At 61.1% G+C, this 61,209-nt stretch overlaps 5 protein-coding genes across 8 annotated transcripts; 3 read left to right on the plus strand and 2 right to left on the minus strand.

Moving 5' to 3' along the window:
* Positions 1–362: 362 nt before the first annotated feature.
* Positions 363–11,346, plus strand: HELZ2 (helicase with zinc finger 2). The gene is given in 37 exon segments (XM_032604530.1): positions 363–637; positions 815–907; positions 909–1,000; positions 1,042–1,163; positions 1,528–1,781; positions 1,783–1,937; positions 1,940–2,029; positions 2,116–2,472; positions 2,475–2,639; positions 2,642–2,687; positions 2,928–3,000; positions 3,166–3,196; positions 3,838–4,322; positions 4,621–5,032; positions 5,074–5,235; positions 5,238–5,397; positions 5,399–5,511; positions 5,514–5,667; positions 5,669–5,835; positions 5,838–5,938; positions 5,941–6,097; positions 6,100–6,303; positions 6,306–6,350; positions 6,353–6,524; positions 6,527–6,962; positions 6,994–7,101; positions 7,233–7,349; positions 7,389–7,584; positions 7,587–7,606; positions 7,740–7,894; positions 7,945–8,007; positions 8,009–8,067; positions 8,161–8,217; positions 8,442–8,551; positions 9,646–9,858; positions 10,674–10,867; positions 11,220–11,346. Coding segments are annotated over 37 exon segments (5,940 nt in total).
* A 316-nt stretch (positions 11,347–11,662) lies between these two features.
* FNDC11 (fibronectin type III domain containing 11) lies at positions 11,663–14,186 on the minus strand. The gene is made up of 2 exons (XM_032604532.1): positions 14,099–14,186; positions 11,663–12,885 (listed from the first exon to the last, which is right to left on the minus strand). The coding sequence occupies exons 1-2, from the start codon at positions 14,184–14,186 to the stop codon at positions 11,663–11,665; spliced, it is 1,311 nt and encodes a 436-aa protein (XP_032460423.1).
* On the plus strand, positions 14,185–21,087 carry PTK6 (protein tyrosine kinase 6). The gene is given in 10 exon segments (XM_032604537.1): positions 14,185–14,490; positions 14,942–15,118; positions 15,654–15,731; positions 15,733–15,808; positions 16,458–16,516; positions 16,518–16,602; positions 17,816–18,002; positions 19,105–19,239; positions 19,466–19,559; positions 19,562–21,087. Coding segments are annotated over 10 exon segments (1,308 nt in total). The 3' UTR covers positions 19,673–21,087.
* A 137-nt stretch (positions 21,088–21,224) lies between these two features.
* On the minus strand, positions 21,225–22,814 carry PPDPF (pancreatic progenitor cell differentiation and proliferation factor). Its single transcript, XM_032607098.1, has 5 exons — positions 22,675–22,814; positions 22,171–22,251; positions 21,856–21,933; positions 21,672–21,768; positions 21,225–21,594 (listed from the first exon to the last, which is right to left on the minus strand). Exons 2-5 carry the CDS (start codon positions 22,223–22,225, stop codon positions 21,477–21,479), a joined length of 348 nt encoding a protein of 115 aa, XP_032462989.1. The 5' UTR covers positions 22,226–22,251; positions 22,675–22,814; the 3' UTR covers positions 21,225–21,476.
* A 19,435-nt stretch (positions 22,815–42,249) lies between these two features.
* EEF1A2 (eukaryotic translation elongation factor 1 alpha 2) lies at positions 42,250–50,761 on the plus strand. Of its 4 annotated transcripts, none has more exons than XM_032607048.1 (8): positions 42,250–42,396; positions 43,743–43,964; positions 45,533–45,712; positions 46,198–46,494; positions 47,334–47,484; positions 48,566–48,822; positions 49,467–49,701; positions 50,351–50,761. In XM_032607048.1, exons 2-8 carry the CDS (start codon positions 43,821–43,823, stop codon positions 50,476–50,478), a joined length of 1,392 nt encoding a protein of 463 aa, XP_032462939.1. In that variant the 5' UTR covers positions 42,250–42,396; positions 43,743–43,820; the 3' UTR covers positions 50,479–50,761. The 4 variants fall into 4 exon arrangements, with proteins under 4 accessions (XP_032462939.1, XP_032462940.1, XP_032462938.1 ...); XM_032607049.1 differs by having other exon boundaries at positions 42,359–42,569; XM_032607047.1 differs by lacking the exon at positions 42,250–42,396 and having other exon boundaries at positions 42,623–43,964.
* The last annotated feature ends 10,448 nt before the right edge of the window (positions 50,762–61,209 follow it).

Raw genomic sequence — 61,209 nt, forward strand, 5'->3', positions numbered from 1 at the left:
GCAGCAGCTGTCTGAGGCTGAAGACCCGGGTGCGGGGCAGCGAGGCCCGGGGTGAGCTGCGCGCCTGGCTGAGGCCATCCACGCGGAGATGGGGGTCGCTTCCTCCAGCTCTGCTCTACACGCTTCCAGCGCCGTCCGCCACGCCTCAGCCCCGTGGGCTCCCGGGGCGGCTGCCCCAGGCACGGAGCCTGCCCCTCTCTCCTTTCCCTCGTGAGCACCAGGGCCGCCGGAAGCCGCAAGGTGTGGAGGTGTGGCCACGTCTCCCGCACGGCCAGCCGCTGGCCTTCCGCAAGTCTGTGGGGCGAGGGTGGCCGTGCGGGCAGGGGGCGTCCTGATGCGGGGGCAACCACCGCGCCGTGGAGATGGCCGTGTGGGAGGCTGAAGAGCTGAGTCTCCATCACAAGGAGCTGCTCACGCCGCGTGCCCTCACTGGGGACGAGCACACAGACCCCCACGGCCAGCCCCCCGGAGTCCAGCTGTGCTGCCCCACCTGCCGGGCCACCTGCGGCTCCAGGGAGGCCTTCGAGAACCGCTGCTCCTCCCTAGAGCATACACAGATGCTGGCCTTAGACATGACAGTGCCCTGGAAGCGCTGCAGCCTGCCTACTGGGCTTTCCACGCTGGAGCTCTGTCCAAGGTAAGGATGGGGCGGTGGGATGCACCCACCTTCAGCTTGAACCAGGGTTCCCTGTCCCCTCTGTGTGGCCAGCACCTCCTCAGCCTCTGAGGGGTGGGGAAGGGAGGTCTAGGGAAGCTGCCTGTGCCAGGCGCTGTCTTGCAGAATTCATTCTTGCCCCCCTCCCCCTCCCCCCAGGCCCAACCTCCGTGAGTTCGGGGACGTGTGCACCAAGGCACATTCAGAACGGGAGCTGCAGGAGTGGACCCAGCGCACCGGGACGGTGGCGTTGAGGGAGCACAGCCTGGCGGGAGGGGCTGGTGCCTTACCAGGCCCGGCCGCTGGCCGAATACCAGCGGAGCCGCAGTGAGGTCCTGGTGGTAAGTGGAGGCTGAGAGAGTGGCTGGGGGCAGGGCTGGGGCCAGGCTCCCCCGCGCGGCTGGCTGAGACCGCTGAAGGCGTATCTATGCACTGCAACCAGCTCCTGGCGCATCAGGCCCAGGAGAAGCAAACTCGGCACGCCTGGACCTTCACTATCCACTCTGAGGTGAGGGGTCAGCACGGCCAGGGGTGGGTCAGCTGAGGTCTGGGCTCTGCAGTAGCCTCTCCTGAGGCTGTGATTAGGCTGCCCTGCAGGGTGATTCTGGGGGGTGTCTGGTGCAGAGAAGGAGGGGCCAGGCTGGTCACCCTGAGGGCCCCACACAGCACCATCACCTCGCTCAGCGTCCACAGGGGCTCAGTGACCCCATTTTGCAGAGGGAGCCCCGAGGTTCAGAGGTTCAAAGAGGTCAAGGACCCTGCTGGTGTCACAGCCCGGAAGCAGGAGGGGAGGGAGTGTTCTGTGCACCAACCTGGGCCCTGACGGCTGGGACAGGGTCCAGGGGTCACCTCACCATCGTCTTCTCCCCCAGGCACCCCTGCTACACGTGGCCCTGCTCAAGCAGGCGCCGGGAGCAGACTTCTCACGGGTGGCCCCCAGCCCCTCTCCGGGCCAGGTCTTCATGCTGGGGAAGTGCTTCTGCACGCCCAGCCCCCCAGCCCAGTTCCGGGTTGCGGGGCGTGTGCAGAGCTCTTGCTTCGGCGCCGTCCAGCAGTGGGTGGTCTTCCACTTCAGCCACTGGGCAGTGCTGCTGAGGAAGCTGGAGCTGCAGCTGGGCGAGGTGCACTCCTGGGGGCTCTGGGGGACGCCTGGCCTTCCCGAGGGGCTGGCACACTGGCAACGGCCACGTGGGGCCTGGTGTGGAGAGGACGGCCAAGCAGGCAGCCCTGATGGCCACGTACAAGGTGCCTGCTCTGGGCCTGGAGCTCTGTCCTGGTGGCCTTGACCTGGGCCCATCTCCGCCGCCAGCTATCGGCAGAGGCTGCACCAGTGTCTCTACGAGGAGGAGGCGGCTCTGAGCAGCTGGTGGCCAAGTGGTAGGGGCAGGCGAGCAGGTGGGGGCGTGGAGGGGCCGGCCGGGCCGCGGCTCTGGTCAGCTGACCCGTGACCTCCCCACCAGGCCGAACCTTCAGGCCGGTATCCCTGAAGACGGCGCTGGAGACGCCAGCCCTGGGCATCCTCTTCCCGCCACCGGGAGCGCTGTACGCACAGGCGCCCATCCCCTCCCTGGTGCCAGACACGGACAAGGGCTTTCTGCTGAGCTGAGTGGTCAGCACAGCCCTCGTGGCCCCCGTGCCTGCACCTGACCTCGGGGTGCTTGAGGCGCCCGTGGAGACCCGGGCCAGCTCAGAGCGGACGCTGTGGCTGCTGCCGCCCGCCCACTACTGCGCATCCCTGGGGCTGCAGCCCGAGACCAGGCGGATCTTAGAAGTACAGTTCCAGATGGACCCGCTGGCCCTCCCTCACTGGCACCAGGCCGTTGCCCTGTGCCCTGCCCTCCGCCCGGCAGCAGCAGGCAGAAGCTGCCCGTGGCGGTCGTCACGGGGACCAGCGCAGGGGGCACGCAGCCCACCGCCCCGCCGCTGATCTGCGGCCCCTGTGACACAGGCGGGACCTACACACTGGCCATGGCCTCCCTGGAGGTCCCTGCCAGCCCCACACCAAGGTGCTCATCTGTACGCACACTAACAGGTGAGCCAGAGCCACTTAGGCACGCCCACCACCTGCTCGCCGGGCCGGGCACACGCGGCTGTGATGGCCTCACCCCAGGACAAGAGGGGCACCTGGGGTCTGGGGCTCTTGCTTGTTCCTGGGGTCACTGGAGGCCTGGGCGGCTGGTTCCAGCACATCAGAGGATGGGGGCTGGGCCGGGGGGGCAGCACAGCCCCTGGGGCCGGTCCCAGTCACTCATCCTCGGGACGCCCCCGACAGTTGTCAGTGCTGGCCTGAGGACAGGGGACATCTGTGCTTCAGCCCCATTGCCCGGTCTCCGTTTGGGCCGTGGGTGCCTCCACAGAGGCCCTGGGCCAGGCAGGGTGGTGGGCAGGGGTGTGGCTTGGCCCGCCCAGCATTTCCTGGGGCGAGACTTGGGTGTTTTTTTTTTTTTTTGCGGTACGCGGGCCTCTCCCGTTGCGGAGCAACAGGCTCCGGACGCGCAGGCTCAGTGGCCATGGCTCACGGGCCCAGCCGCTCCGCGGCATGTGGGATCCTCCCACACCGGGGCACGAACCCGTGTCCCCTGCATCGGCAGGCGGACTCTCAACCACTGCGCCACCAGGGAAGCCCGGGTGTTTTTTGAAGAAACAGATTCTTCACTTTACTGTGAGGTTCCATTTGGCCAAAAGCATCTCAGTTCTCCGACACTGGCAGCTGCTCAGGCTTAGGGTCTCCCCGTCTCTGCCCGGGGCTGAGTCCCAGCAGGCCTGGGGGCCCAGGGGTCCGAGTGGGGCAGGGCTCCGGCATGTCCTCCGGGTGTGCGGGTCCTGGGCGCCTGAGGGGCTGGGGGGCGAGGCCCTGGCTGCTGCCCCCCCATGGCTCAGGGTTATCCCCAGCTGCCTGGCCCCCACTGTGCCCTTCTCTTCCTCCCTCACGTCCTCCCCTACCACCCCGATGCCCTGCTATTGCCCATTTCTCCTCAGGCTCCGACCGTCCTGTTTCTCTGGGTCTGTCCCCACTGCTGACATTTGAGCCCCGTGGGGGCCAGTGCAGGGAGGGGTCTGACCGCCTCGCTTGAATTCTGGTGTCCATTTGAATTCAGGGCTGGACGCACAGTAGGTGCTTCAGCAGACAGCTGCTGAGGCCCTCATGGCCTTTCTTCTCCCTGCCCCCCGCGTGGCAGCAGACATCTATATCGCCTAGCATTTCCACAGCCATGTCGGCAGCGGTCACCCCAAGGCCACTCCACTCTGGGTGATGGACACGGGCTGCCCACTGAGCCAGACAGACGCGGCCACGCTGCGCTACTGTTGCCTGACCAAGGACTGCCGAGAGGAGACGCACATGGCTGCCGAGAGGGGCCACGCCACTTTGCACGGGAACTACCGCTGCACCGAGGTCATCGTCAGCTTTGTCTCCCGCCACTTCTACGTGGCCAGGGGCAGCCCCATCCACGCCAGTGGCAAGATCCTGCTCCACCCCCAGCACTAACCTCTCACCTTCTGCCACGTGGCGGGCAGCCCGGAGCACGACATGTCTACGACAGCTTGGCTGAGCACGGCCGAGGTCCTGCAGGTCATGGAGAAGGTGCAAGAGGCCTGTGACACCTGGCTCCACTGCTGGGGCGCCCGGGAGCAGAGGGCCATCTGCGCTGTGTCCCACGGTGCTCAGGTAGGCAGTGCCCAGGTAGCCCCGGATGCCCGGGAGAGCCTCCCTCCCCCACTCCCAGTGGGGAAGCTTGGCAGAGGACAGGGCACCGCCTCCCCGCCCCATGGCCTGGTGGACCTGTGTGCCCCCAGGCTGGGCCTCCTCGGTCTCAGTTTCCTCTTCTGTACAAGGGGCTGAGGGATTCACCTCCCAGGGCGTGGGGGCCAGGATCCCATTTTCGTCGGGGCCGCTGTCCTTTTGGGGCCCCTCACTGCACATTGAGAGCTCACCCGGGCCTGCTGACCTGGCCGTGTGTGCCCAGGTGGGCACGCTGAGGCAGGAGCTGAGGAAGAGGAACCCGGGCCGGGTCTCTGTGTGCAGCTTGGAGATCCTGCCAGGTGGGTGCTTGGTGCTGGGGAAGTGGGCACCCACCCTTCTGGGTGGTGGTGCTGACCATGGTACACGCCCACCGGAGCCTCTGCTGAGCCCGGGGGCACCTGCCCTGGAGCTCTTCACAGACGCTCCCATGCTCAACAGCGTCACCCGTGCCCAGTCCCAGGTGGTGGCCGTGGGTGACGCCGTGGCCCTCCGCTCCCTCGGGGCCTGCAGCCAGCTCTGGACGAGCTTCCTCGGTGCGTGCGTAGAGCATCGCAGCATCCGCCCCGGGGCCCTGTCTCTGGGGCGGGTGGAGCAGAGCCTGGTCCAGAGGCAGCACTGGGCCCAACGAGCAGAGAGCTCTGTGGCAGCGGGGGCCGGGGACCCCATCCCAGAGGAGGGGCGGGGGAGCCCTGCGCCGACAGCTCCACCCTGCGGGAGCTCCTGGATGGGACCCGGAGTGTGACCGTGGCCGTCTGGGAGGACGGGCTGCTGGACACCTTCGCCAGGCCCTTGTCCCCCTGGCCGATGCAGCAGTATGTGAACCTGCCACGGGCCACACTGCAGAACTGCTTCGCGGGCATCGCACGCGGTACCACCGCTGCACTTTGCAGCAGGAGACCTTCGAGCGGGGGACCGCCATCCCACCGGGCGATGAGCACCACGGCCCCATCCAGGTCAAGGGCCGCCTGCACCACGGGATGGCCTTCGCGGGGGACGAGGTGCGGGGGGAAGGTCCACAGTGAGGGTTTCACAGAGCCGCTGGGCCACGTGGTGAGCGTGTTCTGGAGGGGCTGCCGCCAGCTGGCCTTTGTGTGCTGCGTGGACGAGTGGGACCCCGCGTCGTGACCCCCGGCGATGGCTCTGTGACCAAGACCTTTGTGCCTGGGCTGAAGGACCCGCTGCGGGTGCCCGTCTACCGCCTCCTGCAGGGCCATGGGCAGCACGTGGGGTAGGAGCAGGTCTCGGCGGAGGCCCGGCGCCGCTGGCTCTTCTGAGCGCGTAGGCCTGTGGCGGCAGTGCTTCTACTACCTGCTGGGCGGCGTCCTGAAGGTGCTGCCCAAGACCACCACCTGGGAGCAGAGTCTCCGAATTCCAGAGCTGGAACATGGGCTGAAGTGGGGAGCCTCATCCGACCCAGCCTTGGTCTCCGAGGCGCTGCAGATTGCCATGCGGAGCTAAGCCGGGTGCCCAGCTGCTGGGAGGAGTGCCGGCGTTTCCTGATCTTCACCGTGGACGCCCAGGGCACCTGCAACCTGGACGACGCGCCCTTAGCGTCCGGGGCCTGGGCCCCACGTACGAGGTGGCCGTGCACATCGTCGACGGAGCCAGCTGTGTGCCCAGGGATGGGGCACTAGACGTGGAGGCCAGTAGGCGGGGCGGCACACTCTACGCCCCTGACCGGGAGCCGGTGCACGTGCTGCCACCAGCCTCTGCCGGGAAGCGCTGAGCCTCCTGCTGGGCCGGGACCGCTTGACCACCTCCCTGTTCCTGACGGTGGAGAAGGACAGCGACCGGCTCAAGAGTCTGCCCTTTGTGCCCTGCGTGATCCGCTCTGACCACCAGCCGTCCTAAGAGGAGGCCTGCCTGGACTCCGTGGACGCCTGCATGGCAGCCGCGTGCCACTTCGCCCAGTGCTGTGTCAGCGCCGTCTGCAGGACAGCTGCCGTTACAAGCAGCGGACGAGGACAGCCCGCTCGGCTTCCGCGCGGCCCACGTCATGGGCAGGGAGTACAGGGTCTAGTTCACCAGCCTGGTGGCCGCATTCCTGGTGGATGACGAGTCCACAGCAAAGGTCACGCCTGTGAGGTGGCAGCTTGCACCCAACCGCTACAGGCTCAGGGCCCTGTGGGACCGGACCCCTGCCCCGTCCACTACCACTGCCCGCAGCTGGCCGAGCACGCCCACGGCCTGGGGAGCTGCCCGGGGCTGCGGCTTATGTGGCGGCGGTGCCGCATTTACTCGGCGCAGGTGGCTGGGCCGTGCCCCCTGCTGCCTGGCACCCTGCTTGATGCCCACACACGTCCCGTGGATGCTGCCTTGTAAGCTAGCGAAGGAGCAGCGCCTGCCCGAGGAAGCTGCCCGGTTCAGGAGCAGGGCGCCACGGAGCCCAGGCCTCGGGAGCCGGGTCAGGCGCGCCAGAAGGAGCTGGGCAACGGGGATAGGCTGCAGCTGCGGCTCAGTGCCACCCTGCAGTGTGGGCTCCTGGCGCCGGCCCTGCAGCTGTGGACCGTGGCGCCTGGCCTCGGCCTTTGACTGGAGCACGTAGATCAGCCAGGGGCCTGCTTCTCGGGCCACGTGCCCCATGTCGCGTGCAGCCTCCGCCGGCCTCAAGGACCTGGACGTCCGGCAGATCCTCGTGGACGAGGTGGGCACGGCCACTGAGCCCAAGACCCTCATCCTGCTGGTGAGCTTCTCACAGGCTAAAGTGAGTGAGGCGAGCAGTGAGCTCGGTGCTTGGGCAGATGTCACCGGGTGTGGCCTCCCGCCCGGGGTGCAGCTTCATGGTGGGGCGGTGACGGCCGTGGGGGTCAGGACCGTGCCTGCCTGTCTCTCCAGGTGGTTCAGCTGCGGCCTGTGGTCAAGAATGAGCAGCTGCAAAACCTGGGCCTGGACGGGTCTCTGTTCGAGAGGGAGCACAGGGGCGCCCTCCCACCGGACACGCAGTACTGCATGGTGAGCAGCTGGACCCTGGCTCACGTACTTGCCTTACAGCACGAGGGCGTCTGTGCTTTCCCTTCTGTGGAGTTCTACAAAAAGAAATTAAAGACGTGGCAGGGCCTGAGGCAGCCGCCCAGCATCCCGGGCCACTTGAACAAGGAGGGCTGCTCTGTCATCTTTGGCGATGTGTGGAGCCCTGAGGACAGCCTGCTGGTGTTGACGGACCAAGGGGGCAAGGATTCCAAGGCCAACAAGAGCAGGCGGCAGTTGTGGTGTCACGGCCGGACCTTCCCTGTTCCTCTTCGCACAGGGAGGGCTCCCTGGCGGGGGAGGCAGAGGCGTCGAAGGAGCCCAGGGCGTGACAGGCACCAGGGCTGGCTTCACCCGCACCCCCTGGTCCCTCAGGTCTGCATCACCAAACAGCTGACCCTGAGAGGGACAGTGGACCCCGAGGACATCGCCATCCTCGAGCCCTACCATGCCCAGGTGTCGGAGATCAGAAAGAGACTCGAGGAAGCTGGTGTCACCGGCGTGACCGTGTGCTCCGCCACCCAGAGACAGGGTGAGGCTGGCGGCAGCAGGGGCCTCACCACGCCCCCCAGCCCCCACCGGGGAGCGAGCGGCGCGACGCCCTGGTGAGCACCGTCTGCGCCTGCCTGGAGAGCGGCCTGGACCCGTGGCACGAGGAGCTGGCTGAAAAGTTCCTGGGCCCAGGAGGCGCTCTGCGTCATCGGTAAGCGCTGCTAGGTGGGGGAGGGCTGGGGCCGCTCCCCGGGGCGAAGGGGCACTCGGTGGGGGCCTCCACGGACCCTCCCCCCAATGGCAGGAGACCAGCTCCTCCCGCACTGCTGCTGCCCGCTCTGGAGTGGACCCCTGGACACCCGTGAGACCCAGCGCGGTCTGGTGCTGCCTGCCTCCTGCAGGTCCCGGGGGGCCGTCGTGTCTTCCTGGAGACCCCATCCGCCCACCACCCTCAGGCTGCCAGGACAACGAGGGAGAGCCCTCTGCTGCTGCTGCCTGGGGGGGCCCCTCTCAGCAGGATCCCACGTGCTTTCAGTGCTCATTGCTGGCCACCTCCCAGCCGCCCGCACCCGCCTGACTGAGCAGGGATCACGGAGCTGGCGCGGCCAGACACAGTCACCACCTCCTTGTCTTGGCTTCTCCAGGGCTGGGAGCAGGCCAGGCCGCACCTGGTGCACAAACTTGGGAGAAAGGAGGTAGGGTCTGTGATCCCACCCTCCCTGCTGATCTGCGGTGCTGGGACATTGGTGACAGGGAGCATCTTGGGGGTGGGGGGGTCCTGGCCCAGCACGAGACCTGGTGTCCCTGGGAAGGTTTGGGGTCAGAAAGGGAGTCGTGTCAGGGCTGCTCCTGGGTCTCTGGCCGTCCCTACCCACACGGGGTGCCGTCTGTGGGGCTCACTTCATTTTTTTTTTTTTAGTTTATTTATTTGCTTATTTTTGGCTGCGTTCGGTCTTCATTGCCGTGCGCAGGCTTTCTCTAGTTGCGGCGAGCGGGGGCTGCTCTTCATTGCGGTGTGCGGGCTTCTCATTGTGGTGGCTTCTCTTGTTGCGGAGCACGGGCTCTAGGCACGTGGGCTTCAGTAGTTGTGGCACGCAGGCTCAATAGCTGTGGCTCGCGGGCTCTAGAGCGCAGGCTCAGTAGTTGTGGCACACGGGCTTAGCTGCTCCGCGGCATGTGGGATCTTCCCGGACCAGGGATCGAACCCGTGTCACCTGCACTGGCAGGTGGATTCTTAACCACTGCGCCACCAGGGAAGTCCCATTTAAAAAAAAATACACCAAAAGCCAGTGTCTTTTACTGGAACAGGGTCCTCAGCCCACACTCAAGGAGGCCTCCCTGGAAAAGGTGGCCTTTTCTCTGCCACCACTGCCCCGTCTGACTCAGACCCACAGCCCTGTGTCCTTCAGGGGCTGGTGCCCTGAGAGGGGAACCAGATGACAAGACCCCTGCGGGGGTGCAGGGCTGTGATGGAGGTGCCCCAGGTGGCTGTCATGTGCTCCACCCAGATTTCTGCAGCCCCCCTCACACCCTCAGGCCTGCTCCCAGGTCAGGGCCTTTGGGACAACCTGACCGGGTGTGCATTTCTTTGCAGGATTGAGGACCTTCACCTGCCCCTCAGGGTGCATTTTTGTCCTGCCTTCTGTGGAAACCTCTGCCCCCGACCCCAGCCCTTCCAGAGGCAGCTCTGACCTTGGAAACCGCTCTCAGTGCAATTCCACTTCCCCATGGCCTCTGTGCAGTGGCGACAGCCTGGGGGGCCCTGCTCCAAAGGGCACTTCTCTTTTAGGGCAGCCACAAAGGCATGGGGAATTCTAGGGTCTCCCGGAAAAGCGCCAGAACAGAGAAGGAGCAGATGCCCCGAGGCAGGGAGCCAGGCTGTCATCAACCTGGAGTCAGGGAGGGCTTCCGGGAGGAAGAGGTGTTGAAGCCCCGGCTGGACCGCGGTCAGACAGCTGCGAGGTGGGGCCGAGGGCAGGGCGGAGGGCGGGGCCTCGTCGCGGTGAGGGCCAAGCTTTTAAGTCTCAGGCGCGATTTGAAGCCTGCGGCCGTGTGTGCCAGGCAGCGAACGAGTCCAGATGAGAGAGAGGCCAGCGAGGCATAAAGCCGCGGGCACGATGGGGTGGGGCGGACGCGGACCTGTGCCCCGGCCTCCACGGCCACACCGGGAGGGCGCTTCGGAGCCGTCCGCAGCCGGGTACCTGCGGTGGCACCGCCTTACCCGGGGAGGTCGCGAGGCGGGGCCAGGGGAGGGAAGCGCCGACCCCGAAGTTCCTCGGACGGCGTGCCAGGCCCCAGCACCCACGGGCAGCTCCCTTGGCGAGCCCTCACCCCAGCGTGCGGGTCTCTGGATCAGTGTGACCCAGCACAGACCCACATCTCTGGTCCCCTCGCCTCTCCTGCCCTTCTCCCCTCCCCAGACTTGTCTCTGCCATGCCCCAGTCTCTGCTGCTCCGGACATTTCCTTGGAGCAAAAGCACAATGACTCCGCCCGGGACCCCCGGGAGCCGTGGGACAACTCCATCTGCAGGACATCCAGGAGGGAGCCCCTCATAGCCACGCGATGCCACAGATAGCATGACAGTGTGTCTGGACCCCCTGGGTGGCATACAACCGCACGCAGGTGGCTGGAGAGGCCTGGGAGGGGAGCTGCAGGCTGAGACCATACCAACCCTGCAGAGGACACTGGCCATAGCTGGGGTGCGTGGTGCTGGGCCTTTCTGACCCAGTTAAGGTCCCCGCCTCACCAAACCGCTTCTCAGTGGGGGAGGGGCCCTGTTCCTGACCCCTGGCCCCGGCCACACCTTATCTTCTCAGGGGCCTGCTGTCCTAGTGACCATCACTGTGTGCGTACGGAAAGCTGGTTGGCAGTGTACTGAGGGCGGCTCTGGCCTTTTCCCGTGGACAGTCCTCCTCGGCCGTAGCCAAGGTACACGGTGCTGTCCCCCCTGGACCCGAAGGGCCAAGCTGCTGGAGCAGGTAGATGCCGATGACTGCGTCGCCTTCAGGAAGTGAGCGGGCTGCTGGCCGAGCTGGGGGCACACTGGCGGGCAAGGACAGACTCTCTAGGTCGCCCGTCTGGGGCTGGACACCAGGAGCGGGTGGGGAGGGGCGATGGGCTGCAGGGAGGCCCCCCCGCCAACAGGAGGTATGCATTTGTGTGGGTCTGGGGGGGGGTTACCCTACCAGGCTCCCTTGCTAGGACCCTAACCCACCTCGCAATGGGGGTTCTTCAGCTCCTTTTGGGGAGAAGAGAGTACTTTTATTTTCATTAAAAAATAACAACAAAATGTCCTTTTGGCCTTGGGCCCCTGGCCTCGATGAAGCTGGGGCTGACAGTACTGGGCCTATCTGTGCCTACAGGTGGCGACTGCCCCCGCTGGGGTCCGCGCAGGACCTGGGGGTATTGCCCTCCCTGGAGGAGTCCCAGCGTAAGAGGCAGGAAAGGTGGCCAGAGCCTGTGCCCAGGTGTCACAGCTGGTGGTTGTGATGGGGATGGGGGAGGGGCTGGGGCTGCCACCTGGCAGAGCCTTGGAGCAGCTCTCCTCATTGGCAGTGGCAGCTACGTGCCAGGGCCGAGGCTTCTTGCTCCAGGGGTCAGTGTCCTGGAAAGGCCAGCCTGGGGCACCCCCTAGAAAAGGAAGCAGGAGCTGGGGGGGCAGGGACTTGTGGGTGGGCTGGGCTGAGTCAGGAAAAACGCTCACGTGGCCGCCACCTCCTTTAATAAGCAAGCAGGTTTGTTTCTTCAATCGCCTATGCGTGTTTATACTCCTCTTTATTAGTGCATAAGTATTAAAAAACCATTTCTAGGAAGGTGTGGTCAGGGCCGGGCCTAGCTTGCCCAGCCCCCGGGGGGCGGGCCCTTCAAGGGCCCTCGGCCCGGTCTGCAGGGTGAGGCTGTCCAGCCAGGGCTCGTACACCAGCGTGTAGCCCTCCACCCTCTTGATGGTGAACTCGTAGGAGCGGTTGGGCAGCAGGTTTGGGACGTCGAAGGCGTAGGCGGCCACGGGGGTGATGCTATACCGCACGTGCTCCTGCTGTGTCTGTGGGTCCAGCAGCTTGTAGCGCAGCTCAAACTGCTCTGGCGCGGCCGGCTGGAGCGTGACAGACCAGCGCAGGCTGGCCCAGTCCTGGTGGGCCACTGACTCCTCGCGGTCGAACGTGACGGGCGTCTTGGCGCTCAGCGTGACCTGGAGGTTGGGGATCTTGGTGGCGTTGATGTCAGACACCAGGCGGTGTTTGATGTGCAGACGCCCTGGCACCATCGTGGCCAGGAAGCTGTCCATGACGTCCGATAGGTCTGCCAGCCGCTGCTCCACGAGCCCCCAGCCCGCCAGGAAGGGCTGAGGGTCCGGTGACTCGAGCAGGGCGTCCAGCTCAGAGCGGCCGCGGCCCAGCTGCTCCAGCAGCTCCCCTAGCAGCAGGAGCTGGATCTTGGCCTGGGTCGCGCCCACCTTCTTCATGCGCTGGAACTTCTGGGGCTCGATGAACTGGAACGTGGTGGGCAGCACCCGCGGGTTCTGGTCGCCCAGCGCCAGGTGCTTGGGGAGGATCTCGATGTAGAAGGAGCACTTCCTGAGGAGCTCCACGCGGGCGTGGTGGCGCTCGAGCAGCTGGGGGCTCAGGTCCACGGTCAGGAACTTGCGCAGAGTGTTACGGCGCTCCGCGTAGGTCCGCCACGTCTCGGGCTCTAGCAGCTGCCGATCTCCGGCCTCCCCCACCTCCTCCTGGTCCAGGAGGCACGGAGGGCTGTCCAGCTTCATTCTGTCTGGGTCCAGGCCTGTCACCTGCAAGTTCACGGTCTGGGAGCGGCGGGTGGAGGGGCCGGTGTGAGCGGGACGGTCAGACCGGCCTCTGCTGCCCACCCAGGGGCTCACTCGGGGCAGTGTTTGTGTGGGGGTTACTCCAGGCCCACTGGCCCCCACGCTGGGCCCTCTAGCCTGCTGGGGGGCGCGGGGAGGACTTTGTGGGGAGGGCTCGTCTCTCTGGAAAGAGGCTGCTTGGAGGGCCAGGTGAGCAGGCTGCAGGTCTAGATAAAAGCGGACACCGCGGGGCCAACACGACACACTCTACTGATGGTTGTTTGTGATGACACAGGGCAGGGCTGAGATGGGCGGGGACTCTGGGCCAGGGCGGCCCGTGCGGAAAGCCCAGCCACTGCCCAGCTTTGCGGCCGTGTCTGAAAGGGGGTCACGCTGCTCCCCGGAGCTGTAGACAGGATTCGGTGTGATCCTGTCTGAACAGCACCAGACCCCAGCTGGGGACACCACTGTCCCGCACACCTTCCACACTCCACTACAGGTGCAGAGCAGATGACCGGGGCCAGGCCCAGGAGGCAGGGTGGCTGCCGGCCTCAGCTCTGAGAAGTAAACGTGCCAGTTCCTGGTTACCGAGCCCTGCTGTGTCCTGGGGCCTCAGGACCTCCATGAGCTCACTGAGTCCATGAGAAAAGCCCCTGAATGGTTACCCTGCCTCACAGGTGGGGTGCCTGAAGCTAGAACAGTTCGTAGCTTGCTCTCAGTCCAGGCTTCTAGCCCACCGTAGACCCCGGAGCCTGAGTGTCCTTCTGCACCCGTCCCCAACCTGGGTTCCCAGCTCTGGGTGTCTGTGGGAGGGGCCAGTGCACCCCACAGCTGGGCATAGCTGTGCTCCCAGGCTGGCAGGCCCTGACCACAGGGCTGGGGCTCCTTGCAGAAGGGACCAGCATCCCCGGCTGCTGTCCCAGGTCCCAGCCACCCCCAAGGGCAGTGAGACAGACTCAGTGGCTTCAAGGGCTGGACGAAATCCAAATGGGAGTTGAGAGGCTGAGTGACCCAAGGCTGCTCTGCTAAGGGGCAGAGTGAGGCTGGGACCCAAGGTGGTCTCCCCCACCGAACGCCAGGCCTTGACCTTCCTGGGGCAGAGGTGGCAGACCCCGGTCCTGAACACTGCAGACAGGGTATCTGGGCTGAGGTGCAACTGAGACCAGGACCCAGGACTCCTGCCCTAAGTCCTGCGGTGGCCGGAGCCTGGGGCAGATTCAAGCTGCTTCTGGAGGGAACTCTAGCTCCAGACCTGGCTACAGGTCCGGGTCCGAGGTGTTTCCAGATGCCCACCGTCTCTCAGGTGGAAAAGGCAGAGGGGCTGCTGGTGAACTCCTCCAAAGAAGCCTGTCCTGGCCCCCCTACCCCGGACCTACACCCTCCTCGCCTCCGAGACCCCTTACGACCCCCACCCGCGCCCGCCTCCCCGCGCCCACTTGCCTTTCGTCCTGCAGGCGGAGCGGTGCTGCCGACTGTGCGCTGAGCCGCGGTGCCCAGCCTTGCGCCGCGGCGTTCCGCGGGTTGCCATGGGGACCGCGGGCCTTTGTGACGTCCCGCCCCCCGGGGGGTGGGGGCGGGGTGGGCGGAGAGCCCAGGGCGTGGGGGTCGGGCGCCCTCAACCTGAGGGGCTGCGGGCAGGTCGCGCGGGGCTCGCTCCCCGCCCCAGGACCCGACTGAAGGAACCAACGAGTCTCAGCCCCCGGGCCCGCCCCCAGGTTTCAGCTCAGACCGTCCAGAGGCTTCGCTCCCTTCCCTGGGAACGTCACGGCCTGAGCCCCGGCCGGGATGCCTCTTCAAGCCAAAGGACGCCACTTGCCTCCACCCCCTTGCAGGTCAGTGGTGGGGACCCTTCCAGGATAGGGTGTCTGTCCCTGAGCTCCCCTCCCCCCAGGGCACGCCCACCACTCCCCGTAACCTCACTCTTGGGAGGAGGCTTTGCCGGGCTAAGCGCCCTTCAGATGTCCTCTGGGTCCAGGCCTGGGAGGGGGTGCGTGGGCGCCCTGGGCGCTAACTCTGTAAGTTGTAGCTGTTGTGTCGTTATTTAGGGGTCTGAAACGCAAGAGTTGGATTATTTGGAAAGGGGGTGCTATCTGAAGGTTGAGAGGGAGGCTGGCACCTGGGAAGTGGTGAGAGGAAGCCGCCCGCAGCCCTGCGGCCCACCCACAGAGAGGGGCTGGGCGGCAGAGCAGTCCCCCCTCCTGCTCTGGGTCAGGCATGTCCTGGACCTCCGCCATCTCTGGCCCCATCCCTGCCAGTGGGCCTCTCTGAGCGCCTGTTCACAAGCATCCCCTCCGTCCGGTGCGGGACCAGCAGACCGTTTGCCACTACAAGATCTGGTGGCAGGACGGCCAGTTGCACCTCAACGAGGCTGTGTCCTTCCCCAGCCTACCCAAGCTCGTGGACCACCACGAGGCCCAGAGCCTGTCCCACGGCCTGTGGCTGACCTCGCCCCGCCGAAAGGTAGGCCCCTGCCCCCAACAGGGACTCAAACCCTCGGGTGGAGGTGGGTGTGGGTCCTGACTCCCTGACTGGCTGGGGGACCCCTGGGAACACTCAGCCCAGGGACTCTGGCTACGTGGGAACCGTGGTTGTACAGAGCCGGGCGCGGGGGGACGGTGGGCAGGGGACGTGTCCTCCTTTGCCCAGTCACTCTCACCCTTGGGCCAGCTAGAGGTCAGCTGTGCTCCTGCTGCGTCCTGAGTCTCTGGGCTGGTGGGAGCTCGGGCCACGTGCCCAGGCGAGCAGCCAGACGGCAGTTTTGTGTGGGTGGCAGTCAGGCCGGTGTCGCTGGCCCAGAGCAGGTGCGGGGGAGGGGTGGTGGTGGCGTTAGTTTGCAGGACACAGCAGGGGTCAGCCAGGCTTGGGGCAGTCCCTGGGAGAGCCTGGCCACGTGCCGGACACTGGGACCCTCCCAAGCAGGACGTGGCCCTACATTTGAGGATAGACCAGGGGCTGCCTTCCCGAGGATGGGGGCCCCCGCCCCGTGTCCCTGCAGCGTGCGCTGGAGCCCCTGCCCCACTGTGACGATTGGGAGAGGCCGCGGGAAGAGTTCACGCTCTGCAGGAAGCTGGGCTTCCGGCTACTTTGGGGAGGTCTTCAAAGGGCTCTGGAAGGACAAGGTCCGAGTGGCCATCAAGGTGATCATCTGAGGTGAGCGGGCTCCAGGCCAGGGACTTCTGGCTTTACTCACGGGGGTGGGGCAGCCCAGCAGCCCTGGGCCCTGACGCCTTCCCTGCCAACCACTCGCCGCCCTAACTTGCATCACCTGTGGCACCTACCGCAGTGTCCGGGTGGCGTTCTCCTTTCATGCTGTTATCTAAATGCATTTATCTTAAAAGGGAATTTTAAATTCTTCATATAAATGGAAGGAAATCCATTAAAATAAGTAGATCACTAGAAATCTGAAAAGGTTCATTAAAATCTTCTTGGGACCCACCAGAGGTTGGGATCGCCCACTTCAGGAACCAGGGGCCCAGGGGTGCGAGGGAACACACTTGGGAGGGGGTGTCCCAGCTCCACAGCTGGCTCGGGCAGGCGTAAACCACATGGGGGTGTCTGTGGTCCCTGGGGTGTGGGGAGAGCAGCTGGTGGGCACAGCGGACCCTTGTGTGAACAGCGGGGGCTAGGCTGTGTCTGCCCTGGCATCCTGGCTTGGGAGCTGGGGCGTCGGGGAGGGCGCCTGCATTTCCTGAGCCGCTGCTGCGTGCGGGCGGGGGAGGGGGGGGCGGGGGATGGGTGGGACAGGGGCTCAGCTCCTTCAAGGGCTGCACCCAGCAAGGCCGCCCGCCTGCCCCGACAGCTGAGCTTCTGCGTCGGCACACGTTCCAGTTGGAGATCCAGGCCATGAAGAAGCCGCGGACAAGCCCATCCTGGCACTGTGGGGGACCCTGGGTACAGCATCACAGAGCTCCTGCCCAAGGGGAGCCTGCTGGAGCTGCTGCGGAGTGGGGGGACCAGAATGACTCGTGCCGCTGGAGGGAACGGGAAACAGGCACAGAAAGAAAAAGAAACCCCGCCCCCCCCCCCCCACCGCCTGCATGCCATTCACCAGACAGCCTGGGATTGCTCATCAGCCTTTTCTGTTTTAAGAAAGGATTTAAAATATCTTGTGATAAATGTACCATCCGTTCATTGCAGGAATTTGACAAAATACAGATAAGAACAAAGACAAGAAAAGCCACTCATCATTCCTACACCTACGGTGAACTGAGGCCATTTTAATCGAACGCTTGGCGTGGCCTGCCCCCCCCCCCCCCACTTCTGGAACACACAGGCCTGGTTCTCACTGTTCTCTCTTCCTAGAAGGCGCTGTCCCTCCTTCTGGTGTTTGCTTACACACCCGCACTCGCACACACGCGCTCACACACCATGTATCTCGTTGCTGCGCAGACCTCATCATCCGTGACAAGCCCCGGTGTTTCATTAAACACCCAAACCAGACGGTCGCAGCCAATTCGTGGATGCAGCCCAATTTCAGAGACGCTGAAACAGGAAGAAACGTGCACCGTAGGATACATGACACCCAGTATGCACATGTGTGTATCTGGGGGTATACTTTATTTATTTTAACATCTTTATTGGAGTATAATTGCTTCACAATGCTGTGTTAGTTTCTGCTGTATAACAAAGTGAATCAGCCATATGCATACATATATCCCCATATCTCCTCCTTCCTGCGTCTCCCTCCCACCCTCCCTATCTCACCCTGGGGGGTATATTTTAATACGGCAACATTTGCAGTGCTTTTCACTTGATCATTGCAAGCAGTTTCCTGTATCACTAATTGTTCATCAGAAATGAAATCCTGACGGTCTGTGCACCACCACGTGGATGTGCCACGTCCACTCAGGTGCCTGTTGAAACCTTTTGAGGTTTTTAACCGTGTAAATAACGCTGTGATGAACATCTTTGTACATACGTCTTTGCGTTCCTATTGCTTCAGTGTGGATTCCCAAAGGAAATTCCAAAGGGTATGTATGGACTGTGGTAGCTCTGATACCTAATAGCCCTCCACAAGGGCTGCAGTGGGTCCACAGTTCCAATTTTAAACCAGGCCATCTGCCCTTTGTCCCAGCCCCACCCCTGAGCGCAGGAGTCTGCAGAGAGGACTTGGCCCTGGCTGGCCCCACTCACGCTGGCCTCCCCTGGCCTCTGCAGACTCCGATGAGAAAACCCTGCCCATCTCGGAGCTGGTGGGCATTGCAGCACAGGTGGCCGAGGGCATGTGCTACCTGGAATTGCATAATTACATCCACGGGGATCTGGCCGCCAGGAACATCCTCGTGGGGGAAAACAACAGCTGCAAAATCGGGGACTTGGGGCTGGGCAGGCTCATCAAGGTAGGGCCAGGGGAGGGTGGAGAGCAGAGGGTGCCGGGAGCTGGAGGTTCCTGTGGGCCTCCCGCCCTCAGGTGAGATGTGGGCTGTGGAGCCCGAGCTGGGTCTTCTTTTTTTAAAAATTATTTTATTTTTGGCTGCATTGGGTCTTCGTTGCTGCATGCAAGCTTCCTCTAGTTGGGGCGAGTGGGGGCTACTCTTCATTGCGGTGCGCGGGCTTCTCATTGCGGTGGCTTCTCTTGTTGCAGAGCACAGGCTCTAGGCGCGCAGGCTTCAGTAGTTGTGGCACGTGGGCTCAGTAGTTGTGGCTCGCGGGCTCTAGAGCGCAGGCTCAGTAGTTGCGGCACATGGGCTTAGTTGCTCCGCGGCATGTGGGATCTTCCCGGACCAGGGATCGAACCCGTGTCCCCTGCATTGGCAGACAGATTCTTAACCACTGCGCCACCAGGGAAGCCCCCGGAGCTGGGTCTTAACGGGATCAGGAGGCTCCTGGGAGGGCAGTGCAGGCACTTGGCTGAGTCCAGGACAGCTACACGGGGCCAGCTCGGGCGCCCAGCGGCTGGGGGCAGCACAGCAGGGCATGGTGCGCAGGTGGCAGGGCATGGGGGGAGCGGGCCCAACCCTCACTCGCCCTTGCCCAGTGTCCTGCTTCCATGCTCAGCCTGGCCCAGCAGGCAGGCGATACCAGCACCTCCGGGACTCTCAGTCACACGCTGAGAAATTGAGGGGTTCCTTTAATCGTGATGCCCCAGAGCTAAGTGTCAGCCATTCCAGTGTGCTCCTCGAGCGGGCCCCAGCGTCACGCCAGCTTGGCTGCTAACCCACCGCCCCTCCCGGTGTCTCCTTGCAGCTCACTTCTAGAGAAACTCTGCCCCTTGTCCTGGGAAGCTCTCTGCTGGGTTTTGCGACTCTGGTCCTCTGGGGCGGGGCCTGTTGGGGCGGGTTCTGCCTGCTCAGCTCCGGCAGCACGGGTCCCAGGGAGTCCTGACGCAGTGTGGGTCCCGACCGCACACTTGCCCACCAAGCACTGGGCTCCCGGAGCCTGTCCATGCTGTGGGGAGGGAGGGTGCAGGCGGCCCCCAGGCCCGCCCCCAGCGTGTCTGATCGCAGAACGTCTACCTCTTCCAACCACAGCATCCCTTACAAGTGGACTGCCCCCGAGGCACTCTCCCGAGGGCATTACTCCATCAAATCTGACACCTGGTCCTTCGGGGTTCTCCTCCATGAGATTTCCAGCAGGGGTCAGTCAGATGCCCTGTCCAGGTACTGGGCACCCAGAGTTGCCAACTGCGGGCAGGGCGGGAGGGGGCCGTCACCTGGACATGGCCCCTGCACCATTCACTGGGTGCCTGATGCCTTCCAGGCATCACCGTCCAGAGGGAGGGCGTTAGAAGTGAGTGCCAGGGATGCAAAGGGCGAGGGCACAGCCCAAGGCTTCCTGCGGGAGGGAGGGCGGCACTGGCCTCCCTAGTCCCTCTTGTCCGGCCCGCCACAGGCATGTCCATACCTTCCTGAGGGTAGAGGCGGGCTACCGCATGCCCTGCCCCCTGGAGTGCCCACCCACCACACACACAAGCTGATGCTCTCGTGCTGGCACAGGGACCCCGAGCAGAGGCCCCGCTACAAAGGGCTGCGGGAAAAGCTCTGCAGCCTCAGAAGGTACGAGAACCTGCTCTGAGTCGGCCGCCTGCTTGCCACTGCCTGAAGGCCAGGCCAGCCCTCGTGAGGGGCCTGAGCAACCTCGGATCATGGGAGTGGGCTGACCCAGATTTACTGAGGATTTACTGAAGGTACCAACAGCTCCCAGAATCAACCGGACACTCCCGAGAAGGGGCTCGGGCAGCCCTGGGCCCACCTGTTGCCCAGTGCAGCCAGGAGCTGGGACTGCCCCTTCGCCTGACACCAGCTCCTGGAAAGTGCTGGGACCTCCACAGCCAACACCTGCCCTGGGGCTCCAGGAGCCAGGTCGCCCCTCCTTCTAAGGGAGTGGACCTGTCCCTGGTCCTGACCCAAAGCCCACCAGCTGTCAGGACCAGGGCTGAGCTTCCCTGGCCGTGCGTGGTGGGGACCTAGGCTTTGGCTGCACTCCCTTTGCCCTCTGGCCTTGCCTGAGACCTGGATATAAGGGGGTGTGGACCCCCCAGTCCTCTGTGGAGACAGGGGCACTGACGCCTCTCCCCGGGGCCAGCCGCTGTTCCTATCCAGCTGCCTCGGCAAACGGCAGCTGCCCCCGGGAGGTCTGGGGGGCCACGTCTGGACACTGTGACCGAAAGGACTGGGTGGGTCAGGCTAACTGTGCCTGGACACACTGAGGGCGGGCAGGACAGAAGGTGCAGCCTTTGCGGGCCACGAGCCACCCAAATGCCTTGGGATGGACTCCCGACTCCCGTGACTTAAGAGCGGAGCTGGGGCGGGGTGGCCAGCTGAGCCCAGCCCGCTAACCAGTGGAGACCACCCCTCTAGGCCCCCGCCCTCACACCAAGCCTCTGTCCGCTCCCTCACTGAATTGCCCTCTCCTGACCCCCAGGCCCCGGTCAGTCTCTGCCGGCCAGAGGCATGTGGACGCCACCAGCCTACCCCCCACGCCTGCCCCCAGGAGGCCAGCATTGGATGAGAGCACTCCCCAGCCACACACAGAGCTCCCAAGTAGGACTCTGCACAAAGCTGGGCTGCCCCGGGTGGGGCGCCGTAGAGCCTCCCACACCCCCTTCCCCTCACCCTTAAAGTTTTGGCTGCCGGGGGCCCTGCCCAGAGTGTGCCTTACAAGAGGCTACAGGAGACGCCGCCCTTACTGGAAGGCACGTGGGAGAGAGCAGGGCGCGTGAGCTGCTCCACACCAGGTTGAGGATGGCCTCCTCGAGGGCACCGGGCCCGCGTCTGAGGGCGCCAGGCCCCGCGTCTGAGGGCTCCGGACCCAAGCCAGAGACCCTGTCTCCTGCCGCGGCAGCAGGGGCCGAGGCGGGCTTACTCAGAGGACCCCGACCTCAGTGGCTGCCCTGGGACTGCCTGCTCTCCCCGGCTCCCCAGGATAGCAAGGCACCCCACCTCTTCTCAGATACAAGGCTCCACACTCACCGGAGCTGTCTGCCCACATGAACCGGAGCCAGATCTCAGAGGTGGCCCGCTAGGGAGGGACCCCAGGAGGGCCCAGGAAGTGAGAAGTTTGAGGGGTTGGTGACTTCTCCCGCGGGGGTGGGGGTGGCATGGAGCTCACACACACACCACGTGGCTGCTGGCTGCTTGTTTATTTTCTACTCGGTGCAAGGCACAGGTTAGAGGGCGCCGGGAAGGCTCTCATGTGGCTTGGATAGTAAAGAGTGGAGTTCTCTCAACTTCCTTTTTGGTGTTTTGCTGTTTTGATATTAAAAACCCAACTGCTTGTGTTGGCTGCAGCCTGATCACTCTCAGGGAGGGGAAGGAGGGGGGCTCTGATGAGCCCAGCGCCTGGGGAGGAAGCCCGCCCGGCAGCTGGTGGTGGCCACTCAGGACGGGGGCCTGGAGTTGGTTTGGCCAGGCTGGCCGCCAGGCTGCTGCTTCCCCACGGCTTCCCGAGCCGGGTCACAGGTGATCATGCCGGTGGAGGCCTGGGCTGGTTCTGAGCTGGAGGAGAGCACGTGGTCAGAGGCTGCTACCACCTGCTCCCCCCCGCCCACCGGCCCCCAGGAAGGTGGACTCACTGCTCTGGGGACTCCAACACTGTGGCCATGAACGGGAGAGTGGACTTCCCGAAAAAGAAGCTGGCCCACCAGTGTCCCGGGTCAGCTCTGGGGAGACCTGAGAGAAGCAAAGTGAGGTCACGGTGCTGTTGCCCACCCCCTCCAGTCAGTCCCTGGGGACAGCCAGGGGTGGACCTGCGCTCACCGGGGTGGCGGGGGATGCCTTCCCCGGGGTACTCGGCACTTCCGCAGGAGCTGTTACCGGAAGTGGAGCCCAGGCGGCCTGGAGAGAAGAGGCCAGGTCAGCTCCACAGGGCACTGAGCCCCCAGCCCACCGGACCAAGGGCTGGCTTTGCCTGCAGCACAGGGCTTTGCCTGTCAGCACAGGCAGTGCCAGGGGTCCTTAGCCGCTCACTCCCCACTCGGATACGGATTCTCAAGGAACTGGAGCTGACACCACAAGCTGGGTGGGGAAGCCCGGGTCAGACTCGGTGGGGGGGCGGGCAAGGGGCTTACTTACGCCGGTAGTAGTCGTGGGTGGCCACGAGCGAGCCGCTGGAGGGGATGGCTGCCATGCTCTTGCTTGTGGGCTGGTGGAAACCTGCGCACGCGGGGGTCGGGGAGCCCCTGCGGTCATCGCTGCCTCTCGCGCAGGGCACTCCCCACCCGGACCCCAGGGTCAGCCGCGTGGGTTCTCGGGAGGGGCGGACGTCAGGTTTGTTTACCGAGCCGAGGCGGGGCTCCGGAACTCCGGGACCGCCCTCTCCGCGCGGGCGGCTCTAACCAGCCCGAACAGGCCGCGCGGGACAACAAAGGCGCTTTGTGCGCGGGCCGCCGGCCTGGGGCTCCGGGAAGCGGCCCTGCCTGCAGCCGGCGCGCCCCCAGCTCCGCGCCCCGGGCCCTGCCCGCCGCCTCCTCCCCACCCGCGCCCTTCGGTCCTCCCGGATGCGGGGCGGTCCGCCCCGCCAGCCGTCGCTCCTATTCGGGCCGCTAGACCCCACCCACGCGCCGCCCGGGCCCTCACCTCGGCGGCGACCCCTCGCGGGCCTCGGCGCTCGATCACGGACGGCGGGAACCGGGGCGCTAAGCCACTGAGCCCATTGGCACAAGAGACCGCAACCGACGACTCCACGACCCAGACGCGCCGGGCGCGCACGCGCGGACGCGCCCCCTTATATGGCGGCCCCGCCCCGCGCCCTGCGAGCCCCGCCCCGATCCCGGCCCCTCCCCAGCCCCGGCGAGGCCACGCCCCTGATAGGCTCCAGTCCCGCCCAGGACCCCTGCGAGGCCTACTAGGCCCCGCCCCAAGCTCACCCTGGCCCCGCCCCACCCTGCCCTGCCCCGCCCCCGTGGCCTGGCCCTAGCTGGCCGCCCTTGGAGGAAGTCGAGACCTGCAGCGTCCGTCTGACCTGGGCTTCCCCGGGCAGCGCATCCCGGCCTGGCCTGGGCTTGGGGTGGTTAAATAACCGCTGTCGCAGTCCCAGAGCAGGGCCTGTCTCCCTCCCACCTCTCGTCCCACCTTCCCGGGCCCTGGCCAACCTTTTGGACCCAGGCCTGCTGCTGGTCCAGCCTGTCTCCACCTTTCCAGCTCGGTGGAGGCCGGGGGCAGGGGGGGCGGGGGCGGGGGGGGGGGCCGGACGGTGGCCCCTGCACTTCCGGTCTGTTTCTGCCGCTGCCCCCAGTCCTGGGCTGAGCCCCACAGGCCCAGCCCTCGCAGTGCCCCTCTGCTCTGGCCTTCTCTGCGATGTACTGGGGGGACATCTGCTCAACCAGACGTGGGCCCCCGCCAGCGGGTGCCCTCCCCCAGCTGTCGGCCTGGGTGCCACCCAGAAGGAGCTGTGTGCCTCTAGCTTTCCAGCCCTTCAGGGACCTCATTGCAGGTGGGAAGCTGGGGAGCCCACCCATGTCTCTCTCACAGCTCTGGGGGCTCTGGAACCCACTCCCCGTTCTCAGCGCCAGCTTGCATCCAACTGCTTGCAAGGCATGGGTGGGGGAGGAGGGAGAGAGGAAAGGAGGGCAGGCAGAGGGGGAAGCTTATGTCAGTGGGTGGGGTAAAGACCTCTGTTTGGGGATGTCACCAGTAGCTGGAGGCGAGGCCCCCAGTTACGGGCAGCCCCAGAGTGTTCCGTGCAGGGCCTGGGCCCTGCCACACCCTGGCTCTTCAACTGGGAGGAGGACTTCCTTTCCAATGTGGAAATCGGCCTTCCCCCCACCCCACCCCACCCCGACCCCCAGCCTCCCTCTGTAGGGAGGGGAAGTCCCCCTGTCCTCTCCCTGGCTCTTTGGCACTAGGCCCTGGCTGGGCAGTCTCGCCCCTGCTGGCTGGGAGGGTCTCAGGAGATCTGTGGTGGCTTCGGTGGGGGGCCATCAGGAAGATCCCATAACCCCCTGGGCTGGGCCCTCTATATCCTCACACCCCCTCAAGGACCCCTCCAGGATTCCTGAGCCTCAGTCCAACTTCTCACTCAGGAGATGGAGAAACTGAGGCCCCAGGAGGGGAGCGGCCTTGCTGCCCCTGGAGGTAACCCTTTACTGGGCTGTGTGGGGGTCAAAGCTGCTGACCTCCTAACTGCGACCTGGCTTGGGTTGCAGTGTGGCCAGGGGACCCTGGAGGAGGTGCAGCTACCTGGCCCAGGTGACTCTCATTCCTTCTCGGCCTTCCCCGTCTCTTCCTCGTGTCCCCATGGACTGGGCCCCTGCTGGTCACTGGGAAAAGGACGGTTCCAGCGTCTCCCCCTGCCACCCATCCAGCCACATCTTTCATGGGCTTCCAAGATAACCGTGGTTCACAGCGAGGGTCAGCTGGATTGCTCATAGCCGTGAGACAAGACCCTGAAGGAGGGACGCGTGGCCCCCCAAGCCCTCACCCCAAACTCCCTTCACAGCCAGAGACCTTTGCTTCCCAGGGTCACCACAGGCACGGCCTGGCCGTCTTCCTGCCCTCCTCCAGGGCGTTAATTCTGGATGGTGACTTTACTGAAAATCAAATTTAATTCTTAAGGGTCATTTGCCGTCCCCCACTCCTCCCATGCTCACCAAACCCTGAGCCTGGTCGTGGATCAAATGTACCAGGGCCCTGTTGCTGGGTTATTGGCCACTTGGGTCCATGTGGGCTCTGGCCATCAGCTCTGCTCAGGGCCTCACGGAGCTGCCCACTGTGCGGGGCAGCCTCTCCCCTCTGGTCTCAGCTCTGCTGCCAGCCCCTGACCACGTGTTTGCCTGGGATGGGCAGCAGAGCGCCCTCACCCCAGCCCACCGACTTGCCCGGTTGCACGTGTCTACCCCTCCTGCCCTTGCCCGAGACACACCACCGGTTGGAAGCTGGCAGCATCGGGGCCGTCCCCAAGTGGGGGGCGGCCCCCGGTGAGCTCAAAGCATGATTGGATTGGGTGTTGTGTGGTTTGCGAAGGTGGCGGGTGCCAGCTCTGGCCGCGTGCTGGGGAAACTGAGGACAAGGGCACCGCCGTCGTGGGTTTGTGGTAGGGACACAGGAGCCAGGCAGGGGCGCTGACAGGGGTCTCTGAGTGAGACGGGGGCCCTGACTGGACCGTGTGCTGTTCTGTTCACCCAGTGCTTGGGTTGGCTGAGCACCTACTGTGTGCAAATGGCTCGGCCGGGCATGGGGAGTGGTGGTGAGTCAGGTAGGCACCCCTTCCAGCAGAGGGGCAGGCCTAGAAGGAGGGTCCCCACTCGGTGAGGGGGGACAGGAGAGGGGTTGTCAGGCTTCAGCTGAGGGGGAGCTGGGGAGGGCCCAGTGCTCAGAGCTGCCGGGCAAGAGCAGGGGGGCTGCTGGCCTTGGACGGGGTGGGGGGCCAGTGGCAGGACCTGCAGTGGAAGAGGCAGCCAGGCCTGAGGGCTCACTGACAGGGCAGATTGGTCAGTGCAGTTGACACCAGGAGGATGGAATGTTCCAGCAAGACCCAGGCTTGTCCTGCTCTGAAGGACCCTCAGCCACAGGGCTCTCTGCCCCTTCTGTGAACTCCCGTGTCCCTGTGGTCAGCGGCTGAGTGTGTGGGCATCTCGTAGGGTGCCCCTCATGCATGCCTCCAACAGGACTGGGGTGCCAGGACCCAAAGCTGGGGAGGCCAGCATGAGGGGCCTGCCCAGGGCCATGGACCGCTCATATGGTCAGGAGGGGGGTAGGGTTTGGCGAGGTGACCTGTCCAAATCCTGAACCTGGTGGTCACTCAGGAGGGGACACAGCTGGGGGAATGAGGGTTGGTGCCATTCCGGGGGCCCGGGAGGCACGCCGAGTACTCCCGGGGGAGGGGGGAGCAGCAGTGTGAGAAGTGGGAGGCCAGATGGATTGGGACCCCTGGGGTAGAGCCATCCCATGGCAGGGTCTGAGCAGAGAGAGCTGAGACTTGGGGGCTGCTCTGGAGAACAGGGTCAGCTTAGGGGCAGGAGGGCCACCAGGGCTTCTGCTGGGAGGGGCTCGGGGAGGGAGGCTGGTGCTGGCCTCGCTGCTGTGGCTTCCAGCCATCCAGAGCCATGGGTATCCCACCGGTGAGGCAGGCAGTGCAAGACCAAGTGTGCCAGGGGCGGTGAGCAGTAGCCCCTGCCCTCTCCAGGCTCAGTCCCCAGAGGCTGAGGGCGTGCTGTCTCAGCACTAGTGCAGGGAGGTGCAAAGGCCCTGGGGCTGGAGAGAGCCGTGGTGCTTTGGGCTGCGGGTGTGGGGAGGTTGAAGTCAGGGTCTACCTCCTGGAGGGGAGCAGGTGATGAGATGCCCCAGGGGATGGGGTGGGAGAGAGCATGTAGCACCTTTGTCACTGTGCCGGCCTCACAGCCTGGGCCATCCCGCCCCCGGAGCCTCCGCTGCCTCTCCTCCACCCGGCTCACAAACAGTGCCGGGCCCCTGGGACGGCCCCGACACAGCCACACCCCCACCTGTTCCCCGTGGGACCCAGGCTGCCGCCTCCCTGGGGCTCCCTGGGCCTGGCTCAGGCCTGGGCAGCTGGGGAGGAGGGTTCGGGGAGGGGGGACAAGTACCGGGAGGGGTTCTCTGGCTGCCCCCTGCCCAGCTCGGAGCTGAGACTTCCTGGGGGCTGTTGCTCCCTCTTCCACATTCAGAGCTTGGTGGCCCTCAACTCTGTTCCATTCTCTCCACCCAGGTTCTCTGGCTTCGGCCAGCAGGGCCCTCCTTAGCCTGACCAGGCCACGTGACCCCCTCGCTGGGCAGAGCCTGTGAAGCCCGTGCCTCCGGGGCTGAGGGCGAGGCCAGCCGTGCCCTGGGGTCACCCTTGGCCGCCAGGGTTTGGGACCCCGGGCCGGCCGGGCACGCAGCTGTGAGCCGCTGTGGCCACTTCCCGTCTGGGATTCCCTCCTGTAGAAGTGTCTTGGGAGCAGGCAGAGGTTGGGGTGCAGGATGTGTGTCGGTGACCTGCACCTGTGGGGGGAGCCGGGAGGACGCAGGGCTGGGCGAGAGGTGGTGTCAGCTCAGGTGGCTGCCCAGTGGGGCTGCGGCGGTCCCATGGGGAGCCCGGGAGCGAGGAGAGACTGTCAGGGTGACCTGCGTCAGGCCCCAGGCAGCCAGCGGGGGAAGTGAGCCTGGGGGTGTGGCGGCTCTGCGGCCCAGGCCGACCCCGAAGGAGGGGCGGTGGGGGCCGTGTGCTGCCCACTCCTGGCCGGGCGGGGAGGCCTTCCCTGAAGGAGCCCTGGTAGTGGCGTCTCCCACCTCCCCAGGCCACCCTCCAGCAGCCTGCTGGGCCAGCCTGCCCCTGTCCGCCTCACTCTCAACCTCACCAACGACTTCAAGATCAGATAATCCAAAAAGAGGGTTTGCTTTGTTTGTTTTTTTAAAAGCGAACGTGTAAAGGCTGCATTTACTAAGCCAGGAAGGTGGGGCTCCGCCAGTCACTCCCCACAGCTGGCATCGGGGACCCGGAGCAGATGGGGGCACGTCCTGGTTAGAACGGGGAAAGGGGTGAGGGGTCTCGGCCTCCATCTGGTCCACCCCAGCCCATGCGTAGATGGCACGGGATGACCCCCAGAGGGCCTGCACCCCCGTCTGGTGTCCTCGGAGGCGCTGGGTCCACCTCAGGGCCCTTGTCTTGCTGGCCACCCCCGGGTGCAGCTCCAGCCTTGGGGAAACACAGGCTCGTGCAAGTTCCCAAACCCCAGCGGCCAATGGTGACCCGCGAGGCCTGGGCAGGGGCTGCTCCGTCTTTAGGGTGGGTGGTGACGGGGTCTGGGACAAGGGCCAAGCTCAGGAGAGGTCAGCCCTTCCCTTCCGCTGGCCCCAGGGGGTGATGGCCCGTGTGCTTGGAGGCTCCTGCAGGGCTCAGGGTGGGCAGGCTGGGCGCGGGGTCAGGACGCAACACATGAGCCTCCAGCCACCCGGGAAGCAGTGACAGAAAAATCGTCGGGAGGGCTGGAGATGGCCACACGCAGGACGTCTGCACTGCGGGAGGGGCAGGACGGCTGATGGCCATGGGCTCCCAAGGCTGGCGGGGGCAAGGCTTGGGCCTGGGGTTCGGGTCCCGGCTGTTCCCGAGCCCCATCCCCTCCCGCCAGGATTGGGGTGGTGACGGCACCTTCCTGACAGGTGTTCCGTGAAGACCGGACGGGACGGGCCAGGTGCTGCTCTAACCCAGGGGCCGTTGCTGTCACGGTGCCCGCGTGGTTGCTCTGGCCGCAGGCGTTTGGGGGTGAGGTGAGGGCTCTGGAAAGTCCGAGCAGGGTGGGGCCCTCGGGGCTCCTCCACCTGCTCCTGGAGAATGGGACTCCCCACCGGGACCACGGCATGGGCCGCCCCTTGCCTTCTGGTCAGAAGACCTCTTCTCTGGTGGCAGTGACTGCCGGGCTCTCTAGCAGGAGCTGGGCCTCTGTAGGTGAGGTCACCATCTGCAGAAGAAATAAAACTACTGACTAATGTTTAATGAATGCCTACTATGTGGGGGCACTTCGCCGTTCCCCAGTGTCCTTGTCGGTAAAACGGGAAGCGCCAGGACCTGGCGCATAGCAGGTGCTTAGTGAAAGTCACTATTTATAGCACTTTTCACTACTGGAAATAACCTAATTGGTTTTTTTGCTGGTTAAGTAAAATCTAGGAGGGCTGACCTTGCACCTGTTCAGTCCCCGGTGGCTAAGAAAGAATCAGCCCTGTTGTGGGTGTTCAAGAAATATAGTTGATGAAAGGGTGAATCGTGTAGTAAAAGACATTACAGGTTTCCAGCGTGAAGGAGTGAGGAGGTCAGAAAGACTCTCTCCCCAGAACGCAAATACAAACCTGGGAAGAACTGTCAGAAGCAAGCACTTCGGTGCCCTGGAGTTCCACCCGCGGCGTACAACAAATCAGCGTTTATTCATCAAGAACACCGAACCCCAGGGGGAGATCTAAAATTACTCGGCGAGGGAATTCCCTGGTGGTCCAGGGGTTAGGACTCCAAGCTTTCATTGCTGAGGGCCTGGGTTCAATCCCTGGTACTAAGATCCGGCAAGCCTCACGGTGCAGCCAAAAAAATTAAAAATAAATAGAATTACCCAGGGCAAAGCATCAGGAGAACCTCAGCTGGCCTGAGAAACAGCACACAGCCGGCAAACACTGACTCTGGGGTGGCAGATGCTGTAATGACTGACAAAGGCTTTGAAGAGGCCGCCGTAAAAATGCACCAACACACAGGTGTGAGCGCTCGCGTCAAACGACGGGGAATGAGCTCTGACAACACACTCATCATCAAAACCACGCAAACGAGGAATAGAAAAGGACGTCTTCAGTCTTGTAAAGAGCGTTGCTCACACCAGCGAACTCCCAGCAAGTACGACCAACAAACACCGTGCTTGATGGAGGAAGACAGGGTCCTCCCACCAGGACTGGGTAGGGAGCAGAGCTGTCCACTCTCGCGATAAATATTCAGCGTCTACTGGAAGTCATGGCCCGTACGATGAGGCAAGAAAAAGAAACAAAAGGCATACTGATTACAAGTGAGAACTAAAACTGTCCCTCTTCACAGACAACGTGGTGGTCTGTCATCAAGGAATCTCTAAAAAGCCTAACCGAGTGAATGAGATTAGCAAGATACAAGGTCAGTGGGCAAAAATCATAGTCCTACATACTAGGGATTTTACAAGCAGAAAATTTTTAAATACCATTTATAATAGTGACACTCTGACACGAAACACTTAGCTATAAACCTAATAAAACACGTATAGGATTTGTAGGCCAAAAATTAAAGCTAATGAAAGAAATCAAAGAAGGCCTAAGTAAATGAAGACCCAACACAGTAAAGACATCGGTTCCCTCCAAACTGACATATAGATTTAGTGCAATTCCAATAAAAATCTCAGCAAAATTTTTAAAAAGATGTAGATCCTAAAATTAACACAGAAACACAAATGATCTATGATAACTAAAACATTTTTGAAAAATAAGAATATAGAGAAATTGCGATACCCAAATCTTTTTATTGAGGTAAAATTCCCATAAACTAAAACTAACCATTTTAAAGTGGGCAGTTTAGTGGCAACCACTGAATACGTTGACGATGCTGTGTAACCATCACCTCTATCTAGTTCCAAAACATTTCATCCCCAGCCCGAAATGAAACCCTGTATCCATTAAGCAACGCCCCCCCTCAGCCCCATTAATCTGCTTTCTGTCTCTATGATTTTGCCTATTCTGGACGTTTCATATAAATGGAATCACACAGCATGTGGTCTGGTCTGTTGTGTGTGGCTTCTTTCACTCAGCGGACTGTTTTCAAAGTTCATCCATATCGGGCTTCCCTGGTGGCGCAGCGGTTGAGAGTCCGCCTGCCGATTCAGGGGACGCGGGTTCGTGTCCCGGTCCGGGAAGATCCCACATGCCGCGGAGCGGCTGGGCCCGAGAGCCATGGCCGCTGAGCCTGCGCGTCCGGAGCCTGTGTCCCGCAACGGGAGGGGTCGCAACAGTGAGAGGCCCGCGTACCGCAAAAAAATAAATAAATAAGTAAAAGTTTATCCATATTGTAGCACGCATCAGTACTTTCTTTTTTTTTCCAAATTTTTTTTTATTGCAGTAAAAGACACATAACAGTTTAACCATTTTTGTTTTCCTTGGGCCGTGCTGCCGGTTCGCAGGACCTCAGTTGCCCGACCAAGGATCGAACCTCGGCCTCGGCTGTGAAAGCAGAGTCCTAACCACTGGACTGCCAGGGAATTCCCATCTTAACCATTCTGAAGGGTGCGTTCGGTGGTAATAAATACATTCATGATGCTGTTCAGCCATCAGCTCCAACTGTCTCTAAAGCTCTTTCGTCTTGTAGAATTGGAACTCTGCCCCCATTAAGCGAGCACTCCCCATTTCCCCTCCTCCCAGAAGCATCATTTGACTTTGTCTTTGTATGATTTTGACTAAGTGTCTCGTGTAGGTGGGATCACACAGTATTTGTCTTTCTGTGACTGGCTACCTGGTACATACTGTCCTCGAGCTTTACCCGTGGTGTAGCTTGTTTCAGAATTGCTTTCCTTTTCCAGGCGGAATGATATTCCACTGCATGCGTAGGCCACATTTTGCTTATCCATTCATCTGCTTGCGGACACTTGGATCCACTTCCGCATTTTAACTATTTTGAATAATTCTGCTGTGAATATGGGTGTACAAATATCTCTTTGAGACCCTGCTTTCAGTTCTCTAGGGTATATACCCAGAAGTAGAGTTGCTGGATCATATGGTATTTCTATTTTTAATATTTCTGGGAACTACCATAGTGTTTTGCATGGTGGCTGTACCATTTTACATTCTTACCAACAGTGCACAAGTGTTCATATTTCTCTACATTCTCTCAATGTGGTATCTCATTGTAGTTTTGATTTGAATTTCCCTAACGATCAGTGATGTTGAGCCGCGTTTCATGTGCTTCTTGGCCATTTGTATATCTTCTTTGGAGAAATGTCTGTTCAAGTATTTTTCTCATTTTTGAATTAGGCTGTTTGTTTTCTTGTTGAATTTTAGGAGTTTTTTTTCGGTACGCGGGCCTCTCACTGCTGTGGCCTCTCCCGTTGCGGAGCACAGGCTCCGGACGCGCAGGCTCAGCGGCCATGGCTCATGGGCCCAGCCGCTCCGCGGCATGTGGGATCTTCCCGGACCGGGGCACGAACCCGTGTCCCCTGCATCGGCAGGCGGACTCTCAACCACTACGCCACCAGGGAAGCCCGAATTTTAGGAGTTTTATATATATTCTGGATATCAATTCCTCATCGGATATCTGCTTTGCAACTATTTTCCTCCATTCTGTGGGCTGCGTTTTTACTGTTTATAGTTTCTTTTGAGGTGCAAATTAAAAATTTTTTTCATGAAGTCCAATTTGTCTATTCTTTTTTCTTCTGTTACCTGTGCTCTTGGTGTTATATTCAAGAAATAGTTGCCAAACGCAGTGTCATGGAGGTTTTTTTCCTGTTTCCTTCTAAGAGTTTTATAGCTTTAGGTCTTACCTTTAGGTCCTCCATCCATTTTGAGTTAATTTTTGTATATAGTGTAGGTAAGGGTCCAGCTTCATTCTTTCGCAGGTGGGTAGCCAGTTTTCCAGCACCATTGGTTGAAAAGACTCTTTTTTCCCTGTAGTCTTGGCACTCTAGTCAAACATCATTTGACCATGTATACGAGGACTTAGCTCTGATTGCAGTAATTTGAATCTTCTCTCTTTGTTTTCTTTGCCTATGTAGCTAAAGGACATTTTGTTGATTTTTTTCAAAGAACCACCTTTTGGCTTCACTGATTTTCTCTACTGCTTTATTCTATATCACACTGAGCTACTTCCTTCCTTCTTCCAGCCTTGGGTTTAGTTTGTCCTTCTTCTAGTTCCTTGGGGTGTAAAGTTAGGTTGAGGATGTGAGATCTTTCTTGTTTATTTTTTTTAAACTTTAAAAAATTATTTATTTATATTTAAAAATTTTTGGCTGCGTTGTGTCTTCATTGCTGCGCACAGGCTTTTCTCTAGTTGTGCCGAGTGGGGGCTACTCTTCGTGGTGGTGCACGGGCTTCTCTTGTTGCAGAGCACGGGCTTTAGGGACATGGGCTTCAGTAGTTGTGGCTCGTGAGCTCTAGAGCTCAGGCTCAGTAGTTGTGGCGCACGGGCTTAGCTGCCTTGCGGCATGTGGGATCTTCCCGGACCAGGGCTCAAACCCGTGTCCTCTGCATTAGCAGGCGGATTCTTAACCACTGCGCCACAAGGGGAGTCTGAGCTCTTTCTTGTTTTTTAATGTAAGTGTGTATAGCTATAAATTTTACCCTTAGCATTATTATTTTCTATGTCTCATAAGTTTTGATATGTTGTATTTTCACTATCAGTCATCTCTAAGCATTTTCTAATTTTCTTTGTGATTTCTTCTTTGATCCATTGGTTGTTTGAGTGTGTTGTTTAATTTCTACAAATGTGTGAATTTTACTTCTGTTATTGATTTCTAACTTTATCCCATGGTGGTTGAAGAAGACACTTTCTATGATATCTATCTTAAAAAATCTACTGAGATTTAATTTGTGGGCTTAACACATGGTCTATTGTAGAAATTGTCCCATGTGCACTTGAGAAGAGTGTGTGTTCTGTTGTCGGGTGGGGTGTTCTGCATATGTCTGTTACATCTAGCTGGTTTAGCACGTTATTTCAGTCCCCTATTTCCTTATCTTCTCTCTGGTTGCTCTGTCCTTCATTGAGTGGGGAGTACTGAAGTCTCCATTAGTGTAGAACTCTCTATTTCTTCCTGCAGTTCGGACAGTTTTGCTTCATGTATTTTGATGGTCTGTTTTTAGGTACATAATGACTAATGATGTTGAGCATTTTTTCATGTGTATCTTCTCTGGATAAAGGTTTATTCATATCCTTTGGTCATTTAAAAATTGGGTTATTTGTCTTTTTATTACGGAGTTGTAAGTGTTCCTTATATATTCTGAACACTAGACCCTTACTCATTATGATTTGAAAATGTTTTCTCCCATTCTGTAGGTTGTGTTTTCACTTTCTTGATAGTATCCTTTGTTGCATGAAAGTTTGAAATTTTGATGAAGTTCAATTTACCTATTTCTTCTTTTTTGCTTGTGTTTTCGGTGTCATATCTAAAAATCTATTGCCAAATCCAAGGTCATGAAGATTTACACCTATGTTTTCTTCTAACCGTTTTATAGATTTATTGGGCCTTTGGTCCATTTCGTGTTAATTTTTGTATATGGTGTGAGGTAGGGATCCAACTTCATTCTTTTGCAAAGGGATGTAGAATTATCACAGCACCATTTGTTAAAGAGATTATTCTTTTCACACACTTCCTGATTTTAGCAATTGCTATAAAACTGCAGTAATTGATTCAGTGTGGTGTTGGTGTGGAGATAGACACAAAAATCAGTGTAACAGAACAGAGTCCAGAAATAGCTCCACACATAGGTCCAATGGCGCTTTGAAAAAGGTGCAAAAGCAATTCAATGGAGAAAGTATAATCTCTAGACAAACGATGCTGGAAGAACTGGACATCCATATGCAAGAAAAATGAACCTTGACCTAAATCTCACACCTTATGTGAAAATTAACTCAAGATGGATATTGTATGTAAGCGTGAAACATAAAACTATAACACTTTTAGAAGAAAATAGGGGAGAAAATCTTTGTGATCTGGGGTTTGCCAATGTCAACGGATCATTCCACACAAGAAAAAATCGGGTGCATTGGACTTCATCAACATGAAAAACTTTTGTGCTACAAATGACCGTTAAGTGAATAAAAAGACAAGCTGCAGACAGGGAGAAAGTATTTGCAAGTCAAATATCTGATGAAGGCCTTGTATTCAGAATACACAAAGAGCTCTCAAAACTCCACACTAAGAAAATAAACAACCCACTGAAAGATTGGGCCAAGGCTCTGAATAGACATTTTTTCCAAAGAAGATATACATATGGCTGATAAGCACGTGAAAAGATGCTCAACATCATTAGTCTTTCGGGAACTGCAGGTCAAAACTGCAATGAGACGCCACTTCAGACCCATAGAATAACTGTAACCGAAAAGACAGACCCGTAACAAATGTTGGCGAGGACGTGGAGATGCCGGAACGCGCCTGCACTGCTGGTGGGAATGTAAAATGGTGCAGCTGCTGTGGGAAACAGTCGGTCACCAGATGACCCAGCAATTCTATTCCTAGATATCTACTCAGGATAAGTGAAAACATATACGCACACAGAGAGCTTAGACAGGAATGTTCACGGCAGCATCACTCCTATTAGGTAAAAAGCAGGAACGACCCAGATGCCCATCAACTGACGAATGACGGCCGAATATGGTGTAACTAAGGAACGAGGTACTATTGACACATGCTACAATGTGGAGGAGCCTGAAAACACTCTAAGTGAAAGTGTCCAGTCACAAATGACCACATCCTGTAGGATTCCATTTATATGAAATGCCCAGAACAGGCAAGCCCACGAGACAGGAAGTAGATTCGTGGTTGCCAGGGGCTTGCTTTGGGGTAGGGGCGTGACTCCCTAATAGCGCGGGGTTTCTTTCTGGGGTGATAAAAATGTTCAGAAATTAGATTACGATGGTGGTTGCACAACTCCAAATCCACTAGAAGCCACGGCATTGCGCTTTCTATGTACTTTACACGGACTGACTGACTGGCATGTAAATGACACCTCAATAAAGCTCAATAAAGGATAAGAGACCTGAATGGAACTTCACTAAAGAGAATGCACCATTCAGCACAGGGAAAGTTCTTCAACGTCATCAGTTATAAGAGAAATGGAATCAAAACCAGGATGGGATAGCATCGCACGCCCATTAGAAGAGCTAAAACAAAATTTCCAACAAGAGACTGACAAGAACAAGTGCTGTTGAGGGCGTGGAGCAACTGGAACTCTCACAAGCTGCCGTGGCAGTGAAATGGTACCAGTACTCTGGAGACCAGTGTGGCCGTTTCTTAAAAAGTGAGTCACACGCCTGACAAATGATCAATCCCACTTCTGGGCATTTGTCCAAGAGAAATTCAAACTTACGTTCGCAAAAACCTGTACACGAATGTCTGTGGTGGCTTTATTCATAACTGCCAAGACTGGAAACAACCCAAACATCACCTAGTGGGTGAAGGATAAGCAAATTGCGGTCCATCCATACGTGGAATACCATTCATTGTTAAAAAGGAACGAACCACTGAAACACGTAATCACCTGGGTGACTCTCAAAGCATTATGCTGAATGAAAGAAGCCGGACCTGGGACCTCCCTGGTGGCGCAGTGGTTAAGAATCCGCCTGCCGCAAGAAGGAGGGGATATGGGGATATATGTGTATGTATAGCTGATTCACTTTGTTATACAGCAGCAACTAACACACCATTGTAAGGCAATTATACTCCAATAAATAAGTTAAAAAAAAAAAAAAAAAAGAATCTGCCTGCCAGTGCAGGGGACAGTTTGAGCCCTGGTCCGAGAAGATCCCACATGCCACGGAGCAACCAAGCCCGTGCGCCGCAACTACTGAGCCCGTGTGCCACAACTACTGAAGCCTGCATGCCTAGAGCCCGTGCTCTGCAACAAAGAGAAGCCACTGCGATGAGAAGCCCGCGCACCGCAACGAAGAGTAGCCCCCGCTCGCCGCAACCAGAGAAAGCCCGTGTGCAGCAACAAAGACCCAACGCGGCCAAAAATAAATAAATAAATAAATGGGAAAAAAAAAAAAAAAAAAAAACACTTTAAAAAAAGAAAAGCCGGACCCAAAAGATAACACACTGTAGGCTTCCATTTACATGACATTCTCAAGAAGACAAAGCTATGGTGATGGGGAAGAGATCCGTGACTCTGAGTAGGAGGAAGAGGTGAGTATAAAGGGTGAACACAGGGGAGATTTTTAGGGTCTTGGGGGATTCTGTGTCCCAATTGATGTGGCTACAGGAGTCTGTACCTGTGCTAACATTCACAGAACTGTACATCTTTCAAAAAGTCAATTTTCTGTATAACTCAAAAATAAAAATATATAAATAACTTAAAAACACAACCATCACAGTAAAATTGATTCAGTTAAGAATTCTCCATGAGTGCTAAGTTGAGAGGGATTTTAATGAGGAAAAGGATACTTATCGAATCCAAAGTACATCCTCATTAAGTATTTAATCATTACAAAGGGAGAAAGAGTAACTTCACGGTAGGGAAAGCTGGTGGACACCACCTCCACCAGTTGGTCGAGGATAACGCCCCCACTGATGGGTAAGCGGACGTCAGGCACCTGCCTGTCTGACGTGCATTGCTCCTGTGGAATTCCTGCCGGAAAAATAAAGTGTGAATCTATTCATGCAGAAACATGAGAAAAACCCCCAGCAGAGGGACATCCTGCAAAACAGCTTGTCTCCACTCTTTAAAAACGTCTGTGTCATGAAAGACACAAATGGCCGAGGATCTGTTTCAGATTAAGGAAACTAAGAGCCTTGACCACCAAAGCCAACGTGTGATCCTGGATTGGGAAAAATACAGCTGCGAACGATATCACTGGGACAAGTGACACAATTAGAAGCTGGACTGCAGATTGAGGGATTGTATCAACTGGAAACGTACACTGAAGTATTAAGGGGTCGAGGCAATGATTTATGCAACCTTTTCTCAAATGTTTCAGAGACAATAATATAAGCGGACACAGAGAGAGACAGAGAACAGTACAGCAGACAGGGCAGGTATGAAGAATTAGTGATGTGGACGCAGGGCATAAGGCAGCGTTCTTGGTCCCCTTCTTGCAACTCTTCTGTAAGTTTGAAATTGTTTCAGAAAAGAAGTTGACATGTGTGGACTCAACTCCTGCTTCCAACTGCAGAGAAGTGGCGGGAAGGCCAGCCTGTGTCCAGAAATGACTGTGAAACTGGACGAAGTCCAGCAGCAGCTGCTCCAGTCAGTGGACACTGGACCCTCAGGGCTGTGAGCTCTCAAGGGCCCACCCTCCTGGCTCCCCCGGGACAGTCTGACCACAGCCCTGAAGCAGGGCTCCAAGCAGAGCACGGAGGTCCCCGCAAGCTCGGAGGCCGAAGCTGGGGTTTTCAGTAGCTCAAAACTGGAAATGGAATACTACACAGCAGTGAAAAAAACCAAACACCTCCCAAATGCAGCAGCAAGGGCGCGTGTCACAAACATGACGGCAGGTGAGAGAAGCCGGAAAAAGGAACACAAAGGGCACATTCCATTCACGCAAAGCGATGTATAGCGGGAGAGGCCAAGGTAGAGGTTGGCTTTGAGGGCCTGATGCAGCGCTCTATTTCTTGATCTGGCGGTCAAGCACGTTTGTAATTTGTGCACGTTTCTCTAGGTTGTTCAAGGGCAGGCTGGAGCCCTGTCTCCCTTGGTGCCCGGTCCTTTCCCCACCCAAAGCCTCCTGCATCAGTTCATCCCAAGAGCCCCTGAGGTCGCCAGCTCCTGAGGCAGGTTATTCCCAACTGCCCAGCTGAGGGGAGCTCTGTTCAAAGAGCAGAAAAGGCAGGCTGCAGAGTTGCTAAGGCTCTTCCTGTTCCCCAGGGAAATTTCTGAACCTGGGGGTGGGGAGGCTGGCTTAGCACTGAGGCCTTTCCCTCCCCCACTCCAGGGGCCCAGGGGAACCGAGCAAGGTGCAGGAGAAACTAGGTGATGCAGCAAATGCCCACCTGCTCCCTTCTTTCTCCTGGGCCCAGAGAAGGCTGACCGTGGCGGCGGTTGGTGAGCCTGTAGCCCTCCCCTGGTTCTCCCCCGTGTCCCCAGCCCCACTGCAGGGCTGCCCCTTCTTGGCGCGAGAGGCTGGTCCCCCCTCATCTCTGGTTGGCCTCCCAGCCTGCAATGGGCCAAATGGGGGACCTGGCCACTCCCTCTTCCTGGCGCCAGGCTGGAGCCCCTGACCCTGCAGGGCCCAGCCCGCCAGACCCCCTCTCTGCTCACCGGAAGCAGGCGGAGCTGGGCTAGCGCAGGCATGGCTGCCACTGCCCTCTAAGCATGGGTGCCCGCCCCCCGCCCCGGGTGCCTGGGGAGTGAGAGCCTGTGGGGAGGAGCCTGCGAGCCGCAGCTCCTTCACCATGGTGACGGCTCCCTGCTGCGTGGCAGGTACCGGTGGCCCGATGGCTCCAGTGGCCCCAGCATGGGTGGGCATGGGTGGGGGCAGGGCAGGCCAGCTACCGTCCTCCTCTCTGAGGGGCTGTGTCCCCCTCTCTAGGCTTCCCTGGCTGACTCAGGTCAGCCTCAACCTCGCAAACCCTCCCAGACACCCTGGGTTTGGCAGGAGGTGTGTTTGGGGGCCTGGATTGTCCAGTGAGTGGCCCCGACTTACTTTCACACGGCCCAGAACCCGAGCACAGGGCTGGCAGGCTGGTGGGGCCTTGGCTGGCCTTGGGGTCTTGCTGGTGTGCACGTGGCCCGGCCCCGCTCCCTTCTCTGATTAGGGGCCGTGACCTTGCTCTTCTGAGGGGATCTGGTAGCCAAGAGCGCCTCTTCACCATGGAGACCACTTAACTTGCGGCCTCAAGGGCAGCTCAGTCCCCTGGGTGCCCAGCCTGGAGAGCCGGGGGCAGGGGAATGTGTCCCTGAGGCCGTCCAGGGGCCTGCTGCCCAGGTAGGCTGGGAGACAGGTGCGACTGACCCCACATGTAAGGATGCACACCGACGCCCCAGGGACAGAGGGCAGCCTGTGGCCCGAGGCCAGGGGTCGATGTCATTCTGAGACACCCGCAGCCCTCCCTCCCCCCCGCCCCCCCCTCAGGCCGCTGTCTGGGCCCCTGTGACCCTCACCCGGGTTGCTGGCCCCTACCTGCTGGGGCCGTGGCCCCCCAGGAAGGCACACGCACAGGTGGAAAGCTCTGCATTCGCAGGTTATTATTAACCCGGCAGTGACATCACCCACAGCCAATGGGAGGCGGGTTTATTTCCAGGGCTGACAGCTTGATAACGGTTAATTTTAGCTGGATCTTCTTTCCCCAGGCTCGTGAAAATCCCTGCCCGCCACAGAGGGGGCTGTCTGTGTCGCCCCGCCCCAAACAGCTCGTGTCTGGGCCTGGGAGCTACAGGGGCTGAGAAGGTGGGGCCTGTACTCCTCGCTCTGCCCGCTCCCCAGAAAGTGCCCTGGGAGGCTGTACCAGCCTCGTTAGCAGGAGCCCTTTCTTCGCTCGTCCCCCCACCCATACCCTTGGCTGCTACGGGGGCCGCTGTGACCAGTGGCTCAGGCGTGGGAAAAGGGCTACAGGGGCGGAGCCTGACCTGGGAGAGGGGAAGAGCACAGCTGGGACCTGGGCGGGCTTGTCCAGAAGTACCGCTGCCCCAGCTCAGGCCTTCCAAGCCTTCCGCAAGCTCTGCCCTCCTTGCTGTGTGACCTTGGGCACCGTGCTTTGCTTCTCTGTGCCCAGCTGCCTCTTGGTCCCTGGGTCCTCAGGCTGCCTGGGAGCCCCGCCACGCAAGGCTTGGTGACTGTGGCTGTTTAGTGAATCGCATAGCGTTTAGCGCTGCTCAGTATTTCATAGTTATTCAGTACCAGTCAGTGACTAGTAGTTATTTAGTGCTGTTCAGTGGTTATTAAGTACGAATCAGTAGTTAGTAGTAGTCATTAAACACTATTCAGTAGTTAGCAGGTGTTCACCAGTTAGCTGGGCCACGCGGTGGTGCAGCCCTGCGCTGCTGGTCGGGGTTATGTAGCACCATACCTCCCTCCGTGTCTCCACTGTGTGAGCCCAGTGTCTCCAGACACCATGTTGCTCGGGCTCCCAGGGCCCTGCAGGTGGTCCGGCTGAGGACGGATGGGCATGTCCTGGGGACACGGAGGCCTCTTGGGGGAACCACTGGAGACCCCTGCCCCAGGTCAGCGAGCAGGTCCTTGGGGGGGGGGGACGCTGGCTTCCACTACCAGTGGCCATTGCTCCGGGGAGCACGGCCTCCCAGCCCCTGGTGCAGGCAGCCCAGTGCGCTTTGGTTCCTGCCAGGCGACAGCAGCGGGTGAGCCCAGAGCAGAGAGGCGAGCCTCAGGCCTGTGCGGGCGTCTGATAAACACCCTCTGAGGCTTCAGGCAGCTGGAGATCCCTGGGGGAAGTTGGGGTGGCGTCCACAGGGACCCGGGCCTCCTGCCCACTCGGTCCGTCCCATCCCAGCCTCCGTCAGTCACGGCATCTCCCAGATCCTGCCTAAGCTTCGGCAGAAGGCGACACATTGAACACAGAGGCCAGCTGGGCAGGGCGGGGGGGGCCGTGCTTTCCGCACAGGCGTTTATTTTTAATTCCTGGCTCCTGTTTGATGGCATCAGCAGACGAGGAAGTGCCGGGTCACTTGCCAGCCCCTCTCGCCCGGTCTGTGGGCGGACACAGTGCCCCGTCTGTGGGCGGACACACTCCCTTCCTGGGGAGACCCTCCCCACGGGGCAGGGAGACCTGCTTGGCACCCAACCACTGCCCCGGCCCATCTTTACTTCCTTACCTGCTGGGGGTCCCGCCTCTGGGGGCTCCCCGTGGGTGCTGCCCCGTCAGGAGGTGCTGCTCCCCCCCCCCACATTTGTTGAGACCCTGCCCCAACTTCTCCAAGACCCTGACCCTAACCTGAGTGTCCTCAGGCTCTGAGGCAGATGGAGACATGGCCATGGGGAGATGTGGTAATGGGTGAGCTGACAAGGTTGGAGGTCCTGGAAGAGGCCATGACCCTGGTCTTCACTAACCCATCCCCCCCCCCCCCGAAACCCATTTTGGTCATTGCCCTGGTCTGCCCAGGATCCTCAGGGACATCGCACTTCCTACAGATCGAGGGGAGGCCTCAGGGCCACAGCTTGGGACTCTCTCTGGGAGCTGATTTGTTTCCTTGGCAAACTCTACGTCCCTGGGAACCCGGCCCATGTGTGCAGACCAGGGCAGCCCTCAAAGATTTCAGTGGGCTCTGGGGGCAGACTTCAAGTGTTCCCTGTACCAAAAGGGGCCCAGGGTGGAAAACAGTTCTTTCCAGGGCTTCGGAGGGAGAGTGAGCTGACTGGATCTGCTGACGGAGCCTCAGGCCACTTGGCCGAGCTGAGGGGACCCTGGAGGCCACAGTTTCCGTGCCACACCACGGGGCCGGGGTGCAGAAGCCTGGCTTTGGGGACCTGCTGGGGCAAACCTGTGTGACAGGCACGTGGGGGGCAGGGGGCTTGAAAAGAAGCAGATTCTGGGGTCCCACCAGGGGGCCTGCACCCCCTGGGCCACCCTGGAGAGATGCCTCAGAACACAGCACCACGTAAATCAGGTGCCGGCAGGACAGCCGCCCAGACGCCGACCTCAGCCACCCCCCAGGCCTGCCCTGCTCCTCCCCTGCCCCCACCGGCCCCATCCTCGCGGACTGGCCCTTCCCTGGGACCTCCTTTTTGATCCAAATGTCTTTTTGTGCTCGGCGCGGCGCTGCTCTCCCCTCGCGTGCCCGAGCCTGGCGTTTCAGCCTTGCGGTATCTGCCCTCTGCCGCTAGCTGTTTCTCTCCGGGCCTCTCTCCATCTCTGCGCCTCCCTCCTTTCGGCTCCCTCTCCGCATCCGGCTCTCGCCGCCCCCGCCTGTTTGGCTCTCCCCGCCCGCGCTCCCTCCGGGTGCGTCTCGTCTCCGCCTTTGTAGCTCCCTCCCTCGCCACATGCTCCTCTCGCGTCCCTGTCGCGCTCGCGTGCGCCCGCGGGCCCGCTGTCCCTGCATCCCTGCGTCCCTCGCACCCCCGCCCCCGGCCCCGCCCGCGCCGGTGCCGCATTGCCGTACTGCAGGGGTGCAGTGCACTGCGCCTGCTCCGTCAATAGGTGGACCCCCCTCCTGGAGAGATAAAACCGCCGGCGCCGGCGCCGCCAGTCCCTCTGGCTGAGACCTCGGCTCCGGGTAAGGACGCTGGGCCTCCGGGTCCCCACCCCCGCCCCCAGCTTTCCGCAGAGGGTCCCTTCCACGGGGACCAGTCCCAGGCGCAGAGACTGGTTGGCCCGGCGCCTGGCGAGGCTGCGCTGCTCCCCGAGGAGATCGGCTGCCCGCCCGGGGACTCCGGACCCAGCACCGGGGTCAGTCCCCCGGGCGGCCCTGGGTGGGGTGGGGGCGCCGCGGTAGCGCTTGTTTACGGGGCTGCCGCGGCGGGGCCGAGTCTCCTGGGCGGTGGCGATCAACCTGCAGCCGTGACCTTGGGATCGCCGTGGGGGCGGCCCTGTGGGGTTCGGGAAGGGTCGTCAGCGCTGGGGGCTGGTGAGGGTGGGCGCTGGGGGTGCCCCCCCGACGTAGAGGGGGAGGGGAGGCTGTGAGACCTGAGGGGTCCTTGCCACCCCGCCTCCGCCCGGGCGGGCGGTGTCCGCACCCTGGGGTCCGCACCCTGGGGTGCGCCGCTTTCTCCCGCTTTCCCTTCCCCAGCCACCTGCCCCGCCACGGGCTGCCTAGGTTTCTCCATTGACCTCCAGGATGAGGCAGGGGCTGTGACCCTGTGACCAGAGGGAAGGGGGAGGGTATGGCCCTCTGCCCCCACCAGGCTGAGGGCATCTCTGTCTGGCATCTGCTGAGCTTGGCTGCTGGGGCCAGATTCTCCCTGCTCTGGACCCAGCAGGGACCCCCACCTCCCTGCCCTACTGCCTGCCCCCGTCCAGACCCTGGGGGGGGGGGGCCCGAGCTATTCTGGGTCCCTGATCTGGGCACCGCATCGACCTGCTTGAGCTCTGGGCCAGGCTGTCTCTCCGGTGCCAGCCTGCCGGGCAGGGATGAGGGGAAGATGGCGCCGTCCCTGCTCGAGGAGGGGAGTGGGAAGCACTGACCGTCTCTCCACCGTGGCAGCTCTGCGGGGCAGGGGGTGGGGGCTGGGATCGGGTGGGTGCGGTGTCCCAGCCCAAGGCCGTGGGTTGGGAGCAAGCACCGGGGACAGGGCACTGGAGAGAGGGGCAGGGTGACTCATCGCCAGGCTCCTGACTGGTCACGGGGCTCACCAGGCTGGTTGGTGCTCCTCGGTGTCTCCGGATGGGGTTAGCCTCTCTCAGGGTGGAGGGGCTCTGTAGGCACAGCACTCAGACGTGTACGGCTACTGGACTGTTTGGGCTTTTGCCCCCGGGCTCTGCTCAGCTAAACACGGAGACCTGGCTCCGGCCCTGGGGGCCCGGACTGTGCTCAGGGTGTGCTCCCAACCTGTGCAGGGCAGGGCTTTGCTGGGCTTCTCTCTGAGGCCCCCCATCACCTTTGCTCCCCACCTCGACCCACAGAGTCACTGCTCAGCGTGCCCCTCGCCCTGAGCCAGAACACCCCAGGTCGCGCCAGCCCCTCCCCACACCCCGGGCAGGATGGGCAAGGAGAAGACCCACATCAACATCGTGGTCATCGGCCACGTGGACTCCGGCAAGTCCACCACGACCGGCCACCTCATCTACAAATGTGGGGGCATCGACAAGAGGACCATCGAGAAGTTTGAAAAGGAGGCGGCCGAGGTGAGCCCTGAGGGGGGCTCCCACCTTTGCCTCCACCATGAGGTTGGGTTCTCACAGGGCAGCCGGGCTGATGCTTCCCTGACCCTGGGGCACATAGCTCAGATGAACTCCTCTGGGGCAAGAGGGGCGTGAGCCCCAAGGACCCCATGTGGGAGATGTGTGTGTCGCAGCATCCGGATGGGAAAGGCACGGGGGCAGCTGGGGGAGCCTCTCTGAGGAGGTGCCTGGTCGGGGGGGAGGTGGGATGACCTGCCGGACCAGACCCCGGCGGGGGAGGGGCTGGAGGTGCATTTCTCCCAGGATAGGTCACTGTCTCTGAGCCCCCAGGGTTGGGTTCCCATGTCCCCGGGGCTGAGGTCTGGGGCTGGAGGTGGCGCTGTCCTCGCTTGTCCCAGGGCTGGGCCAGGACTCAGAGCAGCTATTAATAGCTGATTGATGGGCACCCAGCCCATCAGCTCCATTTTCTCCTGCTGGGCCGGGGCAGGCTGCTTGTCCAGGGTGGCACCCTTTTTTGGGGGGAGTCTTTGTCACCTGGCGAGGAGGAGAGGGGCCCTGATGGCTGACCCCCCATTTCTCGAAGCTGATCCTCTGAAGCGTCCGAGACCCACGGGTGGGAAGTGTCCATGGAGTGGGGGTCTGCTCTCTGTGCCTCCTACCTCCACCCCTGAGCTCTGGGAGAAGCTCCTGTTGGGGAGCTGTGAGGGGTCTCACCTGGATGGCCGGTGCCAGGGCTCGGGATGGGCAGCTGCTGGCCTGGGCTGAACCCTGCTCATGGGGCTGTGGGGATGCTCCTGGGCCCCAAAGCTGTGTCTCTTCTTCCCTGCGGGGCTGGTGTTGAGGGGGGCTGAGGGTGTTCACAGGGTGTCTGGTTCGGGTCTAGCTGGACCCTCGCTGGGCAGCCTCCCTGGAGGGCGGAGCCCTGTCCGTGCATGGCCCTGGCAGGGAGCTTTGACCAGCTGGGCAGTGACCACAGCTGCCACCCTGACCGCAGCCCTGACCCTGGGCATGGGGGTCTCACTGGGCACTTGGCACAGGTGTTGGGAGAGGGCAGCCCGGCCTTGTTTTCCCTGGTCAGGTGGGGCGGGGAGTGGAGGAGGAGCCTCAGAACCACTGGGGAGCTTTAGCAGCTGTAGAAAGAACTGGAAAGCCAGGCCCTTCCTTACCACCTCATCTGATTTCTTTCTTTCTTTTTCCCTAAAAAAAAAAAAAAAAAAAAAAAAAAAAAAAATCACAGAGGGGCTTTTTGGTTGGACAGCCTGAAGCCCAGTGGGGTCATCAGCTGACACAGGGATCTGGGGGGTGCGGTGGGGGGAACCCTGGCTTCAGATAAAGGGGAGCCCTCAGCCAGGGGAGGGCTTGAAACCAGGGCGGCTCTCAGGCTGCTCCCAGGCCCTTGCGCCCCCTGCTGGTGGCGCCCGTTTAGGCGGCAGGAGGCCTGCCCGGGCAGGGCATGGATGAGGTCCTGGTGTCCCCGGTTCCGGAGGTGGGTCCAGAGCCCCAGGGTTCCAGCAGTAGCGAGGGGGACCCGAGTCCTGGTCCCGTCCTGAACCACGTCCCCACCCCTCCAGATGGGGAAGGGCTCCTTCAAGTACGCCTGGGTGCTGGACAAGCTGAAAGCCGAGCGGGAGCGCGGCATCACCATCGACATCTCCCTCTGGAAGTTCGAGACCACCAAGTACTACATCACCATCATCGACGCCCCGGGCCACCGCGACTTCATCAAGAACATGATCACAGGCACATCCCAGGTGGGCGGGGCCTCGGGGGCCTGGGGCACGGGAGGTGGGGCGGGGGCGCTGTTCAGGAGAGCCTGGGGGGCCCTGGAATCGGTGAGCGGTAGCTGGGTCTCCTCTGCTTCCTCGCCAGGGCATGAGACCCCTCACCTTTGTCACCACGCGCCCCCCCCCCCCCCCCCCCCCAAAGAACTAAGTGTCCTGGCATCTCAGCCTGGCAAGGGTGCCTGTAAGGACAGCCAGCCACTGTCAGGGCCGCCTTCACAGGAGACACAGAGGCCAGGATGGGGACACGGAAATGTGGGCAGAAATGCCCCCGGACAGTCCGACATTGCCAGGGCATTCACACAGACAGACAGACAGACAGACACTGCCCCTAAGGTTGGGACCCCCAGGTTCCATGCCCAGGCGATGGCCCAGGCCCCTGTCTGCTGCCCAGAGGCGCCTGGGCTTGGGTGCTGGGCGAGGTCTGGGCTCACCTTGCCCGACCTGCCGGGCAGGCGGACTGCGCCGTGTTGATCGTAGCGGCGGGAGTGGGCGAGTTTGAGGCGGGCATCTCCAAGAACGGGCAGACCCGGGAGCACGCACTGCTGGCCTACACGCTGGGCGTGAAGCAGCTTATCGTGGGGGTCAACAAGATGGACTCCACGGAGCCCGCCTACAGCGAGAAGCGCTACGACGAGATCGTCAAGGAGGTCAGCGCCTATATCAAGAAGATCGGCTACAACCCAGCCACCGTGCCCTTCGTGCCCATCTCGGGCTGGCACGGCGACAACATGCTGGAACCCTCGCCCAACGTGAGTGCCCAGCAGCGGTGGGGCTGCTCGGACCTCCCCCTGAGGGCCCTGGGTCAGGGCGGGCACAGACAGCCAGCAGGAGGAAGTGCGGTGCCAGCCGCCTGTGGGTGTCCGCGCTGCTGGAAGCCCCAGACTCCTTGGGGGCCGGACGCTGTGCCCTCAGCTCAGCCTCCCCGTGAGGCTGGCAGAAGCCACTGCAGCCCCTTCTCTGGCCAGGGACACGCCCCCTCGCCCCCCAGGCTGACACTGCGGGGGCAGCGGCTGCCGGGGCCCAGGCCCACTTGCCCCGTCTCTGTCTCCAGGGATCTGCGTGGTGGGGTTGCATCTGCCCCAGGGGCCAAGGCCACGGGGCCTCCCAGGCCCCTCCCCGAGGCCCAGGGCAGGCCGGGACAGCAAAGGGCCGAGGGCTGGCTCTCTGGGGCCAGCTGGGAAGCTGGTGGCTCCTGGAAGCCCATGTCCTGGGCACTCTGACTCGGTAGGAGGTGATGAGTGGGACCTGGTTGTTTTGAATTTGTGGAGCCTGAGACCAAGTGCCTCACCCGGTCAAGCCAGAGGCCACCCCTGGCCCAGCAGGGGTCACTAGTCCTGGCCAGGCTGCAGCTGCCCACACTGAGGGAGGTGGGCACGGGGTGTATCTCAGGAGAGCCAGGGGAAACTCAGCCCGGCACCCGTGGTTGGGGGCCGCCCCTTCTGGCCGGGCTGCCGGCTTGTATGTCGTGGATCGAGCTCCCCTCGTGGGGTCTCACGTAGGGAGGGGTGAGCCAACCGAGGCCACGGCTGTGGGGGGGTGGCACGGGGGCACGTGGGCTCTAGGACGGTGCTTTCTTCCTCCTGCGCAGATGCCGTGGTTCAAGGGCTGGAAAGTGGAGCGGAAGGAAGGGAACGCCAGTGGCGTGTCCCTGCTGGAAGCCCTGGACACCATCCTGCCCCCCACACGCCCCACAGACAAGCCCCTGCGCCTGCCGCTGCAGGATGTGTACAAGATCGGCGGTGAGTGAGGGCTCCGTGGCCACCGCCCGCTGCAGCTGGCCAGCTCTGCCCTCAGACCCCGCCTGAGAATGGGCCCCTGACCAGGAGCATCCGGGCCGGGTTATTTCAGCCCCTTCCCCATGCTGCACACTTTCCGGGGGGCCACCCATCCACCCATCTCCATCCATGCATCTATCTGTCCATCTATCCACCCCCACCCCTGACCCATCTATTATCCATTTCTTCATCAGTCCATTCGTCCATCCATCCATCAGTGCATTTATCCACCCACCTCCCCCCGCCAGTCCATCAGTCTGTCCCGAGTTTGCCAGCGTCTTCCTCCCTCCAGGTAAGTGCCCCGCCCTATACCAGGAGCTGGTGGCACAGGGAGAGTCACATATTACTCTCCACCTGGAGATTCCTGTCTTGTGGGAGACACGATCCACTCCAGGAGTGAGAAAAGCTGGTCACGAAGTGATATAGAACCATAAACAAGTATGAGGCCCACGAGGGGGCAGCGATGGGGGACTCCCAGCCAGGAGGCTGTGGCAGAGATGCAGGGGCTGTGTGCAGGATGGGGGGGTCACACTCACCCAGCACAGAGAACAGCCACCAGCCTCAGCCTCCGCAATGCCACACGAGCCTCTGTCACAGCCAGGGAGACCGGCTGGAGCCCCCACCGCCCCCCGTCCCCCACTCTGGGGAGCACCAGACCCCCACTGGGCAGCCACACAGTATAAGCAGATCCTGAGAAGTGCAGGGGCACCCACGCCCCTTTGGGAGTGACCCTCAGGACAGCAGCGCCAGCGCCAGGCAGGCCACCTTGGGGGGGCTGGTCCTCAATCCGCTCAGGGCTTCTGCCTCACAGGGTGGGACCCCTCCTTGCCCATTCTCCCTGTGCTCTGGGAACTCTCTTCCTCAGTCCCTTCTTCCTCTGGCGGGGCGCGGAAGCCTCCACTTCTGTCTGAACGTCTCAGCGTCCGCCTTGCCCGGGGTCTCCCTGTCCCCTCCCTCCCGCCACGTGGCCACCCCCCACCGGCCAGGGAGGACAATGCACCCCTGACACCAGCCTGCCCTCACGGCCCCCTTCCTCTCGGCCCAGGCATTGGCACCGTGCCCGTGGGCCGAGTGGAGACGGGCATCCTCCGGCCGGGCATGGTGGTGACCTTTGCGCCTGTGAACATCACCACGGAGGTGAAGTCAGTGGAGATGCACCACGAGGCGCTGAGCGAGGCCCTGCCCGGGGACAACGTAGGCTTTAACGTGAAGAACGTGTCGGTCAAGGACATCCGCAGGGGCAACGTGTGTGGGGACAGCAAGTCCGACCCGCCCCAGGAGGCCGCCCAGTTCACGTCCCAGGTGGGCAGCCCGGTGGCCGGCAGGGCCCCCCGCCCCAGTACCAGGGCTGTCCTCAGGTGAGGGGGCTGCCTGGCGCTGGGGAGGACTGAGACCCCTGCTTCGCAGAGTGGGCCACTGAGGCCGGGCAGGGCTGAAGCTGGCCGAGGGCGCAGGTGGGAAGAGCAGGCGGGGTGCACCCCGGCCTCGGTGCTCCTGGCCTCACTGAGGTCCCACTTTGGTCCTGAAAACGCTTTTATCCGTTTATTGCCTGGGACAGGCCTGTGATACTTTATTCTCCACATTTGCACTGTGTCCTCTTCGGTCACCTCTTTATGTGACTAGGACTTTTTAAATTGGCTTTACTGAGATACAATTGAAATATGATAATCTAAGTCCTGTCTTGTCACCCCCCCGTCTTTGCTCTGGCCGCTGGCCCTTTCAAAGCATGCCCTCGTCGTTGTTTATCTCTTGTGGCTTTTTAGATGCTTGAAGAGGACCTCGGGGTCCAGGTCCAGGGGCCTGGGTCCCCCCTAGACTGACCTTCCTCCATGGTCGGCACTCTGGGCCCCAGGGACCTGGGGGTGGGCGGAGCCTCCTCCAGCTCTGTGCCCTCCCCCTGTGCCCACCTGCGTGTGCCTGATGGCCTCATGCACCTCTGTCCACAGGTCATCATTCTGAACCACCCTGGGCAGATCAGCGCTGGCTACTCGCCAGTCATTGACTGCCACACAGCCCACATCGCCTGCAAGTTTGCTGAGCTGAAGGAGAAGATTGACCGGCGCTCTGGAAAGAAGTTGGAGGACAACCCCAAGTCCCTGAAGTCCGGCGATGCGGCCATCGTGGAGATGGTCCCGGGGAAGCCCATGTGTGTGGAGAGCTTCTCCCAGTACCCACCTCTCGGTGAGCTGGGGGGTGAGGGAGGGGCAGCCCCGGGGTGGTGGCCAATCCAGGCCAAGGGCAGAGGACCACTGTGGGGGTGGGGTGGACGGAGGGTCCTGCACTTTCGCGCTGCAGCTTAGAGCTTAGCAGGAGACCCCCGGCCTTGGTCTTTGTCTCATGGAGCACAGGTGGCCCCACTGGGTGGGCCTGGGATGGTACCCTGCTCTGCAGACTCACCCAAGGCCCACAGCTTGTCTGGTGGCAGAGTTAGGACTGGCCGCCTGCCTCCAGCTGGCCGGCCGCACAGATACCCCAAGGACGACCCACAGACCTATATCAGAGAGCTGCCTTATGCAAGGTTGCTGGCCATCTTCAAGATAGCTAAAAGGGCGTACTGTACTCCGCGCCAGCCTGCCCTGAATTCCCACAGCGACGACTTGGCGGAGTCCTATGTGTGTTATTCCTGCCACCTAAGGAGACAGGAGCCTCGTACTCCACTGCCCCCCTCCCTCCCCCCCCCCCCCCCCCCCCCCCCCCCGAAACAGGCGCAGAGAGCTCGGTGCCCAGCGCTAGGGTCCCGCCCCAGGGCCAGGGGCTGGGGAGGATGCTGGGGGCGCGAGTGCGCCTGCGCGCTGTATCCCGGCCCGCGCCTCACGCCCCCTCCCCGCAGGCCGCTTCGCCGTGCGCGACATGCGGCAGACGGTGGCCGTGGGCGTCATCAAGAATGTGGAGAAGAAGAGTGGCGGCGCCGGTAAGGTCACCAAATCGGCGCAGAAGGCGCAGAAGGCGGGCAAGTGAAGCGCGGGCGCCCGCGGCGCGACCCTCCCCGGCGGCGCCGCGCCCCGCCCCCGCCCCTACCCCCGGCCCCGCCCCCGGCGCGGTCCCGGCGCCCCGCCCCCTCGCCAGGCGCATGTCTGCACCTCCGCTTGTAAGAGGCTCTCCGTCAGCGACTGGATGCTCGCCATCAAGGTCCAGTGGAAGTTCTTTAAGAGGAAAAGCGCCCCCGCCGCCGCCCCGGCTTCCGTGTCCAGCCTTTGCCACGCCCAGTGCCCGTTTTACCAATAAACTGAGCGACCCCGGAGCCGTGTGCGCCTGCTGTTGGGGGGTGGGCGGCTCGCCCTGCGGGAGGGCGTTCGTTAGGACCCCTCCTGGCCCCCCACCAAGTTGCCAGCCCCGTCCCACCTGGCGTCCCGCCCAGCACCCACCACCCCTGTGGGCGACCTGGCCAGGTGCCCACCTGTGCTACCCAGGGGCACGGTGGGGCACTGGATCCAGAGTCCAGCTTGCGAGGGGGCTTTGGCGTTCCCCCAGTGGGGGCACCCAGGACAAAGAATGAGTCACTTTGGATCCGCAGAAGCGGGGTTGAACGTGTTGGGGGTCTCTCTGAGAATGGGATGAACTGAGGGCTCCTCCCCCACGAGTGGCTGTCACACACATTGTTCACCCGGGTTTTCAAGCTCCCACGCTCTTGGAAGCCCACTCTTAACGCCCCCAACTCCCAGTCCTAGGCTGGTCACTTGTGGCTGGACGCAGCGTCACTGCCGTCCTGCTCCTCAGTGGGGCCCCCGGCACAGCCAGGAACCCCAGCCCCTGGAACCCCAGAACAAGCCCTGACCTTGGCCAGCAAGCACGCTGGAGGGGGGAGGGAGGGCTCGCTGCCCAGCTCTCCCTGCTTGCAGAAAGCAGCGCCTAGCCCGAGCCGGGTGTTGGTGCTGCAGATGGAGCTCAGGGCGGGGCTGAGCGGATCCCTGACTGCGGGCGCAGTGCAGACTTGCCCGCCTGCAGCGGGAACTGGGCTGTGGGGCGTCCCCTCCAGGGTGAGCAGCAGGCCAACCACAGGGTCCCCTAGTGTATCAGTCCCCTGGGGCTGCAGCAACAAATGGGCCTCAAGTTGGAAGCTTAAAACGACAGAAATGGACCCTCCCACAGTCTAGTACCCCTGGGACAAGATCCAGCGTGGCCAGAGGCTGTGGGGGAGGGTCCGGTCCGTGCCTCTTGCAGCTCCTGGTGGCTGCCGAAGTCCCTTGGCTTGTGGCCACATGCCCCCAGTCTCTGCCTCCATGGTCACATGGTCTCTCCTCCGGGTCAAATCTCCTCTGTCAACCGCTTATAAGGGAGGTCACTGAAGACCCCCCTGGATAATCCAGGATCATCTCCACTCAAGGTCCCTGACTTAGTCACCTCTGCAAAACACTTTCTTGACACTTGTCACATCACAGGTTCCAGGGCCTGAGGCCTGAACTCTTTGGGAGCATATCCAGCCCACCGCCCTGGGTGGTGATGGGAATTATGCCACCGAGTGAGGGGCCAGCCAGGACAGATGGGTGCTGGGGTTCAGGGGTGGCGTCTCCCCACCCAGTCCCAACGTGGGGATGGGCCCCCGGAGGGCGCATGAAGGGAGAGTAGGACCAGACGAAGGGCACCAGACTAGTCAAGCCGAGTGTGGACTGGGACCCACTTCCCCGGTGCTGGCGGCCTGTAGACCCCCATGCGAAGGGTCTGGGCTGACCCTCAGAGGCCTCCAAGGAAGGCAGCTTGAGTAGGCAAACAGAGACACAGAACCCCAGGCAAATCTGGATTTCAGATAAACAGTGGATAATTTTTTAACATAAATATGTCCCATACACTATGTACACTGAAGAAGTATTTACTGCTTACCTGAGATTCACACTTGTTGGTGTGTTTTATCTGGTGGCCCTACCCAAGGAAACTGGGTGCCCCTGCCACTCTCCTGAGCTGCGGCTCGTCCTGGGCCCCCCGGGCCAACCTGCTGTGACCCTGCCAGCTGTCTGTCCCAGGAAGCTGTCCTTTTACACTTGGCCCAGTTAGAATTGGGGTCAAGCCAGAGAAATCTGTCAGCATGAGACAGGGTAAGAATGAATCCAGCCCCCGGCTGGGGTCAAAGGAAGCCCCCCAGCGTGGTCCCTGGGGGGACCCTCACCCTCTGGTCCAAGCGGCTGTTGTGGTCCAGATGCCAAGGGCGGGGGGATTTCAGCCATACTTCCCACCCCCCGCAGGTGAGTGTGTTCCTGGGGTGGGGGACACAGATCATTCCAGGCTCATGGACTCTCAGGACAGTGTGAGGACAGAGGTGGGAGCACTTCTCCACTCCCACTGGAGTCTGAGGAAGATGAGGGTCCCTGCCACAGTGGAGGGTGGGGCTTCTCAGAGGGTCTTGGAGGGGGCCTTGGGCCCCCTTCGGGGATGGAGTGATTAAGGCAGCCCCAGGAAGGTGCAGCTCCTAGTCTGTTGCCTGGCAGGGCACTGGACCTCTCTGCATCCCTGTGCCTTGATCAGGGTGGGGTTCCCCAGGGCAGAGGAAGAGAAATCCGGACCTCACTCTCGGGGACATGCAGGACCTCCAGGTGCCCACGTGGGGGCAGCACATGCAGCACCTCTCCCAGGATTTTTCTGCTGACCTGGGGGGGGGGGTCCCCCACCAGCAGCCCCCTGCAGAGATGGAGTGCGCAGGGGCCTGGGTCTCTGGGCTGTTCCGGGAGCCAAACACACTCAGCGGGAGGGGCTTCAGGGGGAGGGTGGGCACTGGCCACACCTCGGGACTGGCAGCCGGAGGGGAGGGCTGGGTGGGATGGCAGAGGCCCAGCGTCACACTCTGGGTGTCGGTTCTCAAACCCTCGCAGGTCAGACACCACTGAGGTGGTAGCCATAGACTTGGTGCACCGGAAAGGAAAGCAGAAATATTTAAAACTCAAGGTCACACAGCGCAGTCGTCACACATCGCATGGCTCTGAAAACCCCACTGTACAAGGGGGGACGGGCGGGACAAAGCCAAGGCCTTGGCGTTACTGGGAGAACAGTCTGATCTTGAGGGCCTTCTGGAGGGCTCTCAGTCCCCGGGGTGCCTGGACCTAACTCTGAGAGCCTCTGATCTGGGCAATAGTGCAGGCGGTGAGGGCGCTGGTTCCTGCCCCGCTCCACCCACCGCCTGCGGGACAAAGCAGATGGTGGGTGGAGGAACCCCCTGCGGTCAGGTGCTCGCAGAGCTTGCGCAGCTGCCTCCTGGCCCGCCTCCGCTGCTGTCCAGCTCCCGGCACGGCCATCGGAGTCCGGGCTGAGGCTGCGCGGTGAGCGGAGGGCATGGGGGCCCCTCCCTTTGGTCTGGTGGGGGGTGGGGCAGGGAAGCAGGGTAGGGGGCGGGGTCCACTGGGCCTTGGGGTCGGGGCGTCAGCTTCAGAGGCGGAGGGTGGGTGGACAGGGTGGGTGGCACCACAGCCCGGACAGGGCACCCTGGGGTGCAGGCGGGGGTACAGCCTCAGGGCCAGGACCCGAGCGGGGGGCACAGACCAGCGCTCACACTGGGCTTGGATGTCTGGACTGCCACGCAGGACGTGGGGGCCACAGGGCTGGGCGATTGCCCCCTGAAGCTGAGGCCCGGGGCCGGGTCTTCCACCCTCTGCTGGGCTGGGGAATAATTGAAAGCAAGATCTGCCAGGACCCAACTGGCAGCTTCAATCTGCACTTTGGGTACCTCCGAAAAGTTCATGGGTCCTCGGGGCTGCAGGGTCCTGCTGAGCCGGCCACATCTGGTCTGTCTCCTGCCCTTGTCTCTCCAGGGCTCCTGGCGCCCTGCCCTCAAGACAGGAAGCACCTTCCCTCCCTCCCCCAGGGACCTGGGTGACCCTGGTGGTGACAGTCCTGTGTCTGGATGGCGGCCTCAGACCCCAGGGCTTCTCGCCAGGGAGTGACCGCCCTTGTGGGGGGCTGTGGGTGTGTCTCCTCCTGGGTGCCCTGGTGCGTCTCGGAGTGGGACCGTGGGTGTGCCAGGTTATACGAGTGCCCCTGGTGTGTGTACCCAGCCGTGCACACCTGTGTGAGTGTGACCTGGGTGTGGAGCTGTGCACATCTGCGTGTGGCTGTGTGGAGTGTGGGGAGAACATGGTGGGGGTCCTGGAGCCCACGGGAGCCCGGGCAGCGAATGTGTGCAGCTGAGTGCGCATGCGTGCACCTCGTGCGTGCTTGAGGGAGCACGCGTGTGAGTGCACACGTGTGCACGAGTGTGTGTGTGCGCCCGCACAAGCTGTGTCCCGGCTGTAGCTGCACTGCTGGCTGGCTGGCTGGAGTCAGGATTGAGCCCAGGGCGCCGTGGGTGGCTGGACTCAAGCGGCGCTGGGGAGCTTCCCCGGTCCCGCCCGTGCGGGGAGAAGCCGGCTGGGGGCTGCGCTGGCTGCCCATGACTTCACTGGGGTGGGTCTGGGTGGGTTGGGGAGGAACGGAGCTTGGTGTCCAGAGGAGCTGCTTCCTTTCCTGGCGTCTCTCTTTGGGGGTCGGCTGGGGAGGGCGAGGGCCGCTCAGACGTGGGCTCGTGGCTGGGAGCCCGGCCGAATCAGCTACCAGCACAGAGGTCCAATCAGCCGCACACTGGGGGCTGGGCCTGGGCTGCGGGCCGAGTGCGGCCGGAAGCAGGGGTGGGGGAGGCGAGAGCTCCCAGGCCCTGCCTGTTCCGTGTCCGCCCCAGGCGGAGTGGGTGGACCTGGAAGGGTCAGTGGGGCAGGGACCAGATCATTCTCTTTGGACCGTCTCCGTGAAGATGCTCGGTGAAGTGGCCCCAGGCTCCGAAGCCATCTTCTTGTCAGGGATGCTGGCAGCTCTGGGGGGCATAGGAGCCGTGGTTGGGCTTGTGCCAGCCCCGTGTGACGGATGGGCCCAGCTCCCTGGCCCAGAGGGCTCACCCTGGGCTCTGGTGACAAGGACCGTGCCAGCTGCTGTTTGAAGCTGGATCTTTCGAGATGGCTGGGGTCCTGGTGTCAGGGGTTCAGCTGCCCAGAAAGTGGGGGGCGGCGGCAAAGCTGAGCCAAAAGGGGAGCTGGAGGACAGAACAAAGGAGGGAAGAGGGGCAGGGAAGGGGGTGGGGATCATGCTTCTGAACCCCACGGTGGGAGCTTGTGAAATGTCCCCTTCCATCTCTGGCCTCTGAGCAAACCTCTTGCCCCTCAGAGTGGGCAGGACCTGGATGGGTGCTCTGCGCACCTTTAGGGCTGGGGTCTGTATTAGATGGCGCTCCCCTGAGCCCCGGCTCTCTTGGAAGCCTGCAGCTGCCTCCGCTGGCGTGGGGGTGAGGCCTCTGGGATGCTAGGTGCCTCTGGTGTCCTCTCATCCCTTCTTTACTGTGTGTCTCTGGAAACCCAGGGTCCTCCCCCCAAGTGTTGAGGAAGGTGGTACATGTTGGAAATGCAGGATTGCAGAGCCAGCCCTGGAATCGATTCATTTATTTTTACTTTAAAGCTTATATAATGCTTACTCATGCCAGACATTGTTCTAAGTGCTATGCAAACCTTAACTCCGTGAATGGTTGCAACAAGCCTGTGGTATCATTTACGAGGGCCAGAGAGGTCCAGCACCTTGCCCAGTTACACACAGACAGAGCCGTGAAACAGAAGCAAAGACTGCACTATTCTGCATGGTGTCAAGGTAGATTCTGTCATCAGGCTAGAAAATAGCAACATGGAAAACCGAGGGTTACTCTGTCGAGCTCTGATGATGAGCCGTCCTGTTGCCTCTTGGCAAGTGTGCCCCTCACACAGATGCTTGCCCTGCCCAAAGCCCTTCCTGGGGTCGGGGAGAGTTGCTCTCCTTCCCAACACTGTGGACTCCTGCCGTGAAAATTCTCATCCCTTGGCTTGGGTATTATTAGGAGCTTTAGGGAGAAAATCCATTTGTTGGCACTATTTTATACTAAGGGGTGAATGGCTAACTCCTCGGAAATATTTGCAACTTGAGAGAAGACCTTGTTAACCTAAATCATGGTGTCTTAACCTCATCACTATTGACATCCAGGGATAGATAATTCTCTGTTGTGGGGGTGAGGAGCCTGTTCTGTGCCTCTACCCATTAGATGCCAATAGCACCTGTGCCCATCATGACACCCAAAAATGTCTCCAGACGTTACAGATGTCCCTTGGGGAACAAAGCTGCCCTGGGTAAGAATGACTGGCCTAAGTGGATGTCATGTCTGTGGGTGGATGCCAAGAAGGGAGGGGGTCAGCGTGTCTGAGCTGGGGGACTCTCCCATGGGGGAGGGTCTGTAAGAAACCAAGGAAGAGGGTGCTTCTAAGCCAGGGCTGGGGTCACCATATATCTCCCTGCTGTTTCATGGATGCTGCTCTGTGCTGGGTGGTGTTTTCAGGGTCGCCTCCTTTCAGCACCCCCCGGCAGCCCCATGAGGCGGGAGCCATTTCTCTTCACTCGACCAACGAGGACCCCTGGGCTCTGCAAAGGTCACTTGACCAGCTCGGATGAGCCCCCAGGGCCGCCCCAGGGCTACGCTCCGCAGCCGGCAGCACCCTGCCTCTGGCAACGCTGTGCGGTGGAGCCGCGTTTGCTGGTGGAGTGATTCGTCAGGGGCCACCCTGCCTGAGCCCGTGGTGCTGGCTGAGGGCTCCAGCTCTGTCTAGGCTGATGTGTCCTGGTTTTGCTGGTCCAAGAGTCCAGCCTTTCTGTCCCACCTCCCTGGCTTAGTGTGTGGTGACCTTGTCCTGGGTGAGGGGGCCGGGGGTGGGGGGGACTCTGACAACCCACGGGCCCTGCCCCAGGCTGGACAGCTCTGTCCAAAGCCTACTGGACATCTGGCCAAGCAAGCCGGGCACTCAAGCGAGCCGGGGCTGGCGGTGGGCTGGCAGCCAGGACCCAGGTGCCCACGCCCGTGTGTGGGCAGGGTGGCTGACCGCTCTGCTGGTGGGCAGCCTGTCTCCACGGCATCGCACTCCAGCTCACATCTGCCTGTGATCTACCTGGGCAGACCCTAAGCCACACAAGCCCCAGGCTGGTCATCAGGGACCCATCCTGGCTAGAGGCTCCAAGCAACATCTAGCTCTAGAAAAATGTGTTCACTCAGTCAGGGAATGTTGACGAGCAGCTTCTGTGGGCTGGGCCAGGGGCCGTGAGAGTGTGCACGGGGCTGTGTGCATGAGGCTATACGTGTGTGCACGGGGCCGTGAGTGTGGCACCATCCTCTTGAGCTCCCCGTCTAGTGGGGTTGGGGGATGAACAGGTGGTGAGCCAATAAGTAACACAGTTTCAGACTGTGATGGGGAACCTGAGAGCTGGGGCTGGAGTCACACCTCAGGGGAGATCCACAAGCAGGGCCTCCCTGAGAACCACAGGGACCTTCGGGTGCTAATGGAGGGAACAGCATTCCTGCCAGAGGGAAGAGTATATTCAAAGCCCCCTTTACCTGCTTGAGGGTCCTTGAAGCTGTCGTGTGCCCAGGGCGGGGAGCTGGGAGGAAGGGACGTGGGGTAGAGAGGTGGGGGTCTGCGACCGCTGGGCCAGGTCACACAGGTAAAGAGGCCACGGCGAGGAAAGTGGGTCATGGGAGCATTGACTCGGGGAGAGAGAGAGCGCTGGTGGGGCCTGGATCACACCTCAGAGATGACAAAAGGCACAGCCTCCCAAACAAACCCCCCGTACCCCTTGCTCCCGGAAACGGGTCCCCCGCAGAGAGTGGGGGCGGAGCCTGAGGGCAGATGGCCAAGGGGGGCCCCCTTGAGAGCCCAGAACCCACACGATGGTTCCCACCCATCTGGACGCCTCCAGGGCCACCTCTGCTGCCCAGCCTGTCTCCGCTGCCACAGGCGACCAAGGACTCCTGGTGTCGAGGTGTTATTGGCGGCTGAGAAATGCAGGTCAGCTCCCGCGTGCAGTTAGCTGGGGCTCGGGAAGCTTGTTGAGGGTTCTGAGCCTTTAAAAGAAAACCCTATAAATTAAATTTATATTGACTTTAGTGCAAGATGTTTTAAAAAAATCAATGCTTTCATATCTTGAATTTTTCCTCACTTCTTTTTTCCCTCCATGAGCTGGATAAATAATACAGCCCTTCCTCCTAATAATGGAAAATTCCTTGGAGGGGGTGGGACTTTCTGTCTGGGTAGGTGCTTCCTGTTGCCCAAATCATAGCACTAAGACGACAACAGCCCTGACCCAGGTTATGTGATTGAGAACCTGTCTCTTCTCATTTCCCCAAATTGTCTTGTTTCTCGGCCTGGTGGAGTTTTCCCTCTGGGCCTCTGGGGGACCATCTGTTTTTCTGGAGGCGGTGTGGTTGGGAAAGCAGCTTGCTTCTTTTCTACCGGGAGGAAATGGGGTGGTGGTGAAACAGGAAACTCTGCTTTTCAGGGTCTGCCCCTCATGTCCACGTGGTCACTGGCCATGAACTTGAGCGTGGCTGAACACTGGGATGTAAGTATATTTTTGGTGACCACAGGTGTCAACAAAGCATCAGACGGGGCTGAACAAAAAGGGATCCCACAGCAGGGTGCCAGAGCTGCCTCCCCCGGGGACGGCCTGCGGGACCTTGCCGCTGGTGGCCCTCAGACAGACGGACGGGACGGACGGCCAGGGGAAGCCTGCGTCCTCTCCACTCACTCCCCTGTGCTCTGAAGTCTTCTGGTTCCACCGTCTGTCTGTTGTGAAGCTAGAGTCACAACCCCTGGGCTTGTGGAGAAGCGGCTTCCCGGGAAATGCTGAGCCCGTGGTCTGAGCCGTGGGAGGGGTCACCATGAAGGTTCCCAAAGAGGGGATGATCCAGATGCTTCCATATGGCCTCCGACACCAGCCGCTGTGACATGCCCTGACCTCACAGCGTGGGCCTCATCGGTGCCAGGCTCTGGGGGACACGACGGTGAGTGAGATGCACCCAAAGGCAGGGGAGCCGGGCCGGGAAGCAAGGTCACAGCCCTGCGTGGTGAGCTCCCCCACAGGAAGGGAACACACAGGAGTACTGGGGGGCAGGGGGTGAGACTCTGAGCTGGCCTCTGATGTGACAGCGCAGTGTAGCCGGTGATGTGGCGGACAGGAGGAGGAGGCCAGGGGAGAGGGCAAAAGAAGACTGGGCTGGGCTCAGAAGGTTCTGGGGTGGTGCTGAAAGGACAGCGCCCGGCCTGGGCAGCGGCCGCCCCAGAGTCCCGGTGGAAGCTTTCTCCCCAAACTGGGGCTGGGCATCGCGTGCATCCGAATTTTTCCACTCCCCTTCTCTGGATCCCGTCAGTGCAGTCTTGGCAAAGATGGCTTGAGCCTGAAAGCTTTTCCCATCTATTTTTAAATAAATGGAATTTCTGTCACTTGCATGAAATTCACCCCGACTGACTCTTTGCAACGACCTGCTTTGCGTAGGTGGCAGGGCTGGGGGCGCTGGGGACCAGACTGCTAACAGTGCACAGCCCGTGGTGTGCAAGACATAAAATTGAAAACACAAATGATCACGGAAAGGACACCCTAAACAGAGGAAGCAGAGGTTTTCAAACCTTGACGCGGTGTTCGCCTTCCGGAACCTCCAAGAGATGCGGTGAAGCTCTTGGTGCCAACGCCACCGTAGACAAGCGAGCAGGGGCTCGGGGAGGTGGGGGATGCCTGCAACCGAGCCCAGTCCCCTTCCAGCCGGGTGGGGGCTCCCTCTCAGCACCGCCTCCCCCAGGAGGTCACGAAGGCAGCCAGGGGCCCCTCGGACCTCAGGGACGTGCCGTCCTTTCTGCCTGCTCAGTGCCCTGGAACGCCGAGCTCAAACCTTGCTGCTGTCTCAATGCCCCCGCACAGGTGACACCTTCATCCTCGGTGAGCCACGCTAACCGTGGGCTCACGTTGCTCTCCATCCAACCCTGGGGAGGGGCTCCCCCAGGGAGGGACCATGCTCAGCCCAGGTGGCACCCCAGGGTCTGGGAGGCCTCCCCTCAGCAGGAGGGGGTGGCCCAGCCCTCGTGGTGTCTGCACGTCTGAGTCCCAGGTGTTTTGCCCAGTTTCTGAGGACTGAGCATGTGTGTCCCCCAGACGTCACCCCCGTGCAGACCCAGTGCATGCGGGACGCAGTGGCCCCTTCTTCCCATTCGTAATCCAGGGCCTCTGTCTCCTCCCTCGGCCTGGGCTCAGCGGGGGAGAACCCACCTAACGCTGGAGATTGTAGCTAGTGAGCAGGCCTGGAGGCAGGGAGGTGGGGGTCAGGAGTGTGGCCCCTGGGATGCACCTGTGTTCACAGGTGTGGGTGTGGCATGCGCTGTGGTCTCTCCAACATTCTAGATGACTTAGCCCTGTGCCTGCACTGTCCGTTATGCTTTCTGCCCAACTGAAGAAAAACAAAACCACGCCAATGCCTTTGGAACCCAAAGGGCAAACGACACAGCTGACCTGGCGCCAGGGGTCCTGTGTTAGCAGCCGTTACCGGTGAGGGCATCACCAGCTACTAAACAGGGCCTTTCGCTTGGTACATCCCACGATGCCAGGTGAATGTGGGAGGGGTCTGGGTGTAGTCAGGAGGGGCCCCTGAAGCCAACACCGTCCTAGGTGTGCAGATGGGGGGTCCGGGGGGGCATTGTGAGGAGCGACAGCATCGAGTGTGCAGGGGCCCCTCGGGAGCTGAGGAATGAGCCCCCTGGCCTTCCAGCAGCAGGTTCCTGAGTGACCCCCCAGGACACCCACAGCCACAGGGGAGGCCAACTCTGCCCACTCCCCGCCAAGGGGACACGCTGCCGTCTGCGTCCAGAGCCTGCTCTCCTGAGGCCTAGGTCTTGCCCTGGGGCCCAC

This window comes from Phocoena sinus, chromosome 15, assembly GCF_008692025.1.
Source record: "Phocoena sinus isolate mPhoSin1 chromosome 15, mPhoSin1.pri, whole genome shotgun sequence".
NCBI lineage: Eukaryota > Metazoa > Chordata > Mammalia > Artiodactyla > Phocoenidae > Phocoena > Phocoena sinus.

Bases quoted from the DNA above. Each gene is read 5' to 3' on its own strand.
- FNDC11 (XM_032604532.1), bottom strand. From the start codon at position 14,186: ATGGCAACCCGCGGAACGCCGCGGCGCAAGGCTGGGCACCGCGGCTCA. The intron at 12,886-14,098 runs GCAAGTGGGCGC...GCTTTTATCTAG, and splicing joins CTCCGCCTGCAGGACGAAAG to ACCTGCAGCCTGCTCACCTG.
- PPDPF (XM_032607098.1), bottom strand. From the start codon at position 22,225: ATGGCAGCCATCCCCTCCAGCGGCTCGCTCGTGGCCACCCACGACTAC. The intron at 21,934-22,170 runs GTAAGTAAGCCC...TCTTCTCTCCAG, and splicing joins CACCCACGACTACTACCGGC to GCCGCCTGGGCTCCACTTCC. The intron at 21,595-21,671 runs GTGAGTCCACCT...GCTCTCCTCCAG, and splicing joins GTGTTGGAGTCCCCAGAGCA to CTCAGAACCAGCCCAGGCCT.
- EEF1A2 (XM_032607048.1), top strand. From the start codon at position 43,821: ATGGGCAAGGAGAAGACCCACATCAACATCGTGGTCATCGGCCACGTG. The intron at 43,965-45,532 runs GTGAGCCCTGAG...CCACCCCTCCAG, and splicing joins TTGAAAAGGAGGCGGCCGAG to ATGGGGAAGGGCTCCTTCAA. The intron at 48,823-49,466 runs GTGGGCAGCCCG...CTCTGTCCACAG, and splicing joins CCGCCCAGTTCACGTCCCAG to GTCATCATTCTGAACCACCC.